The sequence below is a fragment of the Condylostylus longicornis genome, unplaced genomic scaffold (assembly GCF_029603195.1).
Source record: "Condylostylus longicornis isolate FDR11 unplaced genomic scaffold, ASM2960319v2 ptg000180l, whole genome shotgun sequence".
Lineage (NCBI taxonomy): Eukaryota > Metazoa > Arthropoda > Insecta > Diptera > Dolichopodidae > Condylostylus > Condylostylus longicornis.
Genome location: NW_026578148.1, coordinates 1,144,961 through 1,217,049, shown reverse-complemented (window position 1 = coordinate 1,217,049; position 72,089 = coordinate 1,144,961). Strand labels below are relative to the sequence as shown.

The 72,089-nt window shown below is 28.4% G+C and overlaps 1 protein-coding gene and 1 long non-coding RNA gene across 2 annotated transcripts; both read left to right on the top strand.

Annotated features, from left to right (window-relative positions):
- The first annotated feature begins 11,820 nt into the window (after positions 1-11,820).
- LOC129616327 (pleckstrin homology domain-containing family G member 5) lies at positions 11,821-41,871 on the top strand. Its single transcript, XM_055531936.1, has 11 exons — positions 11,821-11,850; positions 13,840-13,934; positions 13,994-14,085; positions 22,119-22,258; positions 22,316-22,705; positions 22,776-23,237; positions 23,337-23,447; positions 23,524-24,160; positions 24,226-24,376; positions 24,991-25,095; positions 39,265-41,871. The coding sequence occupies exons 1-11, from the start codon at positions 11,821-11,823 to the stop codon at positions 39,575-39,577; spliced, it is 2,526 nt and encodes an 841-aa protein (XP_055387911.1). The 3' UTR covers positions 39,578-41,871.
- A 25,427-nt stretch (positions 41,872-67,298) lies between these two features.
- On the top strand, positions 67,299-70,229 carry LOC129616323 (uncharacterized). Its single transcript, XR_008697533.1, has 2 exons — positions 67,299-67,456; positions 67,526-70,229. It is a non-coding gene; the product is annotated as an uncharacterized LOC129616323 (long non-coding RNA).
- Positions 70,230-72,089: the final 1,860 nt, after the last annotated feature.

Sequence of the window (72,089 nt, the reverse complement as noted above, 5' to 3'; positions counted from 1 at the left end):
CCGAATTGCCTCTTCATCCGAACGTAACAAGCTTCTATCTCTCATCGGTGTTGAGTCGAGAGAGTACTCTTTACCAGTTTCTTAGTAATTTTGTAAAGTAAGCTGCTATCACCAATATGCGCTACGTGTTCTACCGTTACTGCCAGGCTGCTAACGTGGTTACGCTTGTCTCGGCGCACACTACGCTTAATCTCCCTTTCCATTGCTTTTCCATTTCCTTCCAGCTGTGTTTTTAGAGGATCGTTATTAGAGCTTTCAACTGTGAAAATCTGCGCTTTAAGTTTCTTGCGGGTTTTGATGCTTTCCCATGTACAATCGGATATTCATGACTTATGTTCGCGTGGTATCTTGCTTACAATCCTGTCCCCAGCTTCGCGAAAAACTTCGCGAAACTCCCATTCGACCATGTTTTTTTCAATTTCCTTTTCTTTATCGCTGATACTGGAGTTTGTCCCTAAATTTTGAAACATCGTGTTACCGTTACCATTACGAGCCCTGAGCCCATGTTTTCCTATCACATGCCTCAACGAGTCATCACCGCAGAACATCTTGGCGTTCAGATCTCCAATTAGGATTTTAATGTTAACCCTAGGAGTACCATTATAAACCGTCGCCAACAATGGAATTCTTCCTTCTTGTGTTGCGCAGAGTTTTCAGTTGGTACATAACACTGAATTTTTGTCATACTTCTCATTCTACTCTGGAAACGTGCGGTGATAGTTCTATTAGACGCAGGTCACCACGATATAATGCTCTGTCGAGCGTGCGGAGTAATGAGAAGGCCAACTCCGGACTCGTGCGTGGATCCCATTTCTTCGTCAGAGTAGAGCAGTACAGTGTTACCGGTAGGTGACACTCTCCGCATACTAACCACATAAACTCGTCAAAGCCCTAAAATGTTCATATTACATATTCCGTCGAATTCCTTTCCAGAAAAGTGATGAAGAAAAGACAGCCTTCTCTGTCAACTATGGCAAGTAGCAGTTTACGCGAATGTCATATAGTGTTAGAACTAACCCTTGATTTTTCGGAGGGCTTTTCACGATATACTTCGGGAGCTCATCGGAAGCTATATGTAAATTGAGTCTGCTATATGTACATGGATGATATTATCTTCTTCAGCAGGCATGAATAAACCTGCGTAGAAAACATACTTGACGTATTCAGGACCCTTCAAGATGGTAAAGTGAAGACCAAAGTAGGCAAGGGCGAGATTTTCAAAAATGAAACAGGTTCATTGGATTCATTATTTCAGAAGCGGGAGCCAAAACATACTCAGTGAAAACGAAGACGATAATCAGATTTATAGTGACGAAAATGTTGAAACACCATGGAATATAACAGAACTCACCGTAACGCGCAGGAAAATAAATTATAGGTCCTCTCCTTCTCCAATATGAATTCAAAAATCGACAGTATCGCAAAACAATGCACTATTTACAAAGATAAAAAGTATAACGGCCATTCAAACAAGCCGAAACCAGAGGAAAAACCTATTCCCGAATATCCTGGTTACATTCCTCATTTCAACGGAAGACAAACTAGTATTAACCTAAGACCTCAATGGGAAACCTAAGCGAACCCATCAGGCAATTACTATTCGCGTTTTGACTGCCAAAACTGATAATTGTAGGCGATGAAAAGTCTTTAAACGCAGCGAGTATAAAATTTATGGAGGATCAACAAACCTCCGCACGAGAGCGCTGTGAATGGTCAGATAGAATGTTTGCACCCAACCATTACAGAAATTATACATTGTTTAAACGAAAAGTAAAAACAGAGTACATTCGAAGAATTGCTTGACAGATGTGTCTACGAGTATAACGTTTCCGTACATTCGACTACCGAGAGAAAACTAAGCGCGGCATTCGCTTGTAGAAATGTAAGCATAAGAGAAAGGCCGCAGAGCGATACTCCATTGACGATATAGCTTATGTTAAGATAAAAGCGGAACTCGAGACCAAAATTGCCAATAGATATGGAGGAGAGGTGGTGAGGGAAAATAAACATTCCACCATCGTAAGCAAATTTAGACGGACTGTAGACAAACGACATATTAAGAACTTACTTTGGTGCACGTAATAGAAATCCAAAAATATAGTAACTTCATAAATGATGTTGAACTGGCATAGGCAAAATCCAGCAATAATAGCCATTATTTATACTCATACCTTACTTACACTATAAATAAAATTAAAACATATTAAACCAATTAAAATCCAAAGAAAAACCTTATATTTTTAATGGCTGGTAATCCTGACCATCGCGAATGAAAAATTATTAGATCAAAACCAAATAGATTAGAAATAGAAAAAATTGAAATAAATGAAAGCTTGAAATACAAACCCGAAATAATCAAAAACAGGCATGATTAATATTGAGTATTCAATTAATGGAGCAAAATTAAAAATAGTAAATTCTTTTATATGTTCACTTATTTAAAATGTTAAGTTGGATAACTTACCTTTTATTATTATTGAGCAGGCACTTGATTTAGTAGAGATTAAAACAGCTTCCCAAGACTCAACAATACTTTAGATAGTAAGCATGCCCCTACTGAAAGCTGATCCTACAAAATCATATTATTAAGATCGGTAAAAATGAACACATTTAACGATGTAATATTAACAATGTAATTAATTTAAATGCAAATAATAAGCAATTAAAAAAGTAAGGAATAAAATAATATATTCGAGTTGCATTGCTTATACCCGGTATGATCTTTTTTAATCATTATGACGGAGTTATTAACATCATTAACAGAACTGATAAGCTAACCTTTCACAGCGAAACTATTGAAATACAAAATGAAGTTTTCATGTCAACGGAGATCTCTAAAACAAGAACTCCTCCAGAAGTACTAACACACGTGGCGGCAGAAAAATTCGAAGAAACTTTATCTCTACAAATTCAACAACACTTAACAACATAATATCAATTGAACTTCTGAGTACCAAGCATTAACTCAGCCATTAACTTTAGCGTCCCATCTATAATTTTGCTAATCATATCAATCTTTCTTAGTCTAAAAATATTACACAGAATAAAAACAGAAGAAACATAAATTCTGACACGGAACAGCCTAGCTTAACCGTCAGTCAGGTCAAAAACAAACCAACAGCTAGTCAATTAACTCCGTCAACAGCATATCATTCTTTTAAAAATTAGCAAAAAAGGAAAAAAATGAGGACATTATGTTAATGAAAGAAATACTAAATCCCTCAGATTATATAATATTTCTCGCAAATACTTTTTATTTCATACAAAAATCGCAGACAGGTAAATATCTACTAGTTATCAAATTTTGTCTACTCATGATACTAGACACCGTTTTTACGTTGTATTGAAACGCGTCACCACATTAGTTAAAAGCTAAAACTGCCAAATGACATGAAAAATAAATTACCGTAAATGTGTTTTGAATCATCAAACAATGCACAACTTGTATAATTTTATTAAAATTAGCATTGACAAGACTGAAGTGCTATCTTGAAATTAATTTTTCAATTTAACGGTTGAAAAACTTTTATATTAGCTATTTTATATTAGTTATTTTTGTTAAACGAAATTAAAAGCATTTTTCTAAAGAAATTTAGAATTGAAATTTTTCTAAAGTTCAAATGCTTTTGTTTCCGTAAGTTCCAAAACTACAAAAAATTATGTTAACATGTTGATTTTAATCCCTTTACTTGCTCTTTGAAAATTTTATATATCTTTTTAGAAACGGAAATTATTTGTGAACAAAAAAGTTTGGACAAATTCTTTTCGGGAAAATTCATTAAGATCCTTGTATCTCAAAAACCCTTCCACTTCGGAACAAAAGTTTTGCACATTTGCGATCCTCTAGCCAGTGATATACCTTGTTGTAAACCTTTATAAATCACCCTGTATTGCTATTATTTCGTTAAAAACGAATTAAAGTGAATAAGAAAAAATTTGACGTAGTTAGCACATAACCGACTGTAACGTAATTATAAAAATGCATTTTGAACACTTAATTTCAATTTTTACGAAGTTAGTAAGCTTTAAGCTAACATACCTAGAAAAATGTTAACTTGGCTCTTAGTAGAATTTCGTTTTGTGCCACCCGATTTCCCTGAAAAGTTCACCAGTTACCTTCGGTAGCAATCAGAACTCGAATACTAAATTTCAATAAATTTCATCCATATAGATATGGTAAAAACTATAAAATCGGCCCCAGTTTGGTTTACGAGCTCTGATTTTTCCAAATAATTTATAGATTTGAGGTAGACTATTTCTCTTTGTATAAGCAAAAGTGTAAAATTGACCCGCGAAAACGTCGAGTTCCAAAGGTGATACATCCCAAAAGTTGTTCCACCCGTGTCATAGTCAAAAAAAGCTCATATAATTCCATTAAAATCGGGTAAGCCGAACTTGAAATACACGCGTCCACGCACAGACTGAAGTAAAAGTCTAAAAGTAATTTATTTACGCCTCTAAAAGTAGTTTATTTACGCTTTCCTTCAATGGAAAAAGACGTTCCCATCGAAAACTCAAAATCCAAAATTTGGTGCCATCATATAACCTACCTCATTGTATACAACGCAGTAGGTAAAAACAAATTTATAACTTAATTACTATACTATACTAATTTATAACTAAATACCTACATAGCTGTTCTTTATTGTTAATAATTGGCCATAAAATGAAAAATAATTATTATCAATCATTTTCCAATATATTTGGAAATGACGCTTCCGATTACAGGTACATTTACAGTCTTGATTACAGTACATTTTTAGCACTTTTCAAAAAAATTTTTGAAAAAATATGCTTATTAATTTCACTGTGTCCGTCCGTCCGTTGATCTGTTTACAAAACTTCTACACCTTTGAAGATAGAAAGCTGAAATTTAATATGTACATAGATCTTTACTAGAAACTTATTTCCGTAGAAGAAAATTTTTACCTATCTCCCCCTACCTCTAGAAGTTATACCCCCCCCCCTAACAATAAAAATGCCATTTTTTTACTATTTATTACAGTGAAACTAATAAGCAATTTTCAAATTGTGCAAACGCAGAAAGCCAGTGGCTTGCTTCTCCTATTGCGGTGTACTATAGTTAAACTTTAGAAAAAAAAAATGGCCGTTCAAATTTACCGTTGTCTAAAATCCGTTTTTTCCAAATTTTTGATGTTGGTTTTCTTCTAGACCTAAGGTTCTGGGAACCTGAAATTTTAGTAGCTTTTAGACACTAACAAACAGTTTATTTCGTTAGAAGAAACATCTCCACCCCTCTTAAGCTATGCCTCTTGAAATTTGTAAATTTGAATATTTGGCACCTCATATTTCCGAAACTGCAAGCTTTTTCAAATTTCTATAAACGAGGAAAGTTAACGATAAACTCTATGACATTAAAAAATATAATTATTTTTCTTAATTAACACAATTAACCATTAAAATCGAGCATTATGTTAACCCTTCTTTATATTTATTTTTGCTTTATTTCAAAGACTGCATAAATCATTTCACATTTCACGCCTTTTTCACAATATTAGTTATCTTTTGTACTCGAAAAATTGTTTCATGTTTTGTTCTAAAACCAAACTGATAGTTTGGAATCGATTTTTTATTGATTATCATCGGCATCAGCTTTGTTAACAATAATTTTTCAAAAGTTTTTAAAGCTTTTGTAGAGAAATTGGTCTATATGACTTCGCGTCATTCAGGGATTTTTCCATCGTAATAATTATTTTCCCCTACCTTTCACGCACATCACCTTTTTCAAAATTTTCAATGCTCTTCTTGTGGCCTTATTCGATTTAATCGCTTTAATTGTTTGGAAAATTTCTTTTGGTGTAAATAGAGCCATAGCGCTTTTATCCATTAGAAAGTCGCTACTAAACAAAAACAACATTCTTAAAAAATATAGGTAAAAAAATTCTTCCCGAGCGAACAACAAATAATTCAGCTTTATCCTTATTGCTTCTTGCCTATGCTCTATTTGTTTTTTTTCAGTTTCGGGAGATTCGTTTTTTTGGTTTCTCAGAAATTATTAGTCATTATGTAATTCTCAATAAGCACATTATATAATTATCGTATGATAATGATTTGAAATTTTCTATTTTTCTTTTGAGAATTAAAGGTTTATTCACAATAATTTCATCTTCTGGGTGACGATAAAATGATTGTGAATACACCTTTAAATAGAGTATTGAAACAGGTTTGAATTCAGAGAATCTTGCATTTTTCCAGGCGACTTATTGTATCAATTTAATAAAACCCACCACCTCAGAATTTTGTTGATCTCTAGTTCGCAGCTCAGCATTAAGATAGATATTTCTAATAACATCATGTTGGAAGCGTAACCAATCTGTGGTCTTGTAAATAAAGTGGTCACACTTCGTTTGTTAGCTATTTTCTCTCTAAGGTTAATATGACAGCAGAGTGATCGGAATTTATATTAAAAACATCTTACAAGTTAAAAAAATTTTGGTGAAACCCTTTTGGGATAAAAAAAAACTTACTTAGACTAGGGGCGCCTGTGGTTTGCTTATAAGCAGCATTATCTGTTGTAAAAACAGGATTGTGGCAATCAATTTTAAAATAAGTTTAGAAAAATTTGTACATATTATGGCATACATATGCAGGTTATACTTGTATATGCATAAATATCATATTGGTTTGAATACTAATGATAAATAAAAGTAATGGAAATATTTTTAATTTAATAAATTTTAAGATGTAATATGTCTCACTGTTAATTACATAGATATGATTAAAATTCAATTTAAGAATTAGTTAACAATTAAGAACGAAAAATTTCCTTATAAACAACGTTATCTGTTAAAATATTTCCATCATTTGTTTGTTATCCATTTTTTAAAAAGAAAAGAATCCGCAATTGGAAATAGTACCTTTCACGTTAAACTTTAAAACCGAAGTGAATGTGAATTAATAAAAAATCAATGCCTCTTTACTTTATACAGACCTGGCTTGGCTACTTACTCAATTGAAATTTCGTAAGCACACGAAGAATAATTGCCTTAGTACGTAACGTAACGTTATTCGTGTTCTTATATCTCTCACAATTTTTAGTTTTATTTTTTTTAATTTCATTCCATGTTAAATACAACAACAAAAAATTATTTTACTCTTACTTAACTCATTTAAAATATTTCGCTTCCATTTGCTTTTTATTTTTGTTTATGGTAGTAAAGCAAAAAAACAAAAAAAATATTACTACTCATTTTTTATTCTCTTTCGCTTTTCATTTTTTGTTTTTGTTTTACAGTATGTATAATCAATTGAGTAATGTATCTACCCAGTATTCTCTTTTGCTATTTTCATTTTTTTGTTTTTGTTATTTATTAGATTATATGTATACCTGTTCATGAACTGGAAAAATCTTGTAAAATATAATATAGATTCAGGGCTTTATTAGCATCAATAAGACAATGATAAGCCTGTAAAATGATAGAAATTACAAAAATTCTCGAATAGCTTTCCTTAGATCTTTACCTATAGTCGAGGTTAATCTGGAGCTTCAATTCACATATATTCACCTCCCAGTAAGAATCTATTTTTCCCTGCGCATATGAGATTCTTAAAAATATCGTTTTTTATGTTACATCTTTTGAAATTCTTTTCTTTGCAACTCTTTAGTAACTGCACAACCTCGGTAACTAGTGAGGTGTGTCTCTTTGCAGTTTGCGCACCTGGCCTAAAAATAATCTTTTAAATTACATTTTACCGTCTGATTACCGGCATATTTAACACGTTTAGTTCCTCTTTTGCAAAACATTTGTTATATCCGAACTTCTGGCATCTCTTTTATTGCGAGATGGACCCATTTCCTCAAAAAGCTTCAAGTTTTTATGTGCTCAAGATATTCCATTTTATATATTTTATTTATGTCTTCGGCATATAAGGGACAACTTTCAAAAGGTTTTTAGGTCATTTTCTTTTTTTTTAATTTTATTTAAGACATCTACGGATTTGAATCCCCTTCGGATAAGTTAACGATTAATATCTTGTAGGTCACATGATGGATGTAGGTTTCTGATTATTGCTTTAATTGGCCTCATCAGTTTATTTTCATAAGTATGCCGATTTGGCTTTATTAACAACTTTAGTTAATTGTCTAAATTAATTTTAATTTGCAACAAATATTTCCAGTTGGTCATTTCTCACCATGTTTATATTCACGTCAACTCTTTCATTTTGACGATCCTTATTAACTACGTGTGACTAGTTATATAGCTCAGTATTACAGGTGGAGGTTTATGTATTTTAAGTCAGGAATTTTTCCTTGGTGGACGTTCACCCTGGTGCTAGTAATTTCTAGTTCCTGGTAAACTCTTGGCTTTTCTTTTCTTTGAGCTTCTTTCGATAAAGCTAAAATTTAAGATAAAGATAAAATTTAAGAATCCAATCGATTTCTCCAGCCAACTCTTTCTCATCTGTTTTGTGCACGACCACACCTGTTTGGTCTTTTTCGGTGTCATTTGAAACTGCATTCTGCTGTCCAAAGAATTAAACGGCCACTTCTCTGATGTTACATCAAAGATAGGCTTTTACATTTCCTTCATAGGTTTTACTTTTGTCGTCTTCTTCAGAGCTTCCTTTTTATAACCTTCTATGGTTTTCCTTTTAACTTCCCCCATAGAAGTTCTCTAAACGTCTTGAACATTCAGCCAAGCAATTGCCGACAGCCGTGGTCTTTGCCGACAATTTGGTAGATTTCCCTACCGCATTTATATTCTTATTATTGAAAATTTCATATTTATTTCTAAGTTATATAGCTATTAACCGAGCCAGATTTTTTCTACTTCCGTTTTTCTGGAATCAGACACAGACCAGGAAGCTGCCCATTTTGGATTAGATGCGGCTGGATTTTATCCAGATTTCAAAAGACTTGTCTCCATATTAATCGCTACAATTCACCGGGGAATAAGATGGGGAATTCTTCTTCTAAATCCAACACCAAAGATAATGAGAACTAATTTAAGGACACTTCGCGCACGAATTATAATTAGTCTTTTAAATGCTCAACTTATTTCTAAATTAGAATTTCACTTCATATGTATATATGTATTTATTTACTTATCAAAAATGGATGCTTATAACAAGGCTTTTGACGTAAGTAAATTTGTATTGTCTACAAAAGTAATTACTTCACTAAACAAAAACATAAATGTGTACACATTTCCATTATTGACACGTTATATTTAAGTTGATTTTGAAATTTACCAATCTTCGTATAGAAACTATTTAATGGTAAAGTAATGCACTGATTTCTTAAATGTTTTATTAAAACCAAAATTACGGCAAATTTTTTTAGCACGCACGAAATAAAATATACCATATATAGCATAAGAAATTATTTTAATCAGACGAATTACTCAAGCCAAGCATCAATTATTATTCAAATTAATATTGCACGAAAGAGCTAAAACGATCATCATTTAGACGCAGCTATCAGATTGTCTAGCAAAATCATCATCATATGATGAGGACGAAAAAGAAAACGAAATGGTGGCGAGTTAGTAAAGGTAACAGTTCATTAGTATCAGAAACACAACAAAAATTTTTTTTGGAATGCGTCCCGTAACACTTAAAATAAAAAGCAAGTAGCGAAAACAACAAAGAGTTGAGTCACGATACTATGACGCGAATTAGAGCTTCTGCTTTTATGGTCATCTGCCATTAAGAAAGGTTCTCAACAATCTCTACAGTTTTTATAAACTCTCAAAAATTAAAAAAATTGTAGAAAAAATTTTCTTATTTGAAAAACACTTTATAGCTCTTAAACCTGTGCGTCGCAAGTTAAAAGTACAAGTAAGAATGTTTTGCTGAAGAGAATGAAAAAGAAGAAAACACGAAATTTTTAGATATTAAAAAAACAACAAAAATAAATTTTTGGTATTATGATTAGCGAATTCGCCTAAATTTTAGGTATTCATTCAAATATTAGGAGCATTCAAATATGTCGAATGAAAATTCTGTGTGACAAACTTGGCAAATAAAACCAAAAATCAAAACAATATATAAGTGGATTTTTTTTTATTGGATATGATAGCATTTATAATGATATAAGGGAAAAATCTAAACTATCTGAAAAGTAAGTTCATAAAATTCTACAAATTATTGTAAAAAATATTGACCAAAAACAATCCCAGTATTTAAATAAATTAATGAACAACAACCTCAACATTGCTAAATAGGAAAATTCAATTGTTTGTGCAAAAACACAAAAACAATGCACATATTTATGGTGTTAACCAACAGCTTACAGAAACACAGGCCCCTAAAAGACCTCAAAAAGGAGTGACACAGCTCACCAATTTACGCGAATTCTTATGGGATCTATAGGGGGCCCTTTTTAACATCATAAATTTCCCACATGATCAACTTTTTTCAAATTTTTGTTTAGAAAAAGTTAAAATTCAATCTTGTGCTACTTTACTAGTGCTCACATTCTTAAAGTCTTGTATTATTAAAACATTAAAAAGTTGATTTAAAAAAAACCTTCCAGGTTCCGTTCATTCTTTTAAGATTTCAATAAATGCTACACTACAGGAAAAAATAGTGCAATTTTTGTTTCGAAGTATTTAGTTGATTTTGGTGTATTTTTTCAAATTTGAGATATTTCTCCCAAAATGCATACTTCTGATATAATCACGTTTATATGTATACTATATTAATTAAATTTATACATATGCTTCATAATTCATAAAAATTATTGCATATGTGAATTCTGTTTATATTGAAAATCCATATAATTCTTTTTAGGTATGTATGTGAATTTAGCTTTATTAGGAAATATTTTCATTTTGTTGTAAAGATATAAGACAAGTTCCTTTATAATATTTTTATTATGTTTGTTTTTATATAGGGGACAACCTGAAACAACCCATCTTTTATAATGATCATAAAATTTTAAAAGCACATTCATAATTCGTCGTCTCAGGAAGAAACCAGCGTATAACATTTAATTGTCGTTATCCGATTTTATCACCATTAAATTCTCTATAGTCAATTCTATAAGCTGAGCTACTTTATATTTCCCTATCTTTTTATTCTAACGTACTTTTTAAATAAAAATGAAAATATTTTTAGGATTTTTAGGAATATTTTCATTTTTATATATTTAAGCATTTATTATATATTTAAGCATTTTTAGGAACTAATTAATAAAAAAAAGCATAAAATGCATTTACATTGTTTTATTTCCAAACCGTAACTTATAAAGTTGTATAAAAAATAAAATTATGTAATGAATTCTTACACCATTTTGCTAGAAAACTGTTCATTCAATTGTTAATTTCATTACCAAATAAAAGAGTGTATATAACTTTAACATGGTTTCATTAGAAATTTCAAATATTCAATAACAATGTAAAATTTAATACGCTTGTTTAAATTTTAATAAAAAAAAATTTTTTGCAATAAACTAAAAGGTAAAATGATGTACGAACTTCATGCACTGTTTTATATTGTCTTATACACTACTAAATTTGAATTTTAAGTCGTCTTCCCTGGCAAACAATGTACAATTAAAACACTGTACAAAAAAAAACATACGTATACTTAGAATTTTCGAAACAAAAGTTTGTTTGTTTGTTTTCAATTGCAGTTTAAAAATACAATTGTTTAATACATGTAATTTGTTTTCTGTTATTGATATTATTATTAGGCAAATATTTTAACAAATGGGTATTCAATTTGGTTTTGTTGATCAGTACGCAACTAAAAGTTATTATTTTGGTAATAACCGAAGTAAATAATTAACAATTTCAGGAAAAATTTTATACTTACAATAATTATACTTATTTTATTGTGTCACGTAAAACGAAAATGAATAAAAATTTGAATGATGAAAAAAAGGTAAGATTTTTCGAGCAGTCACCAAAAATTCTATTGCAGATTTTGCTTCTGATTCTGATGACAATTCTGAGTAACGCAAGAATTCATCATCTGCAATGGCTAAATAATATTAAGCGGACCAGAAAAATTTACAAAATGTTTAATTGATGAAACGCTTCATAATGAAACCGTTAGCACACTACCCGAAAAAAATTAGAATACTCAAGAATACATATGTAAAAGCGGTAAATTGACAATATCGTAAGCTCCGAAACCATATTTTGCAACTGAAATGCAAATTTCCTGAAGATGCAGTACGATTTTTGAATGAATTAATATTAATAATTCGTATTAGAATCTGGGTGATTAAAGAAAGCAGTAATTATTTATAAAACACATCTCAGCCACAAATAATGTACAAGAAAACTATCGCGAATATCTCGAAAGAATTTTACGCTTTGTTGTACATTCATCATGTATAATAGCAGTTATGGCTTTACGAAAAAGGCAAAAATAAAATTTTCCAGTTGAAAAAGATGTTCGTGGTTCGAAAACTAATGCAAGAAAATATGATAGTGAACTTAAAGAATCATTCGTACAACATATACAATTTTTCTTGCAGTTGAGTCACACTGCACTAGAAAAATTCTATCAGACAAGAAAATCAAATATTAAAAAAATGTACGATCATAACAAAGAAACGAATCCGCGAACAAAGTTGGCGAGCATACATATAAACGATAAATCTTCGTTAGAAGCATTCTGTAGCATTTTACCAAAAACTTGGCCGAAAAGGTTTCAGTGAAGGTTTCAATGTAATGTAAACAACACTTAGTAATCATGTGGATTACAGTATAAAGCAAAGTGAAGAACCTCTGTAGCTCAGTTGGTAGAGCGTCCGCCTAAAAAGCGGTAGGGCACTGATTCGAGTTCGTTTAACTCGTTTCTTTGATTACGTCATCCATCAGCTCCGCAGTTGTATTAAGAAATTTCCATTAAGTTATTATTATTAGTATAATGGGCACATTACTTCTTAATTAAACAAATAAATATTGTGTTAGCAATCCAGTATTATTTAGTCAAATTTATGTAAATAAACTATTTATTCCCCTAGATATGTTTAACATAATTTTTCAGGATAGTAAAACATGACGATCAGACGATTTTAGATTTTAAACTTCATCTTAATTTTGCAAAAAACTTTTAATGGGATTTACTGTAATCTATACCTTTTTTATGCCCTGTTTGTTTCTTAGTCGACGAGTTATAAAACTTAACTTTTTTCATTCACTGTATTATCATTTTTTACTCTCAATTCTTTCGGATATGTTGTCTGACATGGCGGTACAAAAACCTGTCGAAAAACTCGAAAACATATTTATTCAAAATCATACTTAAAATTTTGATTTGCTGTTAAGAAAACTCTAAACTTCATTTTAGTATAAAAATTTTTAGGTTTTAGTCAACTTTTCGTAAAGAAAACTCGAAATAGAAATAGGCAAAAATCATCATTTTTCCAAAAGAAATAGAAAAAAAAATTATTCTTCAGAAATGTCATTTCTCCAAGAGTACATATGCAATTTTACAAATACATTCACCAAGCAGGCAGAGTCCAGGCCTTGATTTTTTGTAATGTCAAGTGTTAACTTAATTATTTTTGGTAGGTTGCCTGATGTCTTGCGCAGCAATATTTTGGATATTGCGAATGAAGCATAATATCGCCGATAAAATATGCGCCGATCATAATTTAAAATGTCATTCGATTCCCCTAGTCCATTCGACTCGCCTAGCCATCCGCTTCGCCGATCATAATAAAGGTATTAATTACTGTTTCACCTTTAGTCATGGTTTTTAAATATACCTATTTAAATATACTTATTATTATCTTTTTATCTAATCTTTTCAAAATTTTGTTCTTGTTTCTTACATACATACAATACTTAACCTTTAAATTACTACTTTCTTAAGTGTACATTAGACTTTCATAAGTAACGTAATTTTATTTAACAGGTTTCCAGTTCGGAATACTTTTCCGTTCACTTTAATAAGAAAAATGATTGTGTCGAAGAGGAATTAATACAAGTTAAAAAAGGAATTACGCTTTTGTAAGTAATTTTTTGAAATGTGGTTACCTCAATGAAACTAATGTTAATTCCGAAAACAGGGAAGCTATAGATAGCGCACTTAAGCGAAGGAATCTTAGAGCATCACAAATCAATATTACTGATGGTTACATTTATAGTGGTACAGAAAAAGGTAATTTATTAGTTTCCCAATGAAAATATGAAAACATAACGAGTAAGTCAAAATTGTTACGCAACAGGACCCGACAATTGGCGTTACGAACCATTCTAATAATACACAAAAGTATGATTTACTATTATAAATAGTTATTAACTAATTAAAATATTTCCACATTTAGTAAGTATTATTTTCCACAAGAGCTATTAACTATTTGAAATTTTTATTTCCTATATAAATGTAGTATTATAAAACTTAAAGTAAAGAGAAAGAAATTAAAAAAAATTACTGCAGTAGGTTTAACTTCGTTATTTATAGCATAAATAAATAATATTCATTTAGACTTATGCATAGTAATAATATTTTGCAAGATTTATTTTGTATTTATTTTGTAGGCTACAAATTATTATATTTACTCGATTTGTAGTTATTATGTAAAGCAAATTATATTGCCTTATGATCTTTAAAACCGATTAAACCCATTTGTCTCTAAGCTTTCAAGACGATTTATAAAGCGTGCTAAATTTGAAAATTTTATAATTTTGATTTACCCAACGTACTCTATATTGATATCCAAGATAGATCTAAATTTTCGAAAGCTCCACACTTATGTGTTTGACAGCCATAGCAAAACTTTAGGTGTTCAACAATAAAACAGAATGTGTTTTATGTCTTTGTTTATTATTAGTTTGTTCTTTATTGCATATTATATTGCGTTATATCGTTCTATATTATTTCGAATATTTCGATTTATTTATAAACCGATGCTTATACCTGAACAAATCGAAGCAAACCAAAAAAAGTCACCTTTTTTTTAAATGTATTAAAGCCATATATATCCATCAGGCCTTCAAGCTGAAAATATTTTCCAAAATTTTGAATCGGTAAAAAATAAAAAAAAAAAATCTTAATGTTTTATGTTTTCGAAGTATGCCGATTGCAATATTTTTTATTTATAAAATTTTTGAGTATTCTTTATGAATCTCCCAGATTTGTTTTTGCCTCCAAAATCCCAGAAAAATCTGATATTGAAACTTTTTAGCCCCGAAATAGCCCTATTTTAAGATTTTCTGAAAAAATTTTTGTATAACAAAAGTACCTTTTCTTTTATACTTTATATTACTAGAAACGCAAAGCAACAAATAAATAACACTTTTTATTATTAGAAACACAAACCGGGAACAAAAAATAAATAATATTCGAAAATATAATGATCTCACATATTTTAAGTTCGAAAAATCGAAATAAAGTTAAATAAAAGTCAGGTTTTATAATACACATCAGATGTTTTGTGGCAACTGAATATTAATGCTTCATTTGTCATTGTTTTGAATATTATGTTTCGTCAGCAAGCTTTAGAAAAATATACATACACAATTCATGTACGTATGTATCTACCTGAAATTTTATTTTTATTGTTAGAGCGAAAAACTGTAAAACGCTAAATTCTAATCCATTCATATGTACATACACATATTTGAATAAAATTATTATTTTGTTTTTGCCTAAACCTTTTCTTTATTTAAAAAATTTAATCCTATATTTTCACCCACAGTTTGAAAGAAACAGGTATCCATTCATAATTAAGTATGTTTGTATTTATAATTTTATTTCTAATTGTTCCAACAGAAAATCTTAAAATTTTCAATTCTAATACATTCTTATGTACATACGTTTATATGTTGAAAGGAAAAATTTTAAAATCTTCGATTCTAAAACATTCATATATATATATACATTTGTATATGTGAATAAAATTATTATTTTGTTTTTGACTAAAGCTTTTCTTTATTTGAATAATTAAGTTTTGTATGTTTACCCCCATGATTTAATAATTATGCGTTTAAAATTTATTTCTGTATATTCTACAGTTTTGAATATTATTAAATTCATATAGAAAGCTTAAAAAAAATTACTCAGGAAGCTTTAAAAAAAATATACATACATACATATTTATGTACTTAAAATTTTTGCGAATTTTTCCAAACTATTATAACAACATTTTTTTGGAAATTTTCTTTAAACTTTATAATAACATTTATCTGTCATATATTAAAAAAAAATAAAACAAAAAATTTAAACAAAACTGGTTATGAGACTACCACACTACCCACCAGGCTACGCAGTACCTTGAATTTTCCTTTATAATTCTATATTTTATTCATATTTCGTATAATTCATCAAAAACCATCCTATTTTACATTTTATATACATATATTATATAGCTACTTCTCAGATGCCAAAAAGTACGGGTACTTCTAGAAAAGCTAGAGACATGGGGCAACAGTCATTAGATAGTGTTTTGCCTCCAGGGTCCCAGAAAAAGCATTAATTCCACCATCCCTCCCCTTTCATCCCCTTCCCTTTCACCCTCTTCCCTTTCACCCCCTCCCCTACATTGAGAAAATCTACATTGTTTTGTAATAAGTATGTGCGTACGCATTTATTTATGTATTCTTTTCGTGATCTCATGCAAAATGTAGTAGCAAGCAAAACATAAGTGTACATTAAACTTCTTGACAATATATTTTTAGGGCAAAATTTAAAAGAAAATGTTATTCTATTGCATTCAACTTTTTACAAATAGCGTACTTTCAAAAAAATATTTAGGACGGAAACTCGCTTGCATTGATTTGTAAGGGTGAAGCTTTTTTAATTTTAATTTAAAAAAATTAAATTATCAATAAGAAAAAGTTCATCTGGCAAATTGCATTGTTCAGGGTTCGAACTTGGGACTTTTTGCATAGAAATCGTATGCTATACGCATTACCCTATACACGTTAGTATTGGTGTTAACTCATTCTACAGTCACACGTTTTACTCGCATCTATTATAAACTCCAAATACATACGTACATGCATTTTAGTAGCGAATTGTTTTATGCGTATACGGTTATTTATCGCTTAAAGTGCTTATTGTAAAAGGTATTTTACGATTTTATGCGACATAACTCAAAGCGGGGTTCTAAAATAAATTACTCAAAAAGTATGAGATCGCAAAGAAACTAATTATTTGTTTAATTATGTATTTTTTGGTAATTATTTTAAGAACTTTTCTTATTTTAAGTTTTATCTTATTATTTATTGGGAAAAAACATATCTATATGTATATTACGGATGTGTTTTTGAAAAAATAAAGTAAACTTAAAATATCTCAGCCACAGAATGGAACACAATTTCAAAACTACAGACATAATACTTGCAAGGCTTGCAATGCAAGCACACACGACTAGTTTAGTATAGTTTTAACAGCCATCTGGATTATAATTATTAGTTTTTGCTTTTTTCTTCAATTTTTTGATATATTTTTGAATTCTATTTTTTATTCAAGAATTTTACTCTGTATTTCAGTACCCTTCCATTTGAAAGCAAGAAAGGTTGCCTGCGCTAAAAATTGTAAGTTTTTTTTTATATGCATTTTTGGAATTTGCCAATGAATTTTTTTGAAATTTAAATTTTAAATTTGAAAAAATATGTAGAATCAGTGGAGCCAAAAATATTGATCAATTTCGTTCACGCAAATAAATCCGACACCCCTTCCATTTAAACTCCATATAAATTTGGAATTTATTTTTGATTTGCTCTCTGAGCTTGACGGTATATATGGCATCAAAAAGAAACAATTTCAGTGATCTGCTATGCCGTTGTTTGATCTTTCTCGTTTTTGATGAAATATCCCGTGATACGTCCAAACATGGCTTATTCTTCAAGAATAAGGTCAGAAGTTAGCAATTATTTATTTTTTCAATTTTAAAAAAAAAATTATTTTTAGCTCAGTTATGCAAGCAACCCATTTTTTACTGATAAGCTTCTCAATAACCTTACCTATTCGTTGATGTTTTATGGATATTCGTTATAGTTTTATAATTAACGAATTTAAATATTTAATTCAAATTGTGATAATCCAGAAGGATTTAAGGTATTCAAATATTCTATTGAAGTATTAACTTGCAAACTATCATTTTCAGAGCCATAATTATTCACTGAATCAATCGCATTGACAGTTTTTTTCACATTTTTTTTTTTAATTCAAAGAATTGCACGTTGCGAAATAATCTGTACATTTAAAACTTGTTCCAAAAATAAGTTGATATATTATTTGACACTTTAGTACTTTAATAGAAAAGTTTGCTTTGGCAGATGGTAGTTTAGAAATAAGTCCTTTACCTACATTTAAAAGCCACTGACTAAAATTTATATTTTCATTTATTCGTTAATAATATATTCTAAGTCTATATGCTTTTAAATTTTCATAGTTTTGTGAAGTACAATGTATTTGGTACTGCACTATTATGTTATCACAATTTTGTATTTAACATATTTGAAATATTCTATTGTTTAGAAATTTAAAAAATATGTGCTGTTTTAAGGATCATAAGACTGAGAACGATTTAAGTCAAAAAATTATTTTCTGTTGTTAGAGTAATATAAAAATTACAAAATTTTTTAGTAATTTGTCATAGACGGTTATTTTTCTAAGATTTTTTAAAAAATTCTATTTTATTCTATTAAATTCTATTTTCTTTATTTTAAAAACTATTAAATTCTATTTTCCAAAGCAGGCTATGGGAAATTTGCATAAAATACAAAATTTTCAATTGGTATTTTATGTGTATACTATTTATGTATGCATGTATTTTTAAAAAATAAAGTTGGGTCAAACCAATGGTTTGTATTGCAGCACTTTTCCCTTCAAGAAGTGAAAATTCTGCTTTTAAATACAGTCTATATATACCTATCAAACTATTAAAATTATTTTCATTCATATACAAAACTATTTCTAGAATTGCATATATTTAGGATGACGCATATATGCAGTGTTTGAAATAAAGCAAAAATTAATATAAAAAGGGGTTAACATATTGCTCGATTTTAAGGGTTAATTGTGTGAGTTGAGAAAAATAATTATATTTTTTAATTTCATGGAATTTACCGCTAGCCTCTTGTGTTTATAAAAATTTGGAAAAACTTGCGGTTTCGAAAATATAAGGTGTCAAACATTCAAATTTTACGAATTTCAAAAGGTGATAACTTGAGAGGGGGTGGAGATGGAAAAAAATTTTCTTCCAACGAAATAAACTATTTGTTAATGTCTAAAAGCTAATTAGAATAAAATTTTTACCTATCTCCCCCCCTCTAGAAGTTATACCCCCCCAAATCCCTAAAAATGGCCTTTTTTAACTATTTGTTGCAATGAAACTATAAGCACTTTTCAAATTTTGCAAACGCATAAAGGCAGCGGCTTACTTCCCCTAGCGCGGTATACTATAGTTAAACTTTAGAAAAACAAAATGGCCGTTCAATTTTACCGTTATCTAAAGTCTTTTTTTTCCAAATTTTTAATTTCGTTTTTCTTCTAGACGCCAGCCTGTAGAAGCTTGGAATTTTAAGGGCTTTTAGACATTAACAAAGAGCTTATTTCGTTGGAAGAAAATTTTTTTCTATATCCACCCTCTCTCAAGTTATCGCCTCTTGAAATTTGTAAAATTTGAATTTTTGACACCTTATATTTCCGAAACTGCAAGCTTTTTCAAATTTCTATAAACACAAAAAACTAACGGTAAATTCCATGACATTAAAAAATATAATTATTTTTCTTAACTCACACAATTAAACCTTAAAATCGAGCATTATGTTAACCCCTTTTTATATTAATTTTTGTTTTATTTCAAAGACTGCATGTATGCATCATCCTAAATATATGCAATCCTAGAAACAGCTTTGTACATGAATAAAAATAATTTTAATAGTATGATAGGTATACATAGACTGTATTTAAAAGCAGAATTTTCACTTGTTGAAGGGAAAAGTGCTACAATACAAACCATTGGTTTGGCCCAACTTTATTTTTATTTTATTTGTACTTTTCAAAAAACTTATTTGAAAAAAAGTGCTTATTTGTTTAGAACACTTCGACACTGGAAGCTGAAATTTTATACACAAATAGATATTTAGAAGAAACTTATTTCTGCAAAAAAAAAATCATTATGCTATTAAATTACCTCACGCCCCCCTAAAAGTTATACCACCAAAGGTATAAAAATGCTATTTTTGGCTACAAATTGTAGCAAAATCACAAACATTTTTAAGTCCCGCAAAAACAGGAAAATGATAATTGAATTTCTAAATACTACAATTTTTCTACTATAGAGAAAATTTTATATTATACTTACTTGATATTAAACTGGTGTACATATATGTATACACAGGGTAATTAAGCAAAGAGTACAATATTATATAACTGTAACAAAATATCTTTTTTTTTTCTTTATTTCATATAATTATATATTTTTTTTTTCCAAAATATACATATTCTACCTTAACAATAAAATTCTAAGATATAATGTAAGTAACGGAAACTAAACTTAGCGAAATAATATACATAGTATAATTCAAAATATAGATTTTATGACCTATAGCGTTAGCTCTCTGGCCTTATAATAATGTAGTACATATATAAAATTTCAACTACTACAGGTAGTATAATAATAAAGATTAATAAAGATTGATAAAGATTCTCATTTATTTATTTATTTATTTGTATTTTAATATTGCTATTATATAATTATTTATTATATTATTATTCTTTAATTTCTATTTGAGTAAAATACGTTTGTGCAATTTGAAAACATTATTGTGTAATATAATCAAAGATTTTCCTTTTAAACATGCATATATTATCGATTTGTTTGAGATTAGTTGGTAATTCATTGTACATCTTTAAGCACACATATAAACATTTCTTTTTCTGTCTATCAGTCCTAAACAATGAAAGATAGAAGTTAGATTGATTCCTTGTGTTTCTGCCATGTATATCGAAGTTCCTATTAAGAATAAAATTGTGTTTCATTTGATTATGAATAATTTTGAAAGCTGTTAAGTACATTTCCTTGATACACAATTCATTGAAGCTAAACTTAAAGTTTCTAAAATTTTTACACAAAATTGTGGGGATGAAGAAAATTGAAAAAATACAAAATGGAAAAAATTGACGTTTTTCAAAAGTTCGAATGCTTGATATTCCGAAAGTATGCAGAACGCAAAATCAAGAAGTATGTTGCTTTCAAGCCCCGTACTAGCCCTTTCAGAAACTGTGAATTTGAGGTTTCTACTTTTTTACAAGGGAAGTTACAAGCAAAAAAGCTTCGGCAAGTAAAGTTTTCGTGAAAATTCGTTAAAATCCCTGTATCTCCGAAACCGTTGAGTTTTGACAACTAGTTCCAAACAAAAATTTAACCATTTTTTATGCCCTAAACAATGGTGTATAATATTGTACTCTTTACTGAATCACCCTGTATATAAAATATAAATTAATACAAGTTTTTTACCACAATTCAATAACCTAAAAAATCCGACAGATATTAAATCAAATATATTTTGGAAATTATTCGTATAAAATTTATTTTGATAAGTATGTATGTCGGTACACACGTCTCTTTTTGTTTCATTCGTTTGAATTTGTTTCTATAAGACAATAATATTAAAATTCATAAGTACATATAAGTACATAGATATAGATATAAGTACGTATGTATGTATGTACATATTTACATTATGTTGCCATCGGAAAACTATAAGTTCTCAACACTTGCAATACAAAAAAAAACATCTTTCAATACGTCTTCAAAAAAAAAAGATTCAAACACACCGCAATGTGTTATGACGAAAAACTCAAAGATCGTTACCCAAAAGTAGAAATAAAAAAAAAAGTTTTTCTTTTGAAACTTGCAATTATTCTTTATGAAATTAGTTTCTTTGGTTATACTTTGCAAAGAAACCTTAAAATATTTAAAAATATTTCCTTAATTTAAAGCATAATACTTTTGAATAAAATCACAAATTTAAAAAAATGCTATATTAATTTTTTCTTCCTAAAAATAATAAAATGTACATACATAAGCATATATATATATATATATATATATATATATATATATGTACATAGTTATATATATATATACATGTATATCTATATATATATATATGTATCTTACAAAAAATTTAATATTTTTTGTCAAATTAAAATGCTATTGTTAATTTATTTAAAAGGGTCTCCATCATATGCATGTTCGATAGATGAAAATATTGATACTGCAAACTTACCTGGCAGGATTCTTATTGTAAGAGAAAAGAATGATTCCTATCTAAAAAGCTCTAAAGCTGGAGGATTACAGAAAGCAGCATCTTTTGTAAATTCAAAACATTTTAACTTTTATCTTAGTTTCAATAATTAATTTTGAAAGCAGGGATCACGCACTAGACCGTCACGCCTTTTGTCATCAGCTTCTACAGAGGAAACCAGCTCCGAACCTGATCCAAAGACTATTCCTGCAAAACAACTCAAGCAGAGATGGTCCGGTCTTTTTGGTGTCAAAAATCCACAACAAAATCAATTATGTGAACTTTTAAGTAAATTTTCAAAATCAGGGGGACCTCCAAAAAAGTATAACATTAAACTAGAACATCAAACTTGTGAAACTGATGCCTTAAAATATTTGAAAAATAGTCATAAATGTTGGCGTGAATTTATTTATTATGAAAATTTACCTGATAACGAAATAAAAATTCAGTCAGCAATATGGGAACTTGTAACAACGGAAATTGATTACATAAATACTTTACAAACCGTTACAGATGTAATTTTTTTCTGAAACATGTTTCGTTTTATATAATAACTTTATTTACTCAACAATTAATTTATTTTAGTTGTTTCTAGCCTGCTTAGAAGCTATTCAAGAAGAAAATATTTTAGCAGATGTTGATCAAAACAAATTGTTTTCAAATATTCGCGAAATATGTGAATCCAATATAAAATTTTGGGCATCGTATTTATTCCCAATGGTTGCAAATAGTATTGCAAACGGTTCTCCCCTACAAATTGATTATTTTGAGCAAGGTTTTGTCACATTTGGTTCAGTGTTTTCCTCTTATAAAGTTTATTGCGCTGAACAAAGTACTTGTCAATTTTATTGCAAAGATTTAAACCGAACAAATACCGTATTTACAACATATTTGGCATGGTGTGAATCACAAAAGAATTGTAATCGATTGCGTCTTGCTGACATACTTGTGCGACCAATGCAAAGACTGACTAAATATAGTTTATTACTAATAGCAATAAGAAAACATATAGTTATTGAAAATGATGGAGAAATGCTTGACTCAATGGTAACAAAATTGTTTCTTATTTAATTAATAAAAAAATATTTCGTTATATATGTAAATACATATACATATATACTTTATCGTGTCGGTTTTTATTCGCAGATTCGTTCTGTTGAAAATTTTGTTTACAGCGTGAATAACCACTTATCAACCAGACAAGAAAATGAACGTTTAAAAGGCATCATGGCCCGAATTGAATCATATGATGTTGTAGTAAGTGAACCTTAACTATTAAATTTTTCAGTCGACTTAAAAAAAATAAAGTTTAAAAACATTAAATTACTTTTAGGAAACTAATAATGAACAATTAGAAAAACTTGTCAAACAATATAGTCAAATGTTTGATTTGTGTGCGCCTATGAAAGGGTGTTCCAGTCAACACTGCCGTCATTTGTTCATGGAAGGCGATTTGAAATTAAAAGATAGTGCCAGCAAATCAGATGTACATTGTTTTTTACTAACAGATATTCTTCTAATATGCAAAACTATTTCAAAGAAAAATCAGGGAACCCTAAAAGTAATTCGCCAACCCTATTTCACAGATCGTTTAGTTATAAAATATAAAGACAATTCTCTTCATTGTATTTACTTAAATGAATTTCAAGTACCCACTTCAGCATTTTCCTTACAATGTTCGGAAGCTAAAAATTGGCATGATGGTATAACGAAAGCGAAACATATCTACACAAGACTGAAGCAAAATATACAACTGGATATCAATTTACGAGGCTATAATCAGAGCACTAGTGATGATAATGTTAATATACTATGTGTAAGAAAAAGTCCCTTGAATAGCTCTAAGGGCAGTCGCATCTCCAGTTTAAATAATAGTCACAGTGGATCTGTTGAACTCAATGATTCAAAAAATATATCAATCGATTTTGAGAAAGCGAATTCCTTATCTAGTGATGAGAGCACACACTTCAGTAATTTTGTTGTTTTAATTTGTATACATACCTAAAAATTAGACTTTAATTTGATTAAATTTTAGATAACCAACATACAATACAGAAGACAAAATCATCTACAACAGTTGACACACAAAAACAAAAAACCGCAACGGCAAACACGTTGAGTGTGGAACCACTTCATAGCTTGGGTCAAAGCTTGCCAAACTTAACTTCACCACATAATCAAGTCAGGTAATGAATTTAAATTATTAACTTTTATAGCAGCCGCTATCAATGATTGTCATCATCACATGCAATATTCTTAACTTTGTGATTGAATTATGCTCCCCATAGTATTGCCAAATTTAATTATTTAACTGCCTTTGAAAATGTTTTTTGATTTCTAATTTTAACTCATACAAATAAAAATTAAAGTGTCCAATCACGTTGTAACGTTAAAATAATTACAACCACTTGTAGGCAGTATTTTGTTTTAAATCTTGCAACTCAAAGCTTGACGTTTTAGCTTACATAAAATTTAATTATTTATTTAAATTGCGTAATTCCGTATACCGAATAAAGTGTTTAAGTTTAGAAAAGATATATTACGTTAAAGTTAAAATTTTTATTCAAAAATAATTTTAAATTTATTATTTTTTCGGATTAATAAATTCATTATGTTTTTGGATAACATACAATTTTTGTTTGCACCAACACCACTAACAACTAATTTCACCTTCTATCATGAAAATATTAAGCACACATAATGAACAAAATAATTCATAATAAATATGCACTCGAAACTGTGAACTCCGTATTATAAAAAATCCGGAAATGAATAGTTGTGATTTTTATCATACTTATAGTAACAATACTCTGCTTGTACCGGAATACGGAAGAGGTTGTTCCAAAAACAATTTATTATCATCAAATCATCGTGGAATATCTTACCCGCCACCAAGTCCGACAAGGTAATGTTTTTTTAATAGAGTTTAAATTATTGAATTATTATTTAAATAATTATATACACAAATACGCTTGAATTTGTGCTTTTTGTAATCCAAAATTTAATGACTGCATTGTTATTGTTTATTCATTATAATGGTATCAAATCTAGGTAATTTTTTTAATAAAGTCACCCGTAAATCACCATTCGTAGTAAAGAGGAAAATCCCATTTCACATAATATCCGTATTAATGTATGCTCGATGAGTATGCTAAATTTGCCTTACTGTTTGTAACGCTAAGAAATAATGGTCTAGATATAGACTCAAGTATATGTTTTTGATCAGTGTCGAATTCTGAATCGATTTAGCTTTGTCTGTCCGTCCGTCCTAACGATAACTCAAAAACTAATTGAACTAAATTCAACAAATTTGCAAAAATTATTTATTATAGCAAATACCAGAACCCTATTTAAATTGGATATGTTCGAGGTATTGGTTCGGGTAGCTGTCATACAACTTCAAAACTTATTTGACTATATCTTAGAAACAATGAAAGCTTTGATATTGAAATTTCGCACATATAAATATTTTAGTAGGGCCGATATGTTTGACAAGAAGACGTTGAAATATCTTGGCTCCTTCTGGAGCTGCCATACAGCTTCAAAAGTTATTTGGCTATATCTCAGAAACTATAAAATCTGTGACTTTTAAAGCAGCCACTATCTATTTAATGATTGTCATCATCTTATGCAATATTCTTAACTTTGTGATTGAATTGAAGCATTGCCAAATTTAATTATTTAACTGCCTTTGAAAATGTTTTTTCATTTCTACTTTTAACCCATACTAATAAAAATTAAAGTTTCCAATCACGTTGTAACGTTAAAAAAATTACAGGTATTTGTAGACAGTATATTGTTTTAAATCTTGCAACTCAAAGCTTGACGTTTTAACTTAAACTATAAAATCTGTGATATTGAAATTTCACGCTAGCGAATAGTAGTTGTCAGATAAAAAGCCAATGTGTTAGATAAAATTGCTTCGATGTCTCAGGTAGCTGCCGTAGAACTTCAAAAGTAGTTTGGCCATATCTTAGAAAATATTGAAAACACAGTACTGAAATTTTGCATAAATTAATATGGTAATTTAGCAACTAAAAGTCATAGTCTGTCTCATAGTCAGCTATGACATATGTATTTACTCGTACATAAGATAGCAAATTCGTACGGGTATTACAGAGTTGACATGGTGAACTCTATTTTTTCTCGTTGCGAATAATTTTGCTTTTGCAAAATTGCAACGAGAAAAAATTTGCAAATTGTACGTATGTATGTACATGCTTTTTAAAAAAAAACATTGTGTGCGAAGTATGTGCATATGCATATACAGATGTACATTTGTTTATATTTTTCTATTCTCGTGTCTTGTTCGAGTCAATTGAATGTTAAGTTATTGCTATTAAATTATTGAGAAAAATATGTGAGTGAGTTCGTTTTGGCTATGTCAGGGCTCGAGAACTGGACCTTACATATTTGCTCATATAAAGAGAAATAATCAACTAAAATAATGAGCCTATAAGTTTTTACCTATAGGGCTTGGAAACTGAACTAGAGTATTTTCCATTTTTCACCGTATCTGCGGAATATTTGAGTTCTAGTTATTACCAAATCTAAGTTTTCAGGGAATTTGTATGGCACAAAGTGAAGCTTTACTAAAAATTTTCATTTTTCTAAGTATACGAGTAATATAATTAAAAGCTTACTAACTTCCTCAAAATTGGAAAGAAGTGTTTGAAAGTCATTTTAATAGTCCTCTGCAACACTTTCGTTAACTAGACTATGCACATTGCAATTGGTCGTATGCGAGCACATTTGATCTTTTTTAATTATTTGAATAGCTGTTTTTCTTATCTTAAATCCTGTGAAAAATGTTATGTACCAATAGTTTGGGTAATATAAAGGTTTACATTTTTAACATTTAATTATAAAAAAATATTTTTCTAACCTTAATCTTCAAGAGTCTTATCATCCTTTTGGCCATAATAGGATGTCCAGGCCAAAAATGGTAGAGCAAGATTGTTTGTTTAATCATAAACTATAACGATACAATACGTTAAGCCTAAACACAACAAAAAGAAACAATAACCCTTCAAACAGTGCTGAGAGAAAACGAAGAATAAAAATTTTATCTGAAATAGAATTAGTAACTTCAAGCACAAAAAACTTAAGTCTGTTTTCGAGATAAATGAATTTAAAACTTTAAAATAAATTTTGAAAAAAGTTATGAAGTTTTTTGAACTAATTTTTTTTTCAGCCAAAGATAATTAAAAAAAGAAGCGATTAACTTAGAATCTGTAGTAAAACAACTAATAATAGTCTCATAATAATGTAAAAGGTAAGATATGCGGTTATACCAAGTTTATAAAAAGCACTTTGCAAAGTATATCTCGACTTAAACGATTTGTGAAAAATTACTTTGCATTTTCGTGAAATTTAAGTCGATTTAAGCTGTTGTTGCAAAACTGAAGATATGGTTTTATTTAACTTAAGTTCTATTGAAAAGGGAAAATATATATACAAAATTTCTACGTTATTTGATTTTTCACTTTTTTTTTCAAATCATTGTCTAATATAACTTCATTGTTAAAAATTATTTCTAAAAATTTAAAAATAATTGTTGCATTAAATTTAAGAAAGGTGACAGTATATTATTTATTCTCCCTCCTTCTTATCTGCTAAATCTCCAGTCTTAATCGTTTTGTTAAAATTATGAAAAAAGAGATCAATAAATTACATCAAGTACTCTAAGTTTTTCTTTTTGGGACTAATTTTCTCTTTTTCTTCAATTTGGAGTATATCTTGAAAATCTGACTAGTTAACACATCGTCTTAAAATACAACCACTAGTTAACACATCGTCTTAGACCACAAAGGCAAAACAATCATCAATGTATCATTTTTCCATGGGAACTCCGTTGGTTGAAAAAAGGCATTTGTAGCAGGTAAATCACGAAATGACGTACAAGCTTATCTGTTAAATATATAATAAAAACTATTACAAATCACCGAAATTTTTTGAACGCCTTGAACGCCAACTTTGCAATATCTCATTAGCAATAAAAGTGAACTTAGGTCGCTTTCAAACCAGCGCATATTATGAGAATTGAGAACAACTTTTTTTCGTTGTCTGTATTCTTTCTCTTAAATTCCGATCAATGAGACACTAAAAACCTTTTTCTTATTAGCAGTTTTCATTATAATAATAAAAAAAAGAAATTTAATGGATAAAAATGTTAATGGTAATTTTAATGGGAGTAAAAATAATAACTTTATGCAAAGATCTGATTTTCCCCGTCATGGGCCAAGCCAATGGTCAGGAAATCTCCGGATGAATTCGGGCCAATATCGCCAACAACGTTGTTTTTTCTATATTTTCCACCATGGAGGTGGAAAATATAGAAAAAACAACACCTAAACAAGAAAATAATAATATAGATTTTTTTATTAACCATCAATTTTGAAATTGATTATTTAAAAGGTAGGGAAAATCGTGTCGCCGATTTTCTGAGTAGAATAGAAAACGATAATACGATAAATAGTAAGGTAATTGAAGAGCAACAAAAAGTAGTACAAAAGTTAGAGCAAAAAACTGAAGATGTGGCTCTGACTGTGGCATTTTTAATAATGGTAGCGCTGAAACGATAGACACGGTAGACGACGGGAACTGTACTGTAACGATGGCTATTGTACACTCTGCAACTGAAGAATTGCTACATCATATTCCTATAAAGGAGGAAATAGTTAATTAATATAAAAGTCAAATAATAATAACGAACAATAAAAGTGTAGAACAGGAAAATATATTAGGTCGACGGATATTCTATATTGCCGAATATGATTTTGCCAACTTAGATGAAATTCTAAAGGGATTTGTGAAAAAAGGTAAAACAGGAATTTTCTCGGAACTTTCTGATAATCGTTATAACGTAGTACAGGAGAAACTTATTCAGTTATTTTCTAATGATAACAGTATAAAGTTTTGTTATGTTCTTTTAGAGCACAGGAGTTGAATACAGAGATGGAAGCAGTAAAACAAATATCTCTTTACCATGTGGGAGAGAGCTTACACTCTAGAATTCAAGAAACTTATAACAATATAAAATATAAGGTGTATTACCCAAATTTATTAGAGTTAGTTCAAATGGTAATAAATCAATGTGATTTGTGCCAGGAAGTCAAATATGACAGAAGACCTATAGAACAAAAGTTTAGGCTGACAGAAGCTGCTAATGATATTAATGACATAATACATATTGACACTTATACAATAATGAAAAATGATTTTTTGACTGTTATTGACAAGTTTTCCAAATTCGGTGCCGCCTGTCACTTACCAAATAAAAATCAGTTAACATTAATTGACAAATTAGAAAGTCATTTTAGTAAATTTGGAAAGGCAAATAAAATAGTTGTCGAGAATGAATTTAAGACAATTCACATACAAGAATTTTTAAAAAATGAGGGAATCAGCTTAAACTGACTAAACCTAATAATCACACTGGTAATAGTGATGTGGAGCGATTCCACAGTTCAATAGCCGAGAAATTTAGAATTTTAAAATTATCTACAAAAATTAAGTTAGTACAGAAATTTCTACAGCAATCCATTCGCAGCTATAACTCTAGATTTTTTTCAACAATAAAAAATATTACTAGTGATGTTCAAAATCGGACTGTAGATTTTGACAGTGTAAGGGATAATTTAGCAAAAATACAACTGAAAACTACATAGAAATTTAATAAAGATAGGGAAAGCTATTGCGAAATCAGGTCAATCGGATTTATTAAAAACTATAAAGCCGTAAGACATAAGGAACAACCCAAATTTAAAAAGTATAAGTTGCAAAATATACACGTTTCAAATATTAAAACACCTTTAAAATTTTCAGGTATGGAATACAATATGTTTTCGTTAATGATGATGTTACTATTGATACCGCTTAGTCGGGAGTTACTTGAAGCAAGTCAAATTAAGGAAGAAAATGGGTACGCTGAAATACATTTAGGTAAAACGGAAATAGTTGTTAAAAGTGACATAATTATTCACATAATAAAACTATACGAAATTTTAAATATTTTGTACAACATTTCACATACTCTTAACGAAATTGATATAAAACAGAAACAGATTTACAGGTAGAAATTTTACATTTGACAACAAAGGTAAAAACTATTTTCCCACAAAAACAGTGGCTAAGTGGCTGTTCGGAATTATGGACGAAGAGGATAGACAAGACATAGAAAACCATTTTAAAACTTTAGACGAAAATACTCACAAAACAATTTCTACAGTGAATAATCAAATCAAAATTAATAACCAATTCGAAAAAGATTTCGAAATAATAAAGGATTCTATTGAAAATGACAGAATTTTGTTTACAAATAGATTAAATTCCATTAAGGAACCTCTTATTCATCAAAATTTATATTTTGACTTGCTACTTAAAACTCAATTTCTCAAAGATAAAATCGGGCATATTCAAGACAATATAGCTTCGGTTAGACATGGAATTTTACATCTTAATATACTTACTGACGAAGAAATAGAAGAATATGAGATAGATTTTTACAAATTACAGCACATTAGATTAGGTGTTACAAAATTTCAAAATAATACACTCTTATTTGCCATTAAAGTTCCTAAAACATTTATGGAAGTTCAATTAAAAACTATTATACCGATGCCAAATAAAAATTTTAAGGAAATGGACTATCCTACTGAAAATATATTTGAATTTGAAAATGTAATTTATGAATATCAAAAATTTAAAACTCTAAATGAATTGAGTGGTAGTAAACACTGTGTATTTAAAAATAATTGTAAATTAATAACAAATTATAATACTGAAATTTTCGAAATAGATGAAGAAACTATTATTGTAAAAAATGCTAATAAAATAAAACTTATTCAAACTTGTGATAACAGAAATATTATTTTAACCAGAAATATTTTAGTTCACTTTATTAACTGCTCTTTAAAAATGTTGGATCATAATTTTACTAATAATAAAGAAATATTTGAAGAAAGATTTTATTATCCTAATGAAGAAAACTTTAAAAAGTAAAAAGAAATAATCAGTTTTAATTAATTATTTTTAGAAAATATAAAAAATATTGAAAACATTGAAGAATTAAAATATCACAAGAATTTTTCTTATGGTCTTAATACAAGTATAATTGTAGTAATTTACTCTTAATTGTATTTGTTATTATTAACCAATTTAAAATTAAAGTATTTAAAAGAATTCAGGAGAATTCTTCTCCGAAGGAGGGAGAAGTTATGTATATTCCTCATCCAAATTTAAGTGTCACAAATTCTACTGAAAATCTTTCAAAAAAATTCGTTTCCCACGAATTTTTAAATGAAAGAAACTCAAGCGCTACTATAAGTGGTCAACAACAACAAAATCAAAATCTTGATTTTGTTGATGAACTTATCAGTAAAATGAATAAGGATAAAAATTAAAATTGACTTAAAAACACTTTACTTAAATTTCATAATTTAAACCTTTTTTTCTTGTTTTTACTTTTTATATGAATTTACTTAAAATCTCAAAATATAACATTATTGTCCAACGATGTTCCCACATAATTTCCTGATACAGTTATTTTTAGAACAACTATGTAAATGTGAGAAATCTGTTGAACAGTAATAACAACAACAACAAATGCAATAGTAAAATAGTTTTTTTTATCATAAACCATATAGTGTAAAGTTACTTATAGAAATATTTTTATTATAAGAAATAGGATCTTTTCCATAAGAGAAAAGATCAGAATAATTAAATAACACATTTTTTAGTCTTAGTTTGATAGTGAAAGGGTTGACATAAAAATCCAGTTTTAAAATATTATTATAAGATTTTAGTTTTAAATAGTCTTTTTCGGCATCTCATTAAGTAAACATCATCAATTTGTCAATATTTTATTTCTCTCTTTTTTTTTTCTATTTTCTTTTGCTTTAATATTAAATATGGCGGTTAATTGTTCTAAATGTAACATTTTAATTAACAATGATTTGAATGTAAAGTGTTCTTTTTGCGATTTAATCTATTGCTTAAAATGTTCAAATATTACCGACGGTATTTTAAAGCTGATAAATAAGGATAATTGCAATATTTCATGGCGATGTGATTTATGCTGCAAAATTTCATTTCAAGATATCTTCAAGAAACTGGATAATTTATCTATTGAATTAATTCTGCTGCTGTAAATCTTGGTTCAAATAATTCTATTCCAAACAATACTTTAAAGGAAGAAAAATTAAGCTCAGTGTCTACAGATATGGAATCTCATAGTGTGGTAAATAATTTAAGTGATCGTAATTCTGAACCTCATTCTGAACTTCATTCTGGTTCTGCTATTGAAATTCAAAAAGCTTCCAAAAATGTTACTAGGGACGTAAATGCTGCTGTTGGTTATGATGAAGACTCCTCTAAGTTGATTGTTGTTCAGCGTCAAAAATGGTTACATGTTTCTAGATTTGATAGGAACACATCAACTCAAAGTATCATCATCTATTAACTATGTATCATCAAAGCTGAATATTGATAAATCGGCTATTAAATGTTTCAAACTTGTAAAAAGAGATGCTGATATAAATCGATTAAATTCAATTTCGTTTAAAATAAATGTGCCTGATAAATTTTTCAGATCAATCAGGATTCCTAAATTTTGACCATTGGAAGTTGAAACTAAGGATTTTATTTTTCAAAAAAACATGCATCCATCTGTTCATCTAAATTCAATAATTTAATACATGACTCACATCTTGATATATTTAATGTACCATTCACTCATTTGTCATCAACAACATCCATCTCATCAAAATCAAATGTACAGTTACGTTCTCACACACACAACGTTAGCAATTATATTTCTAATGCATCGCTCTCGTCAAATACTTCTTTCAATACCGCTTTATCTACTTTTTCTGATGATAATTATTTCAAATTATATTATCAGAATACACGTGGTTTGCGTACAAAGACAAATGAATTTTACAGAACTGCATATGATAATTCTTTTTCTGTCATTGCTTGTTCTGAAACTTGGCTTCATGATGTAATTTTTTCCTGTGAACTTTTTGATGAATCTGTATACTGCGTTTATCGTAGGGACAGAAATTCGTTAGCTACTGGTCAACGACTTGGTAGTGGAGTTTTCCTAGCAGTGAAATCGTCATATATTAGTCAACCAAATGCTCTTATTAATAATAATGACACTGTCGAACAATTGTGTGTTAAAATTGTTATTAATGACTCTAACACATTGAATAATAGTAGTTCTAAATTTTCTAGTAGAATAAATTTGTTTATTTTTTTAAATTATATTCCTCCTAAGAGTGAATTTGTGACCTATAAGCAACATATCGAGAATATTCAACATATTTTTGAAAATAATAGTGATATAAATAATTATTTTTGCATTCTGGGTGATTTTAATTTACCTTCAATATCTTGGCAATATTTTAATAATAATGTAAATAAGTTTTTAGTTCCATTTAATGTTAATGATTTTGATTCATATTTTATTGATTCATTATTTTCATTTGATTTGGTACAAGTTAATAATGTTTTTAATATATTAAATAGATTATTAGATTTAATTTTTGTTTCTAAGGATATTTGTATTTCAATTAGTGAATTTGAATTGCCAATTGTAAAAAAAGACCTTTATCACCCACCATTGTTAATTAATTTTAAATTTATTAATGAATTACCAGTTCAAATTGTAAATGTTCCGCAATTCAATTTTAAATTTGGTGATTTTTCTTCTTTGAATAATTATTTGTCTCAGTTCAATTGGATTGATATTTTAAATTGTAAGTCTAGTCTAAGTAATTCTTATAAAATCTTTTCAAATATTTTGTTTGAAGGTATTTCTAATTACGTTCCCTTAAAGAGTGGTATTATATCTCGGCATCCCCCGTGGTATAATAAAAGGCTTCTTTCTTTAAAGAACGCTAAAAATTGTGCTTTTAAAAAATATAAACGGAGTACATACTTCTTGCAGATCAAATAGTATTTCAGAGATTGCGTAAAGAGTTCGATTTTTTAAGTAATTTCTTATATAAAAATTTTGTTCTAAGTTATGAATCCAATATAAAATCTAACCCTAGATCTTTTTGGAGTTATATAAACACGCGTAAGAGATCATCTGGTTTTCCTATTGGTATTTCTTACAATGATTCTACGGCCTTTCATATTCAGTTTACATGCAATTTATTTGCAAATTACTTTGAGTCAGTTTACGTAAATTTATCTGTTTGTCAACCACCAGATTATTATAATAATATTGGTGAAATTCTTGATTTGGGTAATTTACAATTATCTTATAGTGACGTTCTCAATAAAATTGTTCAGTTGGATCTCAATCTGGGTGCTGGCCCTGATGGAATACCAAATTTTCTATTAAAAAATTGTATAAACTGCATTTCTGAACCTCTATTAATTATTTTTAATAGATCATTGAAAGAATGTAAATTCTCTTATATTGTACCTATTTTTAAAAGTGGTTCTAGGTTGAACATTAAAAATTATAGACCTATAGCTAAACTTTCTGCTATACCAAAACTATTTGAAGCTATTGTCACGGATAAAATTTATTTTTTAGTAAAGGAAAATATTTCTCCTTATCAACATGGTTTCATGAGAGGTAGATCCACTACATCTAATTTATCTGTTTTCTTGCATTCAGTACATAACGCAGTTGAACGAGGTTTTCAGGTCGATACGGTTTTCACCGATATCTGTAAAGCTTTCGACAAGGTAGATCATAGTAAACTTCTACTTAAACTTGAGGCACTGGGTATTTATGGTACCTTATTAAATTGGATTAAATCTTATTTGCTTGGGCGAAAGCTTTCTGTTAAAATTTCTAATTTAGAATCATATTCATTTTTATCAACATCTGGTTTTCCCCAAGGTACACATTTGGGACCTCTGCTTTTTTACTATTTACAAATGATAGTGGTTTTGATATTGATTGTTCTTTCTTATCATTTGCTGATGATACTAAAGTATTCTCAGTTATTACTTGCTTAGATGATTGTTATAGGCTTCAAATAAATATTGAAAAATTTTATAAATGGTGTTTTTTAAATGGCTTTATATTGAATATTGAAAAATGTAAAATAATGAGATTTTATAGAACGAAGAGTTGTTTTGATTTTAATTATAATCTGAATAACTCTCTTTTAAATGTGGTTGATGAAACTAAAGATTTAGGTGTAGTTCTTGATCGTAAGCTCACTTTTAATCCTCACATTGATTTCATTATATCTAAGGCGCTTTCTATGCTTGGTTTTATCAAGCGGAATTGTTCTCAATTTTGTGATCCGTATACTTTCAAAAGCTTGTTTACATCATTAGTTCGTCCACATCTTGAGTATGCCGCACCTATATGGATGCCGTCAAACACTAAACATATTAAACGTATTGAATCAGTACAGAAAAATATGGTTAGATTTTCGTTACGCAAGTTTAATTGGGAGATGAATGCTACTGGCTACATTGCGAAATGTAAGTTGATAGACATTCAAACTCTTGAATCTAGACGTTTTTCAGAGCCTATTTCAAATTTTCAACGTTTATTTAATGTTTGTGATTCTGAGATCGATTTGCATTATAAGAGAGATAAACTTAAAAGAGAAATCACCAAGTTTTTTTGATTAAATTTTCTTTTTTTTTTTTTTAGTTTTATCATAAATTGTTACTTATTTTTACAATTATTTTTAGTTACTTATATTTTGTTATGTTTATTCTTTTGTTATCTTATTTTAAATTAATTATACATCTGAAATCTGTAAGTGAGAATTCCCAGTAGATTGTCAAATATATAAGTCGCATTATGGAAGTCACGGACACATTCATATAAAAATTATAAAGACTTTTAATACAAAAAGATTATATGAGATAAGGTTCATAATTCATATAGTTTAAATGAATTATGAAGCCTGTAAACATAAGGTCTGTCTGGTATAAAAAAAGTTTTTAAAAACTTTTAAAAACTTTATAAAGTTTTCGCACGCAAAGTGTTTGGGATAATACTTTTTGAACAAAAATGAGAGAAAATGATAACATCCTCATTTTCTCAATGTTAAAAGTTTTTTCAAGTTTTGTAAAGTAAAATTTAGTGTTTTAAAAACTTTTAAAATCTTACAGCTGTCGAAACATATGTTGTTCTTGGATATGTCAGAAGGTTTTATTTTTGAAAAAAAAAATTTTCACCAACATTAACTAAATTTAAATAAAATAAAATAAACAAAAATAAAATAATGGATTTACAAATAGTTTTTTCTAAGTTTCACAATTTTATTATCCAAAATCAAAATTTTCGGTTTTTGATATAACCAAAAAATATTTATTTACGTTTAATAAATATAATCAAATTTAACGTGTATCATAATAACTTCTCCTACTATCCAAGCATTTAGAATATACTTTGCTACATTCATTACTTTTTTGAAAAATTTTAATACCTTTTTCAGCTATTCTCGTATTACTTCAGCTGTGATGAAATCAAATCCTGACGGTTTATTTGACTCAAGCGTTGTTTTTGCTTATTTCAACTTCGTTTTGTGCAAATAGCTTTCATAGTGTTTTCATCCATTTCAAAATCGTCTGCTAAGCAACCACTAGAATTTATTTCTTTGGCTTGAAAAATTTTTTTAACGGTCAGCGAAAAATTCAACTTTATCTTTGCTTTCTTTTACTCATAATGAAAGACATTATAATTATATTATAATTAATAGTATTTTTAATGTTTTTTCCATAATGCATTCGTTTCTTTCAATCGGCGGATTCAGTAATTCTGCTTCTTAATATTCGTCACGAATAGTTTGTCTTTTAGTTGCGGATAAGTTATAAAGGAGTTTTGTTTGATACTGATATAAAATTGCATATTTTTCTTTTGTGTCAATGAAAAGTCAAGCCTTAATTTTGTTATTCTCGGCGTCATTTAAAATTATTTTTTGGTTTTCTTAATAATCATGAATTTTCTGTCTTGAATTGGCAGTTTTAAATGTTAGTTCCCTACATAATTTTTCCATTTATGCGTATCGACTACTGGTTTACTTTCTTGACGTAACGAGTTTTTGCAATTATATCCACAGGTTTTGCTTATTTTCTTTCTTCATTTTTGTTATAACGTTTTACGGTCTTGTATTAAGTATCTCCATAGAGGATGATCTTGTAATCCTTTAGCTCTTGCAAAAGAGCTCATTAGTTTCGTTAAGTATTCTCTTCTTGCCGCTAGCGACTATCCTGAACGTCTTGAATATTCAGCCCTCTCCAATGACCATTGATCTCTGCTGAGTTGGGATATATTTGGGGGGCATATATTTAGTATACCCCCCATATATTTAATATACCCCCCCCCCCCCCCACCCCCCGAATTTATATTCGTTTTATTTCACATTTTATATTATTTTATTGTATATGTTTATTAACCCAAGCAAGCTTTTGCTACCGCCTTCCATCTTAAATCAGACGCAGACCAAGGAGGCGTTTTATCTCAATCAAAGGATTTTACAAGACTCGTAACAGAAACATACCTGCTCTTTACTCCGAATCACCAGGAAAATGAGATGATCTTGTAAATTTGTCTATGTTTCTTTATAATATAAACGAAAACCAAAGCAAATAAATGTATAAATACCAAGTCCTCGAGATACGACATTTTTGATTCCAGAAATTTATGTCGTAGGTCGAATTGTCGTTTGAGGAGGAAAAAAATGTATGGAAACAAATAGTGAATAAGATAAGTTATTTTATAATATAGTTCACATATTTTTTAAAAAAAGGTAACAAAGCTTAAAAAAAAAACAATGTATAATAACGAATCGAAATAAATTCAATTTTGCAACAAAAATAAAAAAATATATGTCGCAAGTTGAATAAAAATTATCCAAATTTATTATGTCGTACATAGAAATTTCGTATTAGAAGATGTCGTATCTCGAGGACTTAGACACCAGATGTTTGAAAATTGCAATAACAATATAAAATACAAGACATATTTAATTGTTTTAAAGAATTTTTCAATAAAATTTCTTATTTTTTTAACTAAAGTACAATCTTTATTCTTATGTCTCTCTTCAAATACGCTGAGCAAAAATAAAAACAAGTATTTAAACAATATTTGAAATTTTTCCAAGTCTTAAGCGAAAGTGTGTGTAATTGCATCCTTTATTAACCAATAAAAAATTTTTCATGCTTTTTGGACAAAAAAGACTATATCCCACATTCATCAATTCAATGAGCCTTATTCTAGTTGTCGAAGTAGGGCGATAATTGTCGTTACGACTTGAATTTGATATTCTAAGCGGCGATCGCAGTGACACTTATCGGGTAATAGTGTGAAAATGTGTTTCAGTCATATTTCAGTTGCTCTGATTTGAGATATGTCGTAGTGAAACGACGTTTTTTGTCGAAAAGTATTTAACAAGTGACAAACATGAAGGATACACAAAAATGCAAGTTAAAACAAAACAATTTAACAAAATCATAAAAAAAAATTAATTTTATACATAATTAAATCATAAAATATATAATTTAATTTTTGTTTTTAGTAAAATAAATTTGAATAATCGGAAACTTTATGACCGAGAACGTCTTTTACGGGTACTCGTTTTTCCCTCGAATATATTCAGTGACATTTTTTATTATTTAAAAATATAAATATATACACTGAAATTTTTTTAGTTTGTACTTTACTCGCCAAAATTTCTTTATTTCTCGCACTCACATCACTCGACAATCAGAATACCACATTTCAAATGATGTGACAGCGACAACAACAAATGTCATGTAAATGATGCGACAATTAAAATATGGCTCAATATTTTATATTAGAAGAAAGAGTAGAAGTGTTAAAAAAGAGTAGAAATGTGGGGATTAATTTGCTGGTAACGTCTTCATATATCTGTAGCTCGTCTGTAGTTCGAGAAGAAATTTTTGTTCAATCTTTCGACCCGTGAATTTGAGTACGTACACAATTCTCTTCTGAAGTTGCATGAAGATGTTTTTAAAAGAAAATGATAAAAAAAACTGTAATTTGTTATTGCATGCTATATTAAAACTTCCATAAATAAAACATTTTTCTTAATATTTACATATATTTTGTTTTTTCCAGAGCTACACTACGAAGAGGCTTAGCATTCTCATCGACAATTAAAAACCCGCCATTATTAAAAAGTAGGAATATTACATCTCAAAATAGTGTTAACTCGTGTCAAGGATTATTGCTTAAAACAGAAAATAAAGTTATGCAACACCAACAAGACGGATCTTCTCATTTTCCTGATTTATCATCATTTGCATCATCAGATTCCGAGGTCTCATCGAATCCTACTCAAAAAACGAACCCCAATAGTAACACTTCAGCAGTGACACCACGAAATTCAACACTCAATCTGGCACAATCTCCGAATGAAACTAACGTTTAATGTAGTTACTATTTGCCGCTTTAATTTATTATTATAGAATGATTTAAAACAAGAAGTAATGTAAATAATTAGCAAACTTCTCCAATTTTTAACACAAACACATTTCAGCACAAAAAAGCAAAAAACCAAAACACTAAAAGAGAATTTGTACTTACTTACCTAGGCATATTTATATTTTAATATATGTAATTATCTAAATATTTAGGAAAGCATATCATGTTGCTAAATTTAGTTTTATTGAATTATTCATTGTATGGGAAATTCCATTTGATTATACATATATTATATTTATTTCCTATACTTATATGTAATAAAAAAGTGAACATACAGACGTAATCACATATCTGCAAAATGAGTAATAATAGGTCTGACTTGGATAAAACTTGCAAAAACTTTAGAAAAAGAAATAATGACGAAATTTCTCCCAAAAAGAAGAAAAAATCTTACTTAAAAAAGTATTTCTTTTGCAAACCAGACACAAAACTTGAAAAAACTTTTAAAAACTATAATTATGTTATAAACGTCAAATTTCAAAGTATTTATCAAACATGCAAAAATATTTTTTGGTTATACGAAAAACCGAAAATTTTGATTTTAGATTATAAAAGTGCGAAACTTAGAAAAAAACATTTATGAACCCATTTTGGTTATTTTATTTTATGCTTAAATGAAAAGTTTTGAAAAAAAAGTAATTGTTAAAGAATTTTTTTTTTTTTCAAAAATAAAACCTTCTGACATGACCGAGAAAAACATATGTTTCGACATCTGTAAGATTTGAAAAGTTTTTAAAATTCTAAATTTTACTTTACAAAACTTGAAAAAACTTTAAACATTGAGAAAATGAGAGTTTTATGCTTTTATCTTATTTTTGTTCAAAAAAATGTAAGAGATTTTCATAAACGCAATACTGCAAAACAATAATGTGATACATACGCAATATATTTTTGACAGTTGTATAAAAAGTTTTGCTATTTTGAATTTTTAGTATTATGCTCATGAACAAAAAATGTCGTTAGCAAAAAAATTTATTTATTTCAGCCAAATAGTGGAAAATTCTATTTCAGGAAAAATAAAAATTAGGAAAAACAAAAAAAGAAAACTGAAACAAAAAGAAATTTTCTTATATTTAAGTAGAACAATTAACAATTAAAAATTTAAAACCAAACTGCAAAGCCTAGTAAAAAAAAGTACAGCTGATTTAACTGCGCTAGCCATGATAATTTAAATAATTTGTGATAGATTAAAAATGTTTATGAACAAACTTGATTAGCAACATTTATTTATGAACACAAATATAGCACAGTTCTCGCCATATATCGCGATATACTGTGTTTATGAAAAGGTCTGTAATCCCAGACACTTTGCATGCAAAAATTTTATAAAATTTTTAAAAGTTTTTAAAAACTTTCAAAAACCTTGTAACCCAAACTTTTAAAATCTTACAGCTGCCGAATTGTATGTTTTTCTTGGTAATATCAGAAGGTTTTAATTTTGAATATCATCAACAATACTTTTTTTTCAAAACTTTTTAATTAAAAGTAAAATAAAATAACCAAAATGGGCTCATAAATAGTTTGGGTTTCTTCGGAATCCTTAAAGTCGTCATCTTCTAAAATATCAACAAAAAAGTTTGTGTTCAGAATTTATTTGATGTTGTGTGATGTTGACAAAATGTGTATTCAAACTTTTTCCGATACATATGTTTTTATACCCTGCACTTCGTGAAGGGTATATTAACTTTGGTATGGAGTTTGTAACTACTTGAAGGAGTCATCTGCGGTATGGACATATATATATTCTTGCTCAGCGTAAAATTCTGCGTCGATTTAGACATGTCCGTCCGTCCGTCCGTCCATCCGTTCGTCCGCCCGTCCGTCTGTCCGTCCGAGCGCACGATAACTCAAAAACGAATAATGCAATCGACACCAAACTTTCACAAGTTTTTTGTTTTGTGCCAAGGACGAGCCCTATTGTTATTGGACTAATTCGGACAACGGGTTCGAGTAGCTGCCATACAACTCAAAGAGTTTATTTTAAATATTTCAAAAATTAATAAAGCTATAAATATAAATTTTGTATACATATGTCCAATTATATTCTACACATGCTCTAAAAATTATAATGGGATAGCTGCACCGGTTCGGGTGGCTACCATACAACTCCAACAGCAAATTTTTTATATTCAGAAAAATAATAAAGTCAGATTCATGAAACTTGGCAGTCATGTGTCCAATTATAGGTCAAATATATTTCCGAAGTTTTAGAGGAATTGCTTGACGGGTTCGGGTACCTGCCATACAACTCCAGAAGCTAATTTCAAATATTTGGAAAAATAATATAGTCAGATACATGAAACTTGACAGTTGTGTGTCGAGTTATAGGCCAAATATATTTCTGAAGTTTTGGTGGAATTGCTTGACAGGTTCGAGTAGCTCCCATACACGTCTAAAAGCTTATTTTAAGTATTTGGAAAAATAATGAAGTCAGATTCATGAGCTTTGGCAGTCGTGAGTCCAATTATAAGTCAGACATATTTCTAAAGTTTTGATGGAATTGCTTGACAGGTTCAGGTACTTGCCATACAACTCCAAAAGCTCATTTTAAATATTTGAAAAAATAATAAAGTCAGATTCATGAAACTTGGCAGTTGTGTGTCGAGTTATAGGTCAGGTATATTTCTGAAGTTTTGGTTGAATTGCTTTACAGCTACGAGTAGCTCCCCTCCCATACAAGTCCAAAAGTTTAAATATTTGGAAAAATAAAGTCAGATTCATGAAACTTGGCAGTTGTGTGTCCAGTTATAAATCAGGCACATCCGTCAAATTTCTATAAAATGGTTTCACAGGTTTGAGTTATTGCTATACAACAACGAAAGGTGCAGGGTATAATTCAATCGGTTTACACCGACTAAAACGTTTTTACTTGTTTTATATGTTTTTCAGTTCTAAGTACAAATTCTTCTTTTTCAGTTCCAAGTCCAAATTTTTAAATTGAAATAAATTAAAAGAAAAAGTTTTCTCATTAAAGAAAGCAATGGAATGAAATAATACAATGCATCCAGATTTTTAAGTTTTAAATGTAAAATAATGCAATGTGTTTAAACAAAAAAAGATAAATTATATTAAAATTTATATTGAAATTATATTTTTTTTCGATTTCGATAAAATTGTACAACTTTTATTTGATGATCACTCTGCTTGCAGAAATTTTCGATTGCCACTATTATAATTTGAAAAATTTTTTTCAAAAGAATTTTGAAGTGTGGCATTTTTCAATGTCTATGATGTAAGACATCTAGTGTACATACATCTCGTGTAGATGTAGGATAATGGCCGCTTTTAAAAACGTCATGTGGTGATGACATGATTTCTGCAAATGACAATTTTCTGCAAAAACTTTAATTATTGGAATTTTGACAAAAAGTCATTGCAAAACGCCATTTAGTATTCTTAAATTCAAATATGATTAACCTGTACAAAAATCACGCAAATTAATATTTTTATATATCTATAAAGGAAGAATCATCACTAAAGCTGGATTCATCAGTTCGTCAGGTAAACGACGAGCTGATGTCGTGTCGGAAAGTGAGAAGAAAGTGAGTAACTATCATATACTTGTATTATGTAATTTTCGAATGAGAGGAATTATTCCTATTGCCTCCCTTTTTTTTTAAATTGTATACAAAAGTTGTATACAAAAGCTTTTTTTGAAAGTGAAACGCTCAGTCGATAATTTGAGAAAAAATTCAAAAATCCTATAGAAAATTTTTATAATTCTGATTTGAAAGTGAATAAAAAGTGAGTAAAAAAGCGAGATACACTGACCAGGCTGTTTGCCTAACTTGCAGAGTAGAGTTTTTAAAATGATGACAGATATCACATGATCATTATGTGACATTTTGAAAAAAGGGCCAATGTAATAGTCACTGTCTTGGTAAGTACAAAGCCACCGCATTAAAAAAATTTACCGAACTGCTTCATTCGGGTCAACTTCGATAATGTTCGTATATGTTTCTTCAATTTATTTTTTATTGAAATTATTTTTTAATTTGAAAAAAAATATTTAAGAAGTAGGTCCTTTTCGTTTGCTTTATATTTTTTTGCTTTTATTTTCGTATAATATAAGAGAAATGAAGAATTAAAGGCGTTTAATTGTTCTTTTCTAAATTTTAATTGTAACAGCTGGTCCTTAATAATTATATACATATTTTACTATTGCAGATTTATCGGTTAAACGTTATCAGTTATATGTATACACAAAAATGTAACCAACAGCTATAAATTTCCATTTCTATGCTACGTTATAATTTTTTCACACTTGGTAATAATTTTACAGCATGTAAACAAAATTTTGGCAATGTTCTAGAAATTTAAACATAAAACGATTTTCGAAAGTACTTTTCTTTATCAAACATCCTATTTTAGCAGATTTCAATGTTTCGATTTGTTGAAGATATTTTGTAAAGTTGACACTGATTATTTAAAATATCCAATATTTTCTTGGATATAAACATCAGTAAAGTTTTATAATAAAAGAGTCAAATAACTTAGAGTTTGGTGAATTTACCCTTGTGAAAATTTTTGATTTACAATGTATTATGATTTTTCTCTCATAATTTAACTCAGTATCCTTTTAAATGGTAATGAGGAAGGGTGTATCGATTAATTTTCTATAAAGTTTAGGAAAAATACTTTTAACAAAATTTATTTTGAAGGCAAACTTCCGTCTTTTGGTAACTTTTTTTTTTGAAAACGCAAAATAAAACTGAAATTTATTCTTTCTTTATAGATGTTATATATCAATAAAGAAAGAATCAACACTTACTTAGTTTCATCTGCATCAGATTCGTAATTTTCACTTAAATTTTGATCCTTTTCCACTTCCCAGTGGATAAGTGTGTACAATTATTTTAAAAATATACATTTTATAATATGGAAAACTTATAATGTGCTATAATACTCTACATAGATAACTCACAACTGTACAGGATAACTCACACGACCGTATTCTGATGATCAAACTTTATTTAGTGTGATCTATTACAATAGTTTCTGTATAAAAATTTAGTATTTTTGAAGCGACTAATATCATATCATATACACTGACTTTGTTCCTTCGTCCCTTTCATTTAATTTTACAGTTTTCAAAATGACCGGTTCATAATTTGGACAATTTTATTTTAGGTAATCGCAAAGTAAGTCTGATAAGAATAATAGCATCTGAGTGTTTAAAAATTAGGCTTTATCATAAAGTTTCACGTTTAAAATTTGATTTAAGAAAAAAAATATTCGCCAACATCTAACAAAAACTATTTTGTTTTCCGGTCAATAATTTAATGTAATACACTTAAGCAATAATATACACAAATATCATGTTAGATTTGATTGGTAGTATGTTTAAAATAAAAATATGTATATATAGATGGTTAAAAACTAATATTTTTTTATTGAAAAAATAACTCTCATAAATTTCTAGAATATTCATATTTCCTAACAATATTTTAAAATCGTTTCTGGCAATAGTTTTTACTACATGTAAAACAATTCTTTTTACTAAATAAAGACAAAAAAGTAACATATTTTATTTTGGCTTCAAAAATATTATTTGTCAGCTATTCATGTATTATTAGATCCATGTATAGAAACTTGTTTAAAAAACGTTTCCATGAAGAAAACATCTTATGCTGAAATTTTATGTTGCTGAAGACTCGCAATTATCATCAAAGTATATCTATAATAAGTAGTTCGACTCGTTCCATTTCGTTAGTTTTCGTTTGCATTTTGCTTCCAAATTCTTAAAAAGTTGTGTGGGCAAGAAAGAAACAAAATATTGTAAACAAAAGAGTGTATGAAAAACATTGAACTGAAATAAAATTAAATTAAGGTAGAAAAAAATTTTGTTATTTTGTATTTTGATAATACCAAAATTTATTTTTCATTTTATTAAAGTTAGGTTAAAAATTCGAATCTATGAAAGCAAAAGAGTTTGAAATTTCATGTATGAATGCATTTACCTGGTAAAGTATATACACAGTATCAGGCAGTGACATAGAAATAAAGTAATTTATAAAGAAAAGACAGGTGTATGCATACTGATTAATATTTTATGCAATATTATTATTACCGATTCATAGGCAATATGTTTAAAATTTATTAATATTGAAATGAAAATTAAAAATTTAAAGATAATTTATTTATTTTATTTATTAATAATTATTAATTACAAAAGCTTAACACTAAAAGTTTAAAATATTTTCAAAAGTACATATTTACCTCTCCACATCTTTTGGCAACAAGTGAAATTTTCACAAAATTACATCGAAAACGCTTCAAATAATGTTTACCCATTCTTATAAAATAAATATTTTTTTTTCACAACTATTTAAACATTTTTTTAATGTTATACGTCTTTTTAAAATTTATTTTTATAATTTTTCAAAATTATATTATATAAATTATAATAATTTTTTTTAAACACTTTTTTTAGGCTTCGCTTTTGTAATATGAATACACCTTTTTTACCACCTTGTACTGGAATAAGTTACAAAATTAAAACTCCCGCTTTTAAAATTCTTAAAATTTTTTCCTATACTTTATGTAGGGCAAAATAAATAACTCCCGCTTTTAAAAATACATTTTAAAAAAACAGGTAGACATCTATTGCGTACTCTTTCCCTCTCTCAAAAATTCTTATGTGTATAAAAATGAAAATAAGACACTTTTAGCTAATGGAATTTTTTGTATACAAATATTGGTGAGTGATTGCATTAGTGTGATGTAAACGGAAGGTCGAATTACTTATTAACAGATATACTCCTACTTTGGTTATCATTTTCAATGTAAATTGTAAAGTATAAACGCGAAGTTCTGAAAGCGGGTACATAAAAAAGATCTACATATCTACATATGTATGTAAGTTTATTGAAAATTGTTTTGAAAATAATTCGGTAAAATCGTACAAAAAGTCTTTCCAAAGCTACAAAATGTAAAAAATATGTACACTAGTTAATTTATAATTATAAAAATAAATTTATATTAATAAAATATGTTATTAAAAATAAATATACTTCGTTCCACCCCTTGCAATATGTACATATGTATATTCCTATCATTTATTATTTTTCTTCTATTAATTCATTACAATATTCTGTTCCGAACTTGTTGTTCTTAAAATTAAAAAAATTGCGAACAAATTTTCAAAATTTGAGTCGAGATCAATTTTAAACAAATAATCCCAATTCAATCAATTTTAACCCTTTGTTGACTGACGCTACTCAACTATCGATCGGATACTTTTTATAACATTTATTTTTGGCAATCGTATTTTATGATTACGATTAGTGTTGTAAAGCGAGAAAAAAGGCCAAGTTCATTTTGTTAATTTTTTGTTTGATTTTTCTAACCTAAAGTTTTATGTATTTTGTTTCCGTTTTTTTTTTTAAGAAAAAAAAAATAAGTTTAAAAATAAAGAATGCACTTTCACTTACTTTTGATTATAGTCGTAGGAAACTGAGCGATACTTACAAGAATGGAGTCCCTACACTCAGACTCCACAACCGAATCCAAAAAGATTGTTATTCAAGAAACTATAGCCTCATTTATTAAAAAAAAAAAAAAACAATTTGGAAATGGATTTCGTCTATTTCCATTCTCTAGCAACAAAGGGTTAAACAAATCATAACTCCTAATTACTACCTATATTTTTTCTACGTCTTAAATAACTTCGTTTCTTGTTTGTGCGGAAGTCTGACACATACATATAGATATTTAAATATTTTAGAAATTTTTAAACTCAAATAACTCAGCTCTCACATGGCCTACCAAGCTGGAAAGAGGCTTGTGGGTAAGGTTTTGACGAAAGCTTCAATCCTATAGGTTCCGGCCCCGAATAGTTAATTTAGCAAAGAAAGTTAACAAAAGTTAAAGAGTTAGAAAATAAAAATTCATTGCAGTTTAAATTAAATTCAATTTACGTTTGAAGCTATTTAAATTTGAATAAATATAATTGAAAACAAGAAAAACGTTTTAGTCGATACAAACCGATAAAATTGGTATGGATATCTTTAATTCTTTTTGAAATATTTAAAAAAACCTGTTTGAGTTGTATGGCAGCTATCCGAACCCGTTGTCCGAAATGGACCATTACAATAGTAGCCGTCATTTGCGCAAAATAAGCAATTTGTGAAAGTTCGGTGCCTACTTTTTTTTTTTTTTGAGTTATCGTGCGATCGGACGGACGGACATGTCTAAATCAAAGCAGAACTTTACACTGAGCAAGAATATTTATGTATATGTCCATACCGAAGACGGCTCCTTCAAGTGGTTACAAGCTCCATACCAAAGGGAAGTTTGTTTTCTAAAAATATGTTTTAAGAAATTTAGTGAGGAATTTTTGAGTTCTGCATTGAGTTCACATTGTTAGACCTAATTGTATTATAATTAAATATAATTAGCTAATTATATTAAATTTTTACAATCTTGAAGTTTTAGCAATTTATGTTTATAATGAACAAAATTAGTTGGTGTTCTACGATTTAATTCAAAAAGATTTTTAATTGCTCTATATTGTATTTTTTGTAAAACATTCAATTGCGTTATGAAGGTGTTACCCGACACGACTATAGCCTCCTTTTTATGTTAATTCCACATTCAATTTTCGTCTAATGTTACGCCGGGGTATTTATATTTATCTACTTTTTCTATAGGGCGGTTATTGCAATAGATAGGAAAACACATTATGAACTATAATAACATAAATTTGGTTTTTTTTTTTGTATCAACTGTAAGCTTGTGAAGACATACCCATTTGTGTTTTCACTATACCTTATTGCGATGTCATCTGCATATAGAAACGACTTGCCATGTAGTTTTAAATTAGAAAGACTGTTGATTTAGAAAGCCAATAATATAGGTTCAAGGGAATTATTCTGAATTACTCCGAAATCTATGGATTTACTTTATTAAATTATGTTTGCACATTTTATGTACCGTTTTCTATGTGCAAAATAACTTTTTAACCACATATGTCTTTTTTGCATTCTTAAAATACTTATCAAAAGCAAATAAAAGAGCACTAATTCTACATTTTTTAATTTTGAAATAGACTCTTTAATATTCGTTATAACATCGAATAGAGTAGCTATCGTATTTGAGTTTTTAGTAAAGCAGTACTGAAATTTGCAAACAAGATTATTTTCTGTTAGGTATACCGTTAGTTCTTCTGCAACATAAAAAAAACACTTAATTATTTTCGTTGCATTTGGCATTCTACCTTCCTCTAAAATACTTTAATAATCGTTGTCGGAATTTAACCCCCAGAATTTGTTTTCTTTATTTTTTCAATAATCTGTAAGGTTTATGACAATTTTACTTTCTTAAACTTGTACCTATTATTAGTTCTTAAGTTTTGGATAAAATACAAAATATCTACGAGTATCTCCCTTATGTGTTTTCGGTGCCATTAATTTTTAACTTTTATTAATCGTAAACATTTTTGATCAATCCACGGATATCTATTTTTATATACTTTTATATATTTACATTCATTTTATACGTTTAAGTATCTTATATACATATCTATTGCATCTTGGATATTAAAGTTAAAATTTAAACATGAATTAAAATCTCGATCCCACCACTTTTTTTATCTTGTCGAATAGAAAAGTGTTGTAATTTATAATTGATCGAATATAAATGTTATTTTCTATTCAGGTTACGTTATATTTCAGGTATAAATTACGTTATTTGTTATTCAGGTATAAAATTTCAAGTGAATTTACTATTTGGAAAAAAATAACAAGTTTTGTCATTAAAACATTTAAAATCTTTCCCTGATAATAAGCCGATTATCTTAACATCATCCGTTTCACGCATGTAAAGTTCTCCATCCTTAACCCAATAATTTTTAATATATTTTTACACTTCCAACTTCGTGCTTTTCATATAGAAGACTAAAGTATCTCGCGAATGGTTCATTCATGTAGAAAAATTTCCGACCGATTATTAGTGCTTGGAAATATTTTGCTACTATCTAATGTTTTTATTTTTTTTGTTTTTCATGATTTGTATTGTGATTTAATTTTTTGTTTTTCATGATTAAATTTAACCACATTTTTAGATGACTCACCCGAAATTTCTGGCCTTGCAAGAGTCCGTTTTTTTCATTAATACCGTCTGGTGATAATTGTATTCTCAACTCAAACATATCAGAGCTAATGCGTTTTGAACATCTGCAATTCCTATATACCTTTTGTTTTTTTCCTGCTTCATTATTTCAATGTCAGATTTACATACATACATATGTTGATTCATTCTCATTTGCAAGTTCTAATTTTTTTTGCGCAATATATATTTTCGTATATGGATATCTATGGATATCTTTAATTCTTTTTGAAATATTTAAAAAAACCTGTTTGAGTTGTATGGCAGCTATCCGAACCCGTTGTCCGAAATGGACCATTACAATAGTAGCCGTCATTTGCGCAAAATAAGCAATTTGTGAAAGTTCGGTGCCTACTTTTTTTTTTTTTTGAGTTATCGTGCGATCGGACGGACGGACATGTCTAAATCAAAGCAGAACTTTACACTGAGCAAGAATATTTATGTATATGTCCATACCGAAGACGGCTCCTTCAAGTGGTTACAAGCTCCATACCAAAGGGAAGTTTGTTTTCTAAAAATATGTTTTAAGAAATTTAGTGAGGAATTTTTGAGTTCTGCATTGAGTTCACATTGTTAGACCTAATTGTATTATAATTAAATATAATTAGCTAATTATATTAAATTTTTACAATCTTGAAGTTTTAGCAATTTATGTTTATAATGAACAAAATTAGTTGGTGTTCTACGATTTAATTCAAAAAGATTTTTAATTGCTCTATATTGTATTTTTTGTAAAACATTCAATTGCGTTATGAAGGTGTTACCCGACACGACTATAGCCTCCTTTTTATGTTGATTCCACATTCAATTTTCGTCTAATGTTACGCCGGGGTATTTATATTTATCTACTTTTTCTATAGGGCGGTTATTGCAATAGATAGGAAAACACATTATGAACTATAATAACATAAATTTGGTTTTTTTTTTTGTATCAACTGTAAGCTTGTGAAGACATACCCATTTGTGTTTTCACTATACCTTATTGCGATGTCATCTGCATATAGAAACGACTTGCCATGTAGTTTTAAATTAGAAAGACTGTTGATTTAGAAAGCCAATAATATAGGTTCAAGGGAATTATTCTGAATTACTCCGAAATCTATGGATTTACTTTATTAAATTATGTTTGCACATTTTATGTACCGTTTTCTATGTGCAAAATAACTTTTTAACCACATATGTCTTTTTTGCATTCTTAAAATACTTATCAAAAGCAAATAAAAGAGCACTAATTCTACATTTTTTAATTTTGAAATAGACTCTTTAATATTCGTTATAACATCGAATAGAGTAGCTATCGTATTTGAGTTTTTAGTAAAGCAGTACTGAAATTTGCAAACAAGATTATTTTCTGTTAGGTATACCGTTAGTTCTTCTGCAACATAAAAAAAACACTTAATTATTTTCGTTGCATTTGGCATTCTACCTTTCTCTAAAATACTTTAATAATCGTTGTCGGAATTTAACCCCCAGAATTTGTTTTCTTTATTTTTTCAATAATCTGTAAGGTTTATGACAATTTTACTTTCTTAAACTTGTACCTATTATTAGTTCTTAAGTTTTGGATAAAATACAAAATATCTACGAGTATCTCCCTTATGTGTTTTCGGTGCCATTAATTTTTAACTTTTATTAATCGTAAACATTTTTGATCAATCCACGGATATCTATTTTTATATACTTTTATATATTTACATTCATTTTATACGTTTAAGTATCTTATATACATATCTATTGCATCTTGGATATTAAAGTTAAAATTTAAACATGAATTAAAATCTCGATCCCACCACTTTTTTTATCTTGTCGAATAGAAAAGTGTTGTAATTTATAATTGATCGAATATAAATGTTATTTTCTATTCAGGTTACGTTATATTTCAGGTATAAATTACGTTATTTGTTATTCAGGTATAAAATTTCAAGTGAATTTACTATTTGGAAAAAAATAACAAGTTTTGTCATTAAAACATTTAAAATCTTTCCCTGATAATAAGCCGATTATCTTAACATCATCCGTTTCACGCATGTAAAGTTCTCCATCCTTAACCCAATAATTTTTAATATATTTTTACACTTCCAACTTCGTGCTTTTCATATAGAAGACTAAAGTATCTCGCGAATGGTTCATTCATGTAGAAAAATTTCCGACCGATTATTAGTGCTTGGAAATATTTTGCTACTATCTAATGTTTTTATTTTTTTTGTTTTTCATGATTTGTATTGTGATTTAATTTTTTGTTTTTCATGATTAAATTTAACCACATTTTTAGATGACTCACCCGAAATTTCTGGCCTTGCAAGAGTCCGTTTTTTTCATTAATACCGTCTGGTGATAATTGTATTCTCAACTCAAACATATCAGAGCTAATGCGTTTTGAACATCTGCAATTCCTATATACCTTTTCTTTTTTTCCTGCTTCATTATTTCAATGTCAGATTTACATACATACATATGTTGATTCATTCTCATTTGCAAGTTCTAATTTTTTTTGCGCAATATATATTTTCGTCTCATAGTCCGTCAACAGTTTCTTTCAACTTCCTAATTTCTTTTCATAGCCGACTATTCTTTCTATCAGTTACCGACTACGCCAAGAGAATTTTAACTAATCTCCGTATAATGGTAATCGATATATTCTTGTAGGTCCCATCAGTAAAAATTAATATGTTGACTAATGTGTTTTATGAAATCATGCTAGCGTTTGCGTTAGTAGATTTTTTTTCATACATTTTTCTTTACCTGAAATACACAACCAATATATTTCTTTGAATATTTTTTGAATTTATCGGAATCTGTATCTGCCCCATTATAGTACTGGACATGGAACAAAATCACACATTCTCCACCAAATGGCTCCCACTCGTATTCGTACAACGAAGGAAAATGTACAATTTCAAATTTTATACAAATGAATTCGCACACATTTTTTTTAATTTTAATTTTTTAAAGATTCAAAAAGTACGGGTACTCTACAAGGGCTAAACACATGGGACAAAAGGCACTAGATAGGGTTTTACCTCTAGGTTCTCTAGAAAAATCTGAAATTGGAGCTTTTTAAACCTGAAATAGCCCTATTTTAAGATTTTCGGAAAAAATTTTTGTATAACCCAAGAACGTTTTTCTTTTATACTTTATATTATTAGAAACACAGACCGAGAAATAATATATTAGAAACACAATAATATATTCTATATTAACACAATAATATTGTGTTTCTAATATATTCTAATATATTAGAAACACAAAGCGAGAACGAGAAATAAATAATATTCGAAAATATAACGTAATGATCTCACATATTTTTAGTTCGAAAAATCGAAATAAATTTAAATAAATCTCAGCTTTTATTAAAGACCTCATGTGTTTTGTGGTAACTGAATATTAATGCTTCATTTGTAATTGTTTTGAACATTATGTTTCGTCAGCAAGCTTTAACAAAATATACATATACAATATATGTAAGTATATACTTAAACCTTCATTTTTAGCACTTTGCCAAACATTTTTTTAAAAAAAGTGCTTTTTAGTTTCACTCTGTCCGTCCGTCCGTCAGTCCGACCGTCCGTGGACACTTTTTTTGTTTATAAAACTTCTACACCCTTGAAGATAAAAAGCTGAAATTTTATATGTACATAAATCTTTACTAGAAACTTATTTCCGTAGAACAAAATTTTTACCTATCTCCCCCCCTCTAGAAGTTATACCCCCCCAAATCCCTAAAAATGGCCTTTTTTAACTATTTGTTGCAATGAAACCATTTTTAAAATTTTACAAACGCAGAAAAGCAGCGGCTTGCTTCCCCTAGCGCGGTATACTATAGTTAAACTTTAGAAAACAAAATGGCCGTTAAAATTTACCGTTATGTAAAGTCCCTTTTTTCCAAATTTTGAATGTTGTTTTTCTTCTAGACCCCAGCTTGTAGAAACTTGAAATTTTAGTGGCTGTTAGACATTAACAAATAGTTCATTTTGTCGGAAGAAATTTTTTTCCATCTCCACCCCCTCTCAAGTTATCACCTTTTGAAATTTGTAAAATTTGAATTTTTGACGCCTTATATTTCCGAAACCGCAAGCTTTTTCAAATTTCTATAAACGCAAAAAGCTAACGGTAAATTCCATGACATTAAAAAATATAATTATTTTTCTTAACTCACGCAATTAACCCTTAAAAACGAGCATTAAGTTAACCCCTCTTTATATTCATTTTTGCTTTATTTCAAAGACTGCATAAATCGTTCATCCTAAATATATGCAATCCTAGAAATAGTTTTTTATATGAATGAAAATAATTTTAATAGTGTTATAGGTCTACGTAGACTGTATTTAAAAGCAGATTTTTCACTTATTGGAGGTTAAAGTGCTACAATACAAACCATTGGTTTGACCCAACTTTATTATTATTTGAGCGAAAAACTCTAAAATGCTAAATTTTGATACATTCATATATACATATATACATATATTTGAATAAAATTATTATTTTGTTTTTGCCTAAACCTTTTCTTTATTTGAATAATTTAATTTTACATATTCACCCACGGAAGAAGGATACACCAAAAATGAAAGTTAAAACAAAACAATTTAACAAAATCATAAAAAAAAATAATTTTATACATAAATTAAATCATAAATTATATAATATAATTTTTGTTTTTAGCGTGAAAGTATTTATAAATTTGAAAAATCGGAAACTTCATGACAGAGAACGACTTTTACGGATACTCGTTTTTCCCTCGAATATATTCAGTAAATATAAAAGGCCTCCTTTGGAAGTCTGTAATAGTTTATAAATCTGTGAATAAAATAAAATGTTTGTAACTAACTTACTTGAAAAAATTATTGTGTTGGCTTACACTCCATTTGGCAAATCCAATTGATTAAAGCTGTCGCTAATCTTAAATCTTTTGATCCTTAATTTTTATTTTTTTTTTTAATTTCTTCACTACCGGAATGAGATGAATTCGTAAACCAAATGACATTTTTTATTATTTAAAAATATAAATATGTACAATGAAAATTTTTTTTAGTTTGAACTTTACTCGCCAAAATTTCTTTTTAAAATGTATCAATATCACTTGAAACGTTTCGTTTTCGATTATTTCTCGCACTCACATCACTCGACAATCAGAATACCACATTTCAAATGATGTGACAGCGACAACGACCAATGTCACGTAAGTGACGCGACAATTAAAATAAGGCTCAATATTTTATATTCGTACCTTTGTTGAAAAAAAAAGAGTAGAAATGTGGGGAGTAATTTGTTGATAACGACTTCGTATTTCTGTAGCTCGTCTGTAGTTTGAGAAGAAATTTTTGTTCAATCTTTCGACCCGTGCCTTTGAGTTCGTACAATATTCTCTTCTGAAGTTGCATGAAGATGTTTTTAAAAGAAAATGATAAAAAAAGCTATAATTTGTTATTGCATGCTATATTAAAACTTCCATAAATAAAACATTTTTCTTAATATTTACATATATTCGTTTTTTCCAGAGCTACACTACGAAGAGGCTCAGCATTCTCATCGACAATTAAAAACCCGCCACTATTAAAAAGTAGGAATATTACATCTCAAAATAGTGTTAACTCGTGTCAAGGATTATTGCTTAAAACAGAAAATAAAGTTATGCAACACCAACAAGACGGATCTTCTCATTTTCCTGATTTATCATCATTTGCATCATCAGATTCCGAGGTCTCATCGAATCCTACTCAAAACACGAACCCCAATAGTAACACTTCAGCAGTGACACCACGAAATTCAACACTCAATCTGGCACAATCTCCAAATGAAACTAACGTTTAATGTAGTTACTATTTGCCGCTTTAATTTATTATTATAGAATGATTTAAAACAAGAAGTAATGTAAATAATTAGCAAACTTCTCCAATTTTTAACACAAACACATTTCAGCATATATATTATATTTATTATACATATATTATATTTATTTCCTATACTTATATGTAATAAAGAAGTGAACATACAGACGTAAACACATACATATCTGCAAAATGAGTGTAATCAAATACCATATAATAGGTCTGACTGGGATAAAACTTGCAAAAACTTTAGAAAAAGAAAGCAACATAAAAAAAAACACTTAATTATTTTCGTTGCATTTGGCATTCTACCTTCCTCTAAAATACTTTAATAATCGTTGTCGGAATTTAACCCCCAGAATTTGTTTTCTTTATTTTTTCAATAATCTGTAAGGTTTATGACAATTTTACTTTCTTAAACTTGTACCTATTATTAGTTCTTAAGTTTTGGATAAAATACAAAATATCTACGAGTATCTCCCTTATGTGTTTTCGGTGCCATTAATTTTTAACTTTTATTAATCGTAAACATTTTTGATCAATCCACGGATATCTATTTTTATATACTTTTATATATTTACATTCATTTTATACGTTTAAGTATCTTATATACATATCTATTGCATCTTGGATATTAAAGTTAAAATTTAAACATGAATTAAAATCTCGATCCCACCACTTTTTTTATCTTGTCGAATAGAAAAGTGTTGTAATTTATAATTGATCGAATATAAATGTTATTTTCTATTCAGGTTGCGTTATATTTCAGGTATAAATTACGTTATTTGTTATTCAGGTATAAAATTTCAAGTGAATTTACTATTTGGAAAAAAATAACAAGTTTTGTCATTAAAACATTTAAAATCTTTCCCTGATAATAAGCCGATTATCTTAACATCATCCGTTTCACGCATGTAAAGTTCTCCATCCTTAACCCAATAATTTTTAATATATTTTTACACTTCCAACTTCGTGCTTTTCATATAGAAGACTAAAGTATCTCGCGAATGGTTCATTCATGTAGAAAAATTTCCGACCGATTATTAGTGCTTGGAAATATTTTGCTACTATCTAATGTTTTTATTTTTTTTGTTTTTCATGATTTGTATTGTGATTTAATTTTTTGTTTTTCATGATTAAATTTAACCACATTTTTAGATGACTCACCCGAAATTTCTGGCCTTGCAAGAGTCCGTTTTTTTCATTAATACCGTCTGGTGATAATTGTATTCTCAACTCAAACATATCAGAGCTAATGCGTTTTGAACATCTGCAATTCCTATATACCTTTTGTTTTTTTCCTGCTTCATTATTTCAATGTCAGATTTACATACATACATATGTTGATTCATTCTCATTTGCAAGTTCTAATTTTTTTTGCGCAATATATATTTTCGTCTCATAGTCCGTCAACAGTTTCTTTCAACTTCCTAATTTCTTTTCATAGTAATCTCCGTATAATGGTAATCGATATATTCTTGTAGGTCCCATCAGTAAAAATTAATATGTTGACTAATGTGTTTTATGAAATCATGCTAGCGTTTGCGTTAGTAGATTTTTTTTCATACATTTTTCTTTACCTGAAATACACAACCAATATATTTCTTTGAATATTTTTTGAATTGATCGGAATCTGTATCTGCCCCATTATAGTACTGGACATGGAACAAAATCACACATTCTCCACCAAATGGCTCCCACTCGTATTCGTACAACGAAGGAAAATGTACAATTTCAAATTTTATACAAATGAATTCGCACACATTTTTTTTAATTTTAATTTTTTAAAGATTCAAAAAGTACGGGTACTCTACAAGGGCTAAACACATGGGACAAAAGGCACTAGATAGGGTTTTACCTCTAGGTTCTCTAGAAAAATCTGAAATTGGAGCTTTTTAAACCTGAAATAGCCCTATTTTAAGATTTTCGGAAAAAATTTTTGTATAACCCAAGAACGTTTTTCTTTTATACTTTATATTAGAAACACAGACCGAGAAATAATATATTAGAAACACAATAATATATTCTATATTAACACAATAATATTGTGTTTCTAATATATTCTAATATATTAGAAACACAAAGCGAGAACGAGAAATAAATAATATTCGAAAATATAACGTAATGATCTCACATATTTTTAGTTCGAAAAATCGAAATAAATTTAAATAAATCTCAGCTTTTATTAAAGACCTCACGTGTTTTGTGGTAACTGAATATTAATGCTTCATTTGTAATTGTTTTGAACATTATGTTTCGTCAGCAAGCTTTAACAAAATATACATATACAATATATGTAAGTATATACTTAAAGCTTCATTTTTAGCACTTTGCCAAACATTTTTTTAAAAAAAGTGCTTTTTAGTTTCACTCTGTCCGTCCGTCCGTCAGTCCGACCGTCCGTGGACACTTTTTTTGTTTATAAAACTTCTACACCCTTGAAGATAAAAAGCTGAAATTTTATATGTACATAAATCTTTACTAGAAACTTATTTCCGTAGAACAAAATTTTTACCTATCTCCCCCCCTCTAGAAGTTATACCCCCCCAAATTCCTAAAAATGGCCTTTTTTAACTATTTGTTGCAATGAAACCATTTTTAAAATTTTACAAACGCAGAAAAGCAGCGGCTTGCTTCCCCTAGCGCGGTATACTATAGTTAAACTTTAGAAAACAAAATGGCCGTTAAAATTTACCGTTATGTAAAGTCCCTTTTTTCCAAATTTTGAATGTTGTTTTTCTTCTAGACCCCAGCTTGTAGAAACTTGAAATTTTAGTGGCTGTTAGACATTAACAAATAGTTCATTTTGTCGGAAGAAATTTTTTTCCATCTCCACCCCCTCTCAAGTTATCACCTTTTGAAATTTGTAAAATTTGAATTTTTGACGCCTTATATTTCCGAAACCGCAAGCTTTTTCAAATTTCTATAAACGCAAAAAGCTAACGGTAAATTCCATGACATTAAAAAATATAATTATTTTTCTTAACTCACGCAATTAACCCTTAAAAACGAGCATTAAGTTAACCCCTCTTTATATTCATTTTTGCTTTATTTCAAAGACTGCATAAATCGTTCATCCTAAATATATGCAATCCTAGAAATAGTTTTTTATATGAATGAAAATAATTTTAATAGTGTTATAGGTCTACGTAGACTGTATTTAAAAGCAGATTTTTCACTTATTGGAGGTTAAAGTGCTACAATACAAACCATTGGTTTGACCCAACTTTATTATTATTTGAGCGAAAAACTCTAAAATGCTAAATTTTGATACATTCATATATACATATATACATATATTTGAATAAAATTATTATTTTGTTTTTGCCTAAACCTTTTCTTTATTTGAATAATTTAATTTTACATATTCACCCACGGAAGAAGGATACACCAAAAATGAAAGTTAAAACAAAACAATTTAACAAAATCATAAAAAAAAATAATTTTATACATAAATTAAATCATAAAATATATAATTTAATTTTTGTTTTTAGCGTGAAAGTATTTATAAATTTGAAAAATCGGAAACTTCATGACAGAGAACGACTTTTACGGATACTCGTTTTTCCCTCGAATATATTCAGTAAATATAAAAGGCCTCCTTTGGAAGTCTGTAATAGTTTATAAATCTGTGAATAAAATAAAATGTTTGTAACTAACTTACTTGAAAAAATTATTGTGTTGGCTTACACTCCATTTGGCAAATCCAATTGATTAAAGCTGTCGCTAATCTTAAATCTTTTGATCCTTAATTTTTATTTTTTTTTTTTAATTTCTTCACTACCGGAATGAGATGAATTCGTAAACCAAATGACATTTTTTATTATTTAAAAATATAAATATGTACAATGAAAATTTTTTTTAGTTTGAACTTTACTCGCCAAAATTTCTTTTTAAAATGTATCAATATCACTTGAAACGTTTCGTTTTCGATTATTTCTCGCACTCACATCACTCGACAATCAGAATACCACATTTCAAATGATGTGACAGCGACAACGACCAATGTCACGTAAGTGACGCGACAATTAAAATAAGGCTCAATATTTTATATTCGTACCTTTGTTGAAAAAAAAAGAGTAGAAATGTGGGGAGTAATTTGTTGATAACGACTTCTTATTTCTGTAGCTCGTCTGTAGTTTGAGAAGAAATTTTTGTTCAATCTTTCGACCCGTGCCTTTGAGTACGTACAATATTCTCTTCTGAAGTTGCATGAAGATGTTTTTAAAAGAAAATGATAAAAAAAGCTATAATTTGTTATTGCATGCTATATTAAAACTTCCATAAATAAAACATTTTTCTTAATATTTACATATATTCGTTTTTTCCAGAGCTACACTACGAAGAGGCTCAGCATTCTCATCGACAATTAAAAACCCGCCACTATTAAAAAGTAGGAATATTACATCTCAAAATAGTGTTAACTCGTGTCAAGGATTATTGCTTAAAACAGAAAATAAAGTTATGCAACACCAACAAGACGGATCTTCTCATTTTCCTGATTTATCATCATTTGCATCATCAGATTCCGAGGTCTCATCGAATCCTACTCAAAACACGAACCCCAATAGTAACACTTCAGCAGTGACACCACGAAATTCAACACTCAATCTGGCACAATCTCCAAATGAAACTAACGTTTAATGAGGTTACTATTTGCCGCTTTAATTTATTATTATAGAATGATTTAAAACAAGAAGTAATGTAAATAATTAGCAAACTTCTCCAATTTTTAACACAAACACATTTCAGCACAAAAAAGCAAAAAACCAAAACACTAAAAGAGAATTTGTACTTACTTACCTAGGCATATTTATATTTTAATATATGTAATTATCTAAATATTTAGGAAAGCATATCATGTTGCTAAATTTAGTTTTATTGAATTATTCATTGTATGGGAAATTCCATTTCATTATACATATATTATATTTATTTCCTATACTTATATGTAATAAAGAAGTGAACATACAGACGTAAACACATACATATCTGCAAAATGAGTGTAATCAAATACCATATAATAGGTCTGACTGGGATAAAACTTGCAAAAACTTTAGAAAAGGAAATAATGACGAAATTTCTCTCAAAAAGAAGAAAAGAATCTTACTTAAAAAAGAAATAAACCAGACACAAAACTTGAGAAAACTTTTAAAGACTATAATTATGTAATAAACGTCAAATTTCAAAGTATTTATCAAACGTAAACAAATATTTTTTGGTTTTCAAAAAACCGAAAATTTTTATTTTGGATTATAAAACTTAGAAAAAACCGTTTATGAACCCATTTTGGTTATTTTATTTTATTTTTAAATAAAATAAAATAACCAAAATGGCTCATAAATAGTTTGGGTTTCTTGGGAATCCTTAAATAAAAGTCGTACGATTTTGTCAAAATCGAAAAAAAATTAAAATTTCAATTTAATTTTTGATACAACGTATTCTGCGTTTACGACACATCAGACACATTGTATCATCTTCTAAAGTATCAACAAAAAAATTTGTGTTCAGAATATATTTGATGTTGTGTCTGCGACGTTGTTATTTCTGAAGCATTTGCCAAAATGTGTATTCAAACTTTTTCCGATACATATGTTTTTTTATATATTTTCTAAGAACAAATTTTTCATTTTCAGTTCCAAGTACAAATTTTTAAATTAAAATAAATTAAAACAAAAAGTTTTCTTATTAAAGAAAGCAATGGAATGAAATAATACAATACATCAAGATTTTTAAGTTTTAAATGTAAAATTGTAATAAACAAAAAAAGATAAATTATATTAAAATTTAAATTGAAATTATAATTTTTTTTCGATTTCGACAAAATTGTACAACTTTTATTTATTTATTTATTTATTTATTAACAATAAAATCTAAGAGCCCCAACTCCTTTTGGGTTTCCTTGGGCTCAGCTTTACATTGCAAAAATTACAAAATTAAAATCGTAACTAATAATATTTCATCAAAAGCAAAAATTAAGTACTTTCATCTAATTTACATATATTATCAGTTAAAATTATTCGCAAAATTCTAAATAAAAATACTTCAATATTACTTTTTTTTTTTTTTTAAACTAATTTTAAGCAAAAGAAATTTTTTAGCCAAACTCTTAATTACTATAGTATTAAATTTTAAAAAGAGATTAAATTATTTTACATAGATTAAGCTAAATTAATATTATTAATTTTAAATTTGACCTAAATATTTTGGTATAAGTTAATTTTTTTGATATATTGAATTATGTTGTTATAAACTACATTATCATCCACAGAAAAAAGCTTGATATTCATACTGTAAACTTTCCTTTCCACGTTATATTTAGGGCAAATTTCAAAAATGTGTCTGATGGTCAGATCTTCATTGCATACATCACAGAAAGTTCGTGTTTTTTTATCGAATATATAGGAATGCGTCAATTTCGAGTGTCCATGCCTTAACCTTGTTATTATAATGGAATCTTTTCTTTTTAAATTTTTTAAATTATTCCACGCCGGTATTTTATCTGTAATTTCTTTCAATTTAGTAGATTGATTTGACTGTCTCCATTCTTCACTAAAAATAGCCTTAATTTGTTGTATCACTAATCTTTTCAAGTCCGTGTAAACATGTTTATAATTTTGCACTATTGGTGAATTTATAGCATTTTTAGCTAATAAATCAGCTTCATTATTTCCCTGTATATTCATATGTGATGGAACCCACAAAAATGAAAACTTGTTCTTATTCTCATAAATTGCTTCTTTTATTCTTTGTGTCGTGGGATGCGAGGGAATAAGAGTACTAATAGATTTTAGTGCACTCAGAGAAAGCACACGACCACTTTTTTGTTTATAAAATTTTTATTAATATATTCAACAGCCTTCAGAATTGCATATAACTCGGCTGAAAAGATACTTGTATTATCTGGTAAATGAGAGTCTCTTGTTACTTTATTGAATTTAAACCCACATCCAGTTTTATTATCTAATAAAGACCCGTCAGTATATACAATATCATAATATAGGTATTTGGTGCTAATTTTTTCTTTAAACAGTTTTTTATATAATTCTTTTGAAGTATCTTCTTTTTTAAAATTACTTAAGGAAACATCAACGTTTAAATTCGTATTTAACCAATAGGGTTTTTGAATAAATTGTTGGGTATCTATATTTTTTGGTTGAATAATTTGTAAATTTTCTTTAATTCGTGCGGTCACAGGCTTTAAAACACTTCTTTTACTTATATTGTTGGTTTCTTCGTTTTTTTTCATTTCTTCGCTCAAAGGATGTGTGCCAAAGGATAATATTTTAAGACCATAAAGCATGCCCTGCATTTGACTTCTCAAATTCAATGGTAATTGTGCACTATCGACCAAAAGACTCTGAACTGGAGTAGTTCTGTAGGCACCAGTAGCAATTCTTATGCCAGTATTCAAAATCGTATCTAGAGATTTAAGCATTGTGTTACTCGCCGATCTATAAATAAAACTACCGTAGTCAATAATAGGTAGAATGAGTACGTTCAAGAGTCTTAATAACATGTTTCTATCTGACCCATACTCAGTGTGATTTAGAATTTTCAATATATTTAGACTTTTTTTGGCTTTACTTTTTATATTTTGTATATGATATTTCCAGCTGAGTTTTGTATCAAAAAGCATACCCAAAAATTTGTGTTGCAGAACATATTTTATCTTGTAATTTCCAATATATAAGTCAGGATAATAAAATTTTTTTCTTCTCTTTGTGAAAAGCATGGCTACCGTTTTGGTAGTTGAAAACTTTGAACCAGTATTTTCGGACCATAGGGAAATTTTGTTTAAAGTATTCTGCATTTTAGCTTGCATATTTTTTAAATTCTTACCGTTTAAAAATATTACCAAATCATCAGCAAATAAGGCAAATTTTACTGGTAATTCAATTTTCGATTTAATAGTGTTAATATGAATTATAAATAATATTACTGAAAGGACAGAACCTTGTGGTGTACCATTTTCAATTTCCATTATTTTTGAAGTATTTCTTGCAATATCAACCTGTATTTTTCTATTTTGTAAAAAATTGTATGTGAAAATTAACATGTTACCGGTAATACCTATATTAATCATTTCATTTATAATTCCTCTTCTCCATACCATATCATATGCTTTTTCTAGATCGAAAAAGATAGATAAAGTAAGGTCGTTTTTTGAAAATGCTTTTATTATTTCACATTCCAGATATGAAAGACTGTCCATGGTGCATCGTTTTTTTCGAAATCCAGCTTGATATTTGGTTAAAATTTCATTTTTCTCTAAAAACCAAACTAAACTTTTGGAAACCATTCTTTCTAGTAATTTGCAAATGCAGTTTGTAAGAGCTATAGGTCGATAACTTGAAACATATGTTGGATTTTTGCCTGGTTTTAAAATTGGAATAAGGATGGCTTGCCTCCATTTCTCTGGGAAAATTCCTTTTTCCCATATAGTGTTAAAAAGATTTAATAATACAAGTTTGTCATCTTCTTTTAGTTTTTTCAAAAATTCATAGTGAATTTGATCTGGTCCTGGGGAACTACCTTTGCAATCCAATAAGCTATTTTCCATCTCTTCAATAAAAAAAGGTTTGTTGTAACTTTCCTCTGAAGATAGTTTTAAGTTTAATAATGCCTTTTCTTCTTTATTTTTATGCTTGATAAATTTATCACAATAATTTCTTGTACTAGATACAGCCGAAAAATGTTCTACCAATAAATTGCAAATATTCTCCTTTGAAGTAATTATTTTATCATCCTGTATGAGTGTCGTAATATCATTCGTATTGTTCTTTCCGTTTATTGATCTAATTTTTTGAAAAACTTCACTTGTTGTGGTATTACTATTAATGGACATAACGAAATTTTGCCAACTCTCTTTTTTATGGAATTTAATAAGCCTTCTTGTTTCATATTTTATTTTAATAAAATTTTTATAATCAGTGAAATTCATAGTTTTCTTGTATTTTCTAAAAAGTTTTTCTCTTTTTTTGATTGCATATTTTATTTTGGCATTCCACCAAGGAACACATCGTTTCATTTCCTTATTACTGTTTGTTGGAATATTGATTTCAGCCGTTTCTATTATATTTTTGGTTAGATGTGACACATAACTATTGATTGTAGATTCATTTAATTCAGAATTCGGATAAGTAAGTTTTAATTTTTCCTGATATTCCTTCCAGTTTGCCTTTTTAATCAACCATTTTCTTCTTTGAGACGAAGTAGAGTTTAATAAAACTGCAGAAATAACAATCGGATAGTGGTCACTATTAAAAAGGTTTTCTTCTATAGTCCAGTTAAAGTAATTTTGAATTATAGGTGTACAAATAGATAAGTCAATACAGCTATGAGTTTTGTGAGAGAAGCTAAAAAAAGTTGGATTTCCATTATTCATTAGTATAAGGTCAAGGTCATCTATAATCTCTTCTATCATTTTTCCTCTCCTGTCAATTTTTTGTGAACCCCATAAATAATTATGGCAGTTGAAGTCTCCAACCAACAAGAAGGGACAATCGAAGTGTTGAAAAATATTAACTAAATCTGCTTTATTTATATTAACATTATTTTCTAAGTAGATGTTGCATAAAATGAACTTTATTGGAAAAAATATTTTGACTGCTACTACTTGAATGTTAGAATTTATAACTATTTCTTCGGATTTATATAAAGTGTGTACATATATGGCTACTCCTCCATGGGCAACCGTATTTGATAGTACATTTTTGTAATAAACTTCATAATTCTTTTTGTTAGGCACATGGTTTTTGTTAAATTTTGTTTCTTGTATACCTATTGCAAAAGGGTTGTATTTCTTAATCAGTAATTCAAAATCTTCGTAATGACTATAAAGGCCATCGGCATTCCACTGTATTATATTATATAAAACAGACATTTATTCAAAATTATCTACCATGTCAAGATCCCCAATGCTGCTAGTGGTGCTCGAGTCATCTTTCTCATCAGTTTTTGGTTTTTTGTTCTTACTTATTTGTTTAATTTCTCGTTTTTGTTTTTTTGAAAGATTTTTTGGTAAAATTATATTGCCATTTTCTAATGTTATAGATTTGGTAATATTCGCACTTGGGTTAATTGGCTGAATAATTGGCTGAATAATTGGCTTGTTTTCTATTTTATTTTCATGTTCATTTTTTTTCATGTCATCCCCAAAAACAATTTTCGATTTGTCAGAGATTTTATCTTCATCTGTTATTTTGTTGTTACACGAACATTTACATCGACATACCTGCTTTTGATTATTAAGTATTTCAGAAAGTGGTCTTACGAATGGAAAACGCATATTATATCTCCTGATTGCTTCCTTCATGTCTACGTTCTCTTTTATTTTAATAGTTTTGATTTCCTTTTCTTTCAGGAATCGAGGGCATTTCTTGTAAAATGCATTGTAAGAATCCTTACAATTTACACATTTTTCAGGTTTAGCACATTTTTCATTATCTATCAAATGGTACAGTTCACCACAATTCGAGCACATTTTTTCTTTTTTACAATTTTCAGTTAAGTGGTTGAAGTTTAAACATTTCATACACCTAAGCGGTAGAGGTATAAAAGGCCTGACACTATATCTTTGATAACCAATAAATATTTCATTTGGCAGCTTCGTTACCGAAAATTTAACACAATAAAGTCCTGTTTCAATAAAAGCATTATCAGTTTTCCTTTTAAATCTTTTAATTTCAATTATTTTCTGATCCTTCATTTCATTTAGGAATTCCTCGTCTGATACATATTGAAGATCGGGACTATAGAAAACACCTTTTACTTCATTTAAGGTTTTATGTTCCTCCACTAGTACATTTACTTCAGGACTTAATTTCACTAGTTTTATTAGCTTACCTGCTTGTACGACATTTTTAGTTTTTACTAGAACAGTACCGTCTCTTATCTTTGTACAGCTAAGTACATCACCAGCAATATTCTGTATTACTTTTTTAAGTAAAAAAGGCGACACCGACGACATATTTTTATTTTCATCATTTCTCTTGATTGTTAAAAATTTTTCGCCTGGTGTAAAATTTACCAATTTTTTGATTCATCAAGTCTTATATATGGGTCCATTAATTTACTAATATGTGCCACACCACCAACAGGTGGAGGGCTATCGCCCGACATTATGTACTTAGAGTTTTTTTTTTTTAAATAACTTTCAAATCAATAATATAAAGAATTTAATTGAAATATAAAAATAAATCAAACACAATTCAAAATAACGGCAAACTATGTTAGGTATAAAAGACTATAAACTATGCAGGTATAAAAGTATAATACATGATTTTACGTTTTGATTTTGCTTTCTTTTCTTTTTTTTCTTTTTTATTTCTTATCAGTTTTATGATTTATAAAACAAAGGCACTTCTTTCCTCTTTGAGGAATATCACCAGACTGACAACTTTTATTTGATGATCACTCTGCTTGCAGAAATATTCGATTGCATTATAATTTGAAAAATTTTTTTCAAAAGAATTTTAAGAACTGAATCATAGATAACATAGATATAGGAGCATAAAACTCCATACAAATTTATTATTTATCATAACCAAACAATCATTAAAAACCATTTATTCTAGTGTGGCATTTTTCAATGTGTATGATGTAAGACATCTAGTGTACATACATCTGGTGTAGATGTAGGATAATGACCTTTTTTTAAAATGTCATGTGGTGATGACACGATTTCTGCAAATGACAATTTGCTGCAAAGTTGACACTGACATTACATGACTTTAATTATTTGACTTTTGAAAAAATGTCATTGCAAAACGCCATTTAGCATTCTTAAATTTAAATATGATTAACCTGTACAAAAATCACGTAAATTAATATTTTTATATATATCTATAAAGGAAGAATCATCACTAAAGCTGAATTCATCAGTTCGTCAGGTAAACGACGAGCGGATGTATTGTACATGAAAATTTGGATTTTTGACATTCTTTTTATTTTTAGTACAGCTTTTTTTGTTAAAGCAACTTCAACTTTAACAAAAAAATAATCAGCTTTTTTCAGACGAGTCAATGAACAATCAAGAGAAAAAATAGTTCGACTTTAAATGGCTCAACTCGAAAACGACGAATCCAACTTTAATCAGCTTCATCTGCATTTTCAGTCAAATCAGATTCGCCATTTTCAGTCAAATTTCAATACTCTTGCACTTCACTCATTTTCACAATTACTTTTTTGGAGATGCATAAATAACATAATAATAGCCACAATTTTGACATATATGACATTCTAATTAAAATTATGCCTTTTGGACCTGATCTTCTATATCACAATTTTACTGGGAAGGAAGTGAATAACTATCATATACATACTTGTATAATGTAATTTTCGAGTGAGAAGAATTAATCTATTGCCTACCTTTTTTTTTTAAGTTGTATACAAAAGTTTTTCACTTTTTTTTAAAGTGAAGCGCTAAGTCGATAATGTGAGAAAAAATGCAAAAATGCAATATAAAATACTTACAATTCTGATTTGAAAGTGAATAAAAAGTGAGTAAAAAAGCGAGATACCCTGATCAAGCTGTTTTGCCTAACTTGCAGGGTAGAGTTTTTAAATTGATGACAGATATCACATGATCATTATGTGACATTTTGAAAAAAAGGCCAATGTAATAGTCACTGTCTTGGTAAGTACAAAGCCACCGCATTAAAAAAATTTACCGGACTGCTTCTATCGGATCAACTTCGATAATGTTAGTATATTTTTTCTCAATTTATTTTTTACATGGATAAGTGTATACAATTATTTTAAAAATATACGTTTTATAATATGGAAAACTTATAAGGCTTTATCATAAAGTTTCACGTTTAAAATTTGATTTAAGAAAAAAAATATTCGCCAACATCTAACCAAAACTATTTTGTTTTCCGGTCAATAATTTAATGTAATACACTTAAGCAATAATATACACAAATATCATGTTAGATTTGATTGGTAGTATGTTTAAAATAAAAATATGTATATGTATATAGATGGTTAAAAAATAATATTTTTTTATTAAAAAAATAACTCTCATAAATTTCTAGAATATTCATATTTCCTAACAATATTTTGAAATCGTTTCTGGCAATAGTTTTTACTACATGTAAAACAATACTTTTTACTAAATAAAGACAAAAAAGTAACATGTTTTATTTTGGCTTCAAAAATATTATTTGTCAGCTATTCATGTATTATTAGATCCATGTATAGAACCTTGTTTAAAAAACGTTTCCATGAAGAAAACATCTTATGCTGAAATTTTATATTGCTGAAGACTCGCAATTATCATCAAAGTATATCTATAATAAGTAGTTCGACTCGTTCCATTTCGTTAGTTTTCGTTTGCATTTTGCTTCCAAATTCTTAAAAAGTTGTGTGGGCAAGAAAGAAATAAAATATTGTAAACAAAAGAGTGTATGAAAAACATTGAACTGAAATAAAATTAAATTAAGGTAGGAAAAAAATTTGTTATTTTGTATTTTGATAATACCAAAATTTATTTTTCATTTTATTAAAGTTAGGTTAAAAATTCGAATCTATGAAAGCAAAAGAGTTTGAAATTTCATGTATGAATGCATTTACCTGGTAAAGTAGATACACAGTATCAGGCAGTGACATAGAAATAAAGTAATTTATAAAGAAAAGACAGGTGTATGCATACTGATTAATATTTTATGCAATATTATCATTACCGATTATCAATATTGAAATAAAAATTAAAAATTTAAAGATAATTTATTTATTTTATTTATTAATAATTATTAATTACAAAAGCTTAACACTAAAAGTTTAAAATATTTTCAAAAGTACATATTTACCTCTCCACATCTTTTGGCAACAAGTGAAATTTTCACAAAATTACATCGAAAACGCTTCAAATAATTTTTACCCATTATTATAAAATAAATATTTTTTTTCACAACTATTTAAACATTTTATTAATGTTATACGTCTTTTTAAAATTTATTTTTATAATTTTTCAAAATTATATTATATAAATTATAATAATTTTTTTAAACACTTTTTTTAGGCTTCGCTTTTGTAATATGAATACACCTTTTTTACCACCTTGTACTGGAATAAGTTACAAAATTAAAACTCCCACTTTTAAAATTCTTAAAATTTTTTCCTATACTTTATATAGGGCAAAATAAATAACTCTCCCGCTTTTAAAAATACATTTTAAAAAAACAGGTGGACATCTATTGCGTACTCTTTCCCTCTCTCAAAAATTCTTATGTGTAAAAAAATGAAAATAAGAAGGTATATTGCTTAACTCTTTTAGCTAATGGAATTTTTTGTATACAAATATTGATGAGTGTTTGCATTAGTGTGATGTAAACGGAGAGTCGAACTACTTATTAATAGATATACTCGTAGTTTGGTTATCATTTTCAATGTAAATTGTAAAGTTTTATAATCTTTTTTATGTACCCGCGAAGTTTTGAAAGCGGGTAAAATGAATGATAAAAAAGATCTACATATCTACACATGTAAATTTATTGAAAATTGTTTTGAAAATGATTCGATAAAATCGTACAAAAAGTCTTTCCAAAGCTAAAAAATCTAAAAAATATGTACACTAGTTAATTTATAATTATAAAAATAAATTTATATTAATAACATATGTTATTAAAAATAAATATACCCTTGCAATATGTTGTATATTCCTATCATTTATTTTATTTTTTCTTCTATTAATTCATTACAATATTCTGTTCCGAACTTGTTGTTCTTAAAATTAAAAAAAATTGCGAACAAATTTTCAAAATTTGAGTCGAGATCAATTTTAAACAAATAATCCCAACTCAATCAATTTTAACCCTTTGTTGACAGTTCTGTCCACCGAGGCCTATATTACAATGGAACAAACTTTGTACGAGCATACAACCAGTTAAAAACTAACGTCAATTCAATGGCGTTTTATTCGTCCACGCACTCCCCATTTCGGTGGGCTGAGAGAAGGTGGAGTAAAATCGGTAAAACTGAAACACACACTTGAAGAACTAGGAACCCTTCTAATAAAAGCCAGAATTGATTTAAATTGCCGTAGACTTACACCATTTACAAGAAACGTAGATGATATAGTGGCGTTAACACCAGTGCTTTTTTGGTAAGTTCAAAACTATCCAATGTACCTGCCAAAACATAATGAATATGCAACAAAATCGGCTTCGGCGATGGGAATTTGTGTAACAAATAAAAGTGGCAACAACAAAAATATAATTCACACACACATTCAATATAGTCACACTTAAAACAAAAAACGGAGAAATTAAACGCCCGATTACGTCGCTTGTACTTCTACCCGTGAAAAACTCCAAATAATGAACCTAGATTATTATCAAGTCATGATACAGCTGAAGTCGAGCGAATGCCTTTATCAGAATCCAGCCTTACTCTACCATATAAAAACCCAGAAAGCAAAAATCGCAACTCTACACCACAACTTACATTATGAAGTAATGTCGCTGTAACATCTGTTCAGAACAGTGAAGCTAACAATAACAAAACATCTAAAAAACGCTCGACCTTACATAAGTTATCACAAGTAAGTAAACTAAGCAAGTTAACCCAACTTCGATTCCTATAAGGCCGCCAACAGAAGAACTAATTAAACATCAAAAAATCTACAAACAGAAGAAGGCTAATTCACCGATGAAAATAATTTTTTCACTTTTGCTCGCATCGATAATCCTACCTAAGATTTCATTCCTATACTCCGTCACTCCGTTTAAGGACAATCCGGGAGTGTACTTTGAAGGCTTAGGAGAAGCACACTTCATTGATGCAGAGTGGCAGTTCGTCGTCTATTATGACTTGACTTATTATTATCAAAATTTTAGAGATCTTTTAACGAATTGCTTATCTTTGTTTAAAACAGTCAATGCCAGGTACTAAATCAACTTATTTCTGAACAATCTTAGATGCTGTGACATCAACACATCAAGGACTTAACCATCACATTAAAATATCTCCAAAAGTTTTAAGAAAACCAAAATTCCGTCGCTACAAGCAGAATTGTATCAAATTTTCCACATAATTCCAATACCAACACTTCATGAGAATGATTTTGTAGTTATCAACCCATCATCGAAATACATTAAAATTAATTTAGCTCGAGACTCATATTATCCAATTTATGAAACTGAGTTTAAAAATTGCTTATTCTTTAACGTCGACCAATTTTATTGCCGGAAGTTGCATCCTATATACAACGAAAAATCCGAGGTTGCTCAATGTGATATTCAACTACTCAATCACGAGACAGAATTATTTGAGAGTTGTATTATTTAAAAATGAATTTGCAGCAAGTATGAATTCATATGAAAACCGCCAATAATTAGATTTACGTTATGGACAAAAAAAAAAGCGTTCAACTTAATTTGTAACAACAATATAGTCAGTTTAACATCAGAACAAGCATCTTATAATTTCACAATTGCCATTCAAAATAAAAAATAATGACGATTTCTTCTCACGATGCTATTGCCAGTCAAGTCGAATACGTATCACCATGTTCGTAAGCTG

Bases quoted from the DNA above. Each gene is read 5' to 3' on its own strand.
- LOC129616327 (XM_055531936.1), top strand. From the start codon at position 11,821: ATGAATAAAAATTTGAATGATGAAAAAAAG. The intron at 24,377-24,990 runs GTAATGAATTTA...TCATACTTATAG, and splicing joins TCACCACATAATCAAGTCAG to TAACAATACTCTGCTTGTAC. The intron at 25,096-39,264 runs GTAATGTTTTTT...TGTTTTTTCCAG, and splicing joins CCGCCACCAAGTCCGACAAG to AGCTACACTACGAAGAGGCT.